This window comes from Miscanthus floridulus, chromosome 11 (genome assembly GCF_019320115.1).
Source record: "Miscanthus floridulus cultivar M001 chromosome 11, ASM1932011v1, whole genome shotgun sequence".
NCBI lineage: Eukaryota > Viridiplantae > Streptophyta > Magnoliopsida > Poales > Poaceae > Miscanthus > Miscanthus floridulus.
The window spans coordinates 74,611,269-74,682,615 of record NC_089590.1 but is presented as its reverse complement, the minus strand read 5'-3'; the positions used below and the strand labels follow the sequence as shown (position 1 = coordinate 74,682,615).

The 71,347-nt window shown below is 49.0% G+C and overlaps 4 protein-coding genes and 1 pseudogene across 5 annotated transcripts; 2 read left to right on the top strand and 3 right to left on the bottom strand.

The window, feature by feature from the left end:
• The first annotated feature begins 23,574 nt into the window (after nucleotides 1-23,574).
• Nucleotides 23,575-24,123, top strand: LOC136492219 (uncharacterized). Its single transcript, XM_066488312.1, has one exon. The coding sequence runs from the start codon at nucleotides 23,575-23,577 to the stop codon at nucleotides 24,121-24,123; it is 549 nt and encodes a 182-aa protein (XP_066344409.1).
• An 8,289-nt stretch (nucleotides 24,124-32,412) lies between these two features.
• LOC136491223 (replication factor A protein 1-like) lies at nucleotides 32,413-50,738 on the bottom strand (annotated as a pseudogene).
• Nucleotides 40,525-43,382, bottom strand: LOC136492218 (uncharacterized). The gene is made up of 3 exons (XM_066488311.1): nucleotides 42,746-43,382; nucleotides 42,321-42,631; nucleotides 40,525-41,472 (listed from the first exon to the last, which is right to left on the bottom strand). The coding sequence occupies exons 1-3, from the start codon at nucleotides 43,380-43,382 to the stop codon at nucleotides 40,525-40,527; spliced, it is 1,896 nt and encodes a 631-aa protein (XP_066344408.1).
• A 1,018-nt stretch (nucleotides 50,739-51,756) lies between the features above and the next one.
• Nucleotides 51,757-53,844, bottom strand: LOC136493425 (B-box zinc finger protein 20-like). Of its 2 annotated transcripts, none has more exons than XM_066489512.1 (3): nucleotides 53,232-53,844; nucleotides 52,720-53,103; nucleotides 51,757-52,186 (listed from the first exon to the last, which is right to left on the bottom strand). In XM_066489512.1, the coding sequence occupies exons 1-3, from the start codon at nucleotides 53,433-53,435 to the stop codon at nucleotides 52,001-52,003; spliced, it is 774 nt and encodes a 257-aa protein (XP_066345609.1). In that variant the 5' UTR covers nucleotides 53,436-53,844; the 3' UTR covers nucleotides 51,757-52,000. The 2 variants fall into 2 exon arrangements, with proteins under 2 accessions (XP_066345609.1, XP_066345610.1); XM_066489513.1 differs by having other exon boundaries at nucleotides 51,757-52,183; nucleotides 53,232-53,835.
• A 7,303-nt stretch (nucleotides 53,845-61,147) lies between these two features.
• On the top strand, nucleotides 61,148-61,555 carry LOC136492217 (uncharacterized). Its single transcript, XM_066488310.1, has one exon. The coding sequence runs from the start codon at nucleotides 61,148-61,150 to the stop codon at nucleotides 61,553-61,555; it is 408 nt and encodes a 135-aa protein (XP_066344407.1).
• The last annotated feature ends 9,792 nt before the right edge of the window (nucleotides 61,556-71,347 follow it).

The window sequence follows — 71,347 nt, the reverse complement described above, 5'->3', positions numbered from 1 at the left end:
CATCTGTGTATCACATCCCCGCCGCATCCACCTCCGGTGTATTGCTTCCCACCTCCATTCTCCACTATAAATACCCTTGGTCCTTGTTCTTCTTTTTCATCCCATTCTCTCGCATTCACAGCATAGCTACGAGATCCGGTCGACGTTGTGAAGCTAGGTTCGCCTGTCTGAGGTGATGGTGTGATCTAAGAAGAAGAAAGGATCCGGTTTGTCGAAGAAGTTCAAGTTCCCTTGGTTAGTTGGCCTTAGGATCCGTGATGTTTTACTTCTCAGCCGACTATTTCTGGATTTGTTGGTGCTACGCCATGTTTTGGATAATCATTATCTTGTTGTTTCTCCATTGTCCTCGTCTATCTCGACTTCTGGATTAAGTCTCGGTTGTATCAAGTTGCTCCTAACTATGTATCCCTAGCTCCCCGTGTGGTTTAGTATTCGAAGTCGTGTAATCTTTCGTGTAATCCCTGATCTACGAAATGTAATCGCGTTTTTCCCCTTCTGATTCTTGCTTCGAATCTCGGGATGAGATTCTTTTTATGGGGGGTTAGTTGTAACACCCCGGTGTTACGATCTTATTTAGCACCGCGATTTAGGCCTAAGTAAAACTTTCGAAACGCGTTTCTCGAATTAAGCGCTCAAGTTAAGCTACGCCATACGTAGGAAAATTTAGGAATGTCGAACGACGATGCTAGCGAATGGGTTGTTTTGTTAGATTAAGCGGGAAAAACAACTTTTATAAATAGAATAAAATCCATTAATAAATAGAACGATATACACACACACATATATATATATAGAACTACTATCCTGTAGCTAGCTACAAAATAACTTATTCTGTGGCCACTTTGAGTTACGATAATTACTATGTTAATTTACTAAGTAGTTTACTATAACGTTATGGTAAATATCCCCGTGTGTTATAGTAATTCAACTATAGTAAATATATATTGACATTATTGTAAATTAGTATATAAAATTATGGTAAATGTAGGTGGCTACAGAATAACTTATTCTGTAGCTGGCTACTGAATAGCCTCTCCCTATATATATATATATATATATATATATATATATATAACCGACAATAGCTCTAAATATGTACGTGCATGCATGCTATCGATTGTCTCATTAAATTGGTTGTTCACACACACATATGAGGGGGGGGGGAAGTTGACTCCACCGTGTGCTACCCTGTGTTGCCTGCATGTCCGTTTCTGCGTCCGCTGAATCCAGATGGGGCGTCTCTCTGCTGCTGCTGCCTCTGCCCGTTCGGTCCTTGTCTGTCTCCTATTGTTTTTCCACGCCGTGCCATAGAGGTGCCTGTGCGTGCACATTGGCCTTTGTCATTCAGTCACTACGCGCCAGGTCTGGCCGGGTCACATCCTTGTCGGCAGCAATGCTTCTCTCTCTTCCTTTCTTTTTTCTGCTACCGAGTCGTTTCGTCTCTGATCCAGTCCGTCGTGGCCGGCCGGTTCCTTTTTCCTCCTCTCGCGCGCAGGCGCAACCGTGCCACCGACGCCTCTCCGCTCCTCCTTTTTCCCCACCGCACTCGACTCCCTTCCATGCGTCCACGACCACCAGAGCCTCCAGCGCCAGTGCCTTCCTCCTCCTTCCCCACGTCGTGTGTGCGACCGCCAGGGCCGTGCCCGAGCCCGTGCGCGGCTCCGCTGCTCCGCGTGCCCCTTGGCCCCACGCTGCTCCACCTTCGGCCACGCCGCCACCACCGTGTCGTCCTAGAGCTGGCCGTTGCTAGCGCCGACGCCCTTCCTCTGTTTCTCCACGTCGCCGTGGCCGTTTGCCGTGGGCCACGCGCAGCCTGCCAAGCTGCAGTTGCGCCCGTGCCGCAGTGCTCCACTGCCGCGCCGTTGCTGGTCTTTACGTGTGAGCGCACGCGACCACCACGGCTCCATGTCGTAGCGCCGCTCCGTCCGCGCTCGGCACCTCGGCGTCCATGCTCTGCACCCCGTTGTTTGCGCCACACCACCGCGCGCCCTCGGCCCCGTGCTGACCCGTGGCCGTTGCAGTGCCGCGGCACGTCGGAGTCGCCGTGTGCGTGGCCGGCCATTGCCAGCACCGACGCCCCTGTTTTTTCCCGCGCCACCATCTCGGGCCATGTCGTCATCGCCTCGCCGTCGTCCACGTGGCCCGCCAACTGGTCCGTGGCCGGTGATGCGCCCCGCTGCTGAGCCGGTTTGCCCTGCCACCGTGCGTGGGCACATGGGTCCCACTGCTACGTCCCGTGCCACGCTGCTTGGCCGCCGACATCGCTACGGACCATGCCGCAGTGCCCCGCAGCCGCCATCATCGTGAGCGCGTGCTACTCATCAGAGCTGGCCCGCCGACCGCCTGGAGCCACCCTACCGGCGCCGTAGGGCCACCGCCTCACCTCCGTGCCGCGCCCCTCAGCCGCGCACGAGCACGCCGTGCCCGGCTAGCGCCGTAGGGCCGGCGGCTGGTCTTCTCTGTCCATGCTCTGCTCCTGGGAAGAGTAGTAAAGGTGAGAAGGTGAGAAATCCAAGGAATAGAAATACGCAGGGTATTTTCTGAAAAATACATGACTCATTGAACAGTAATCTGGACCTTGGATTGATTAGAGAAGACCGTAGGGGTCACTTCACAAAAATGCCGTCGCCGCCGTGCCTCAGGCCGTGTTGGGCCGGCTCGTTGGGCCGGCCTGCCGTGGCTGCGTCCTGCCTGGGCCACCGTGCTGCGTGGGCTAGCCATCTGCGGGGCCGCGCGTGCCGCGTGCCCTGGCTAGGCCGCGCTTAGTCGGTGGGCCACGCAACGCTGATGGGCCACCGCCTGTCCATCTGCTGGGCCTGGCCGAACAGGCCACTGGGCCAGCTATGGTCTGTTGGCCCTTTGGTTCTAAGAAATTGCTAATTTAGTCTCAGGAATAAAAATTGTAAAATCAATATAAAACAGTACATGGATTCAAAAATTGTGAAACCAGTTTTGTTAAGTTCCTAAAATCATGATCTACCTATTAGTATAGTTGGTTCACATAGGGTGATAATATTCCTGGAAGCTATATAATCTAAGATACTTAGTGTTGTAAACATATAAACTTGGAGGGATTTTCCGTGGTAACTTGGTAATAGCGTTGAATCCGAAATTTCTACAGTAGATCCCTAGCAATATTAGTTACTCACCATAAATTTTGTAGCTCCGGAATAACTAGTTGCTAAATAGATAATAATGTCCTATTGCGAATGAAGAAACACCTTGGTTTATATAACTAAAATAATTATGGGGAAATAACGCCTTGTGCGACAACATGGATGTGTAGCCTAAGTACGGTCGTCGTTAGAACTAGCTCATTCACTTGAGAGATGTAAAGCGTATTTATGCGAGTCATGATTTCAGTCAATTAATTATATCTTTGCATGGCATTACATTGCATATCATAATAGGGATGTCGGTGGATCACGGGGTTGTCGGGAGTTGCTGGAGGAATGGTGCTTTTGGAGATCATGTCGCCATGATGGAAAGCTAACTTCTGATTATATTTACCCAGGCAAGCTCCGGTGCATAACCCCTACTTTTATGCAGTTCAAATTATGTTTGTGCATTAAGTTTCAAGGAGTTGAATGAAACCCACTTGCATATATATCTTCATCCTATGAGTCTTACTAGTATGACAGGATCGTGTAGCTTGCTATGCTACAGGACTCCGGTAGAAGTCGAGTGATTGTCGGTCGCTCTCGAGATATAGGAAATATGTTACTGTATGATCATCACTTGAAATATAAATGGTGGAAAGGAAAATGGTGACCGGGCAGGGATGTAGTTTGGGTATTGGTGGGTGTAAGAAGTTGTGTCGCCGTGGAGGCGGGTCATAGCTTGGTTACACCGTTTTCCCCTGTCTGGTCGGTTAAGGACCGATCGTTGCATATGACTCTAGGCAGGTCACAGACTTATTACCCCGAGCACATACTTGCATATGGGCGCTTAGAAGACTTGTTGCTCTCTTGTCGTGGATCTGGCTCTTTCCGGACCGACTGTTAGGGTTTGTTTTTGGTGGAGGAGGTCCTTGCACCACACTGAGTCCGGGACTCAGGGGCGGGGGCTTGGAGTCCCAGTTTGGACGGGGACCTGGACACCCAGGATAGGAGAGTGATGGGTCGGTCCTGCTTGTGCCTAGGGTACAAGCGGGGCGTGTGTTTTCAGGGTACCCAGCTGGGGGCATTAATTCGCGAATCGCCGGGCTATCCGGTACGGCTTGTCTACGGTTTAGCATCGTAGTAAGAACTGAAAGATGGAAGGTGGACAAAGGAAATCTGATTGCTTACCACCTGCTTGAAAGTAGCACAGGTGCTTACATAGAATGGTTAGTTAATGAACCAATGCGGCTTTTAATAAAAATCGAATATAAGGACGCACGTTTAGTAATGCTTGCTGCAAATGCAATGAACCCACAAGCCAAATAGCTTTGCATATCCTTGGAGTCTTTTCTTTTCTCCTATCGGGTAAGTCTTGCTGAGTACAATTGAGTACTCAGGGTTTTATTCCCCCTGTTGCAGGTGACAGGTGGATGCTAGAGCTGATTGTGTGTGGATTCCTCCTGGTGGGCTCAGCGAGGATTTCCTTTACGCTGCAATCGTAGTTGTTATTTATAACTCTCACCAAATGCTTTTATAAATGGAAGTTTAATAATCTGTTGTCGTAGTTTATATATCAATACTTCATCATGTCATTAATAGAGGTTTATTTCCGCTGTAACTCTGATCACATGTTTATATTCCGCTGTTCAATTAAATCGTTTACAACTCGGATAATATGATTTCATTCCGCTGTTATATTAATAGATATTACACTCTGACGTTGTATTAAAAGTGATGTAAGAAATGGTTACGAATGATGTAAGCTTTATTCTCTCATTTGTGATCCTGATGGCAAAAATGTAGATTTTCGGGTTCTCCCCTGGGGTGTGCCCGACGGAACCAAGTAATCTAGTGTTCTCCCTCGAGTGCTTAGTGTCTAATGGAAGACGAGCACTCCTGTGAGGCATTAAATTAGGCGGTTCTGCCACATATGGCCTAAACGACAGTGCCATAATTTCGACGACGCATCGTGAGCTCTCTTATGCCACCATTTCTAGATTAACACTCTGTCACCAGCTGCTTTATCAGCTAGGTAGCATATGTCTTTGAAGAGCTAGTGAACCGACTCTTTATTCTATCGAGGTACTCGGTGACTGTGTCACACTCTGGGATTGAGCCCACAATTATAGGCTCAATCATGTTCTTTATCACAGCCAAACATTTCTTGTTGGCAGTGACCCTCTTCCTATGCTCAAAGTCATAGGACATCTTTTGGGATTCAAAATTCCTCTCTTTAGTTGCCCAAGCGGCATCAAACTCGTTTGTCTCCCTCACCGGTGCCACAGGATCAGTGGGACACAGTGAGGTGACTACCAAACATACAACTGTTCTTACATATTAATTCTACATCACCGTTGGGTAGAAATAGAATTAATGCATAAATCATTAAAATTTCTAACTGTTCTTATACACTAATTCTACATCACCGTTGGGCAGAAATAGAATTAATGCATAAATCATTAAAATTACGATATTGTTATTAACAACGTTGGTCAGAAAATAACAACATCATAATCATGTCAAAATCTCTTTTTCTCCAATTAAATATCACATTGGTTCAAAATAACCGGAGAATCGACAATTTCTTTAGCAGCGGAAAAACTCTCTTTTTCTCCAATTAAATATCACGTTGGTTCAAAATAACCGGAGAATCAACAATTTTTTTAGAAGCGGGAAAATAATTCAATTTAATGAATTTTGCCCATAGGACAATTCTCTTTTCTATTTTCTTTAAGCCATTTATTCATTTTCCAGGAAATAAATATTTGCTGAAAAGGAAAAAACTGATTCATTTGTTGAGCACTATTGATTCGGCCCAGCCGGCAAAATAGACGGGCCCATCTCCTTTACGCGACGCCCGGCCACACCCAGGCCGCAACCTAGGCCTGGGCCGATAAAACCGCTCGGCCGCGTGCGCCCGCCTGGGCTGAATCTGGCCCAATCGCGCTCCGCCGTCGGATCGCATCCGACGGTCGCCCGGCCGTCTCGCCCAAACAAAACCAACCCGACCGGCCGCGTCGGCTGAAACCCTAGCTCATTCGTCCTCTTTGCCTCTCTCTCTTCGCTCTCTCTGTCTATCTTTCTCTCGCGCCGCGTCGACGTTAGCGGCGGTGGCCATGGTGGCCGCCGACGTCGTGAGGAAAGCAGCTGCCGGAGCATGACCAATAGCTCCCCTTCCTCCTCTTTCTTTCTTTTCGCCTCGCTCCTTCTTCCTTCTCAGCGTAGCAAGCAGCAACCGAGGGAGCAAAGAGGTGGAGCGGGTAGCCATGGCGCCGGCGCCAGCCCCCTCGCCGGCGCGCGCGCTCTCCGGCGGGTGAGCACGCCGTTGTCGAGCGGCCTGGCCGCGGCGCCCCCTTGGCCAAGCCCGGGCGAAACATCTCCTCCTGGCTCGGCCCTCTTCTCCTGCGTCGGCGAAGGGTCAGCCCTGCGCACGGCGAGGTAGGGCTCTTCCCCATTTCCCCTTCTCTGATTTGGATCTTCTTTTCTCTTATCCGAACCAGTATTTGGGATTAGGGTTTAGATCTAGGATTAGGGTTTCTTTTCCAATTCGATTCGTCCGATTCGGTTTTTCTCTTCTTTTGATTTCTTTTCTTTCTTATTTGTACCGAATCACTCTCTTCCCCTTCCTCGTCGTGAGTTAGGGTTAGGGTTCGGTTGAACCCGATTCGGTTTTGTCTTGAAGCTTTGGCGAGATAAGCCTCTTCCCCTCTTCCCTTTCTTCTCTTTTTGGACTAGTTCTTCTCGGTTGAGTCCGATTGGGATGGGGATTCATTCTAGGGTTACATTCTTGGGGTTAGGGTTTCACTGTGTGTCATCCCCGTGGAGTCTTTATGGGTTTTAGGGTTCGGCCTCGTGAGCCGAGGGCCCTTCCTCTTCACCTATTAGAGTTAGGGTTCGGGAACCACTGTTCTTCTTTCTTTTTACTCCTTTCCTCATATCTGAACTGGGTCTATTCTTTTCTTGCCGTACGCCGGCGAAGGCTTCTTTCCCCGCTCGGTGGCGGTGGTGACCGGGAGTTGGGTGACATCCGCCACCCCCCGGTCCCTTTTCTGTTTTCTTTTACCCGGTTAGGGTTAGGGTTTCAATCTAAAATGGATTGAACCCTTGTTCTCTTTGATTTCTTTCAATGCTCTACCCCATACTTTGACCTTGGCTCTGGTACCATTGTTAGAGACACCATAGTGCCTCTTAACCATAGATCAGGGGTAGGCTTCTTTCTAGATAGGGAAACTTTTGATGTACCTTTGATCTAGTCACCATTCGGTCCACGGACACCGGTGTTGTGGTAGCTCCAGCGTAGTGGTGGCGAGAAGGCGAGGTCTAGTGGCCCGGTGGTGATCGCAGGGGCGATGCAGAGGTGACAGCGGTGCGGTGGGGCATCCTGTTGCTGGCAGCACTTCTTGTTAGATCGGATTAGGTTTTTGTGAGTGGTTATGGCGGCTCCGGTCAACTTTGTTATCTGAGCCCAGTTCCCCACTCCTCTATTTATAGTGCTGTGCGACAGGGGCCCACCAACCATATTAGGGTTGGGCGCCTCCGATCAGGGCGCAGATCAAAGGGCCCAATAGGCCGGTGGAGATCAACTAACACAACGGCCTCAGGCACCAGGCGAGGGATTGCAGGCACCGACGCCGCTCTCCGGGGACCAGCGGGGCGGGAGCAACGAACGACTGCCGACGGCGCATCGTGTAGGCACGTCCTGGGCCGGGGAGCCCATACACGCCAATGGGGTCAGACGCGTACGGCTCGACACCGCCTGGCTCCGGCGGTGGAGCCAAGCTGCGCCAGCGATGAGCGTGACCCGCTACCGCCGGGGCACCCGGACACGAGGCCAGCGGACGGGTGGTGCATCATCCAGCGCGGCGCCGCCATCGACGAAGCAGAGGAAGCCCTGCGATACTCCCTAGCAGCGATGGTCGCCGACGCCTCCCGGGACCTGATCTCCTCCGACGCCGTCCGCGCCATCGCCAATATTCATGATGTCGAGGAGGGGACTTTCTCCATTGTCCCCTTCTTCCCCAACCACTTCATCATCCACTGCCATTTCCGGGAGACTCGCGACAGGATCCTTGGCGTGTCAGCGGTGCCGGCTAAGGGGACCTTCCTCGTTCTGCGCCCGTGGACTCGCCTCGCCCAGGCGAACGCGATGGCGTTGAAGTTCAAGGTCAACATCGAGCTCGAGAGCGTTCCGGCGCACGTCTGGAGCGAGGATACTGCCGCCAAGATCTTGGCCCCCTCGTGCTGGATCCAGTCCGTCGTTCCGACGGCGGCGGGGAAGTCCGATTATCCTCCTATCGTCTCTCCGCCTGGACGTGCGATCCAAGCAGCATACCGAACGTCGTCAAGCTCCTCGTCACTGAGAACGAGCCGGCATTCCGGTTTGGGAATTTGTCGCCGTACCTCACGCAGAAGAACGTCCTCAGCTACAGAGTGATCATCCACATCCGGAGCACGGTGGACTTCGACCCACGTGACCCGTCCCCGCCACCGTCCCCGCCGGGCTCTGACGACGGCGACAGTGGCCACGACGGGAATCCGGACCGGCACCACTTCAGTCGCGACTCGGTCGGGTCCAGGGGTTCAGGTGCGTCCGCAGTGCCGTTGACGACGACGCCGGCGAACAAGGTGGCAGCAGCACATCTTCGGCGCACTTCCGACGCCGTGACGTCACCACGCAAATCGGGACAACAGCCGCGTCGATCCCGCCGGAAAAGGAAAAGCAAAAGTGTGTTCTGAAGGCATCGGTGCTGCCAAACCTAGACCAACCCGTTGAACACGTCCAGGGCAAGGTGACAGCTGCACCGTGATCTCTGACCCATGGGGCCCATTACATTTCGAATTTGATTCCACGAAGCATCCCGGTGTGGGCACAGGAGTCCAGCCAGCCATGGATAGTGGGCTAGGAGGATGCTGGTGCAGGTTAATCCAAGTCCGCGGGGGAATCGCAGATTATCCCATCAGCGGTGCTGACGGAACCTGGGGCGAGTGAGGCCTTCGGTGATTTTTTTTAACACTTTTTTTAAACTATTTTCAAAGACACTTTTTTTTTCAAAATTAACTTTTTTAACCGCGCTTATTCGCATGGCGCGGTGAAATCATGTTGCCGCACCATACATGAGGGCGTGCTAAGAGCAATGACGTGGCAGTGACCAGGACCGCTGAACGCTGACGTGGCCGGGGATGCCGTGCCGTTGAAATGTCCTAATATGGCTAGAGGACGGTGAATAGCCTATTTAAAAATCTACAAAAATCAATTAGAGCAATTTGATTAGTATAACAAATAGCGAAATGCAAACTTGCTCTAGCTCTGCAAGGGTTGCAAGCCACCTATCCAATAATTCTAGTTGCTATGATCACTAATCACACAATACCCTATGTCACTACTCACTAAGAGCTCTCACACTTGCTACACTAAAGAACTCCACTAGATGAACTTTAAACTACAAAGCAAGCTCTCAATTCTAGCTACACTAAAGAGCTTGCTACAACTAGTTTGCAAGAATATAAATGAGTGAGTAGGGTGATTATACCGCCGTGTAGAGGAGTGAACCAATCACAAGATATATACTAAATCAATCACCGGGAGAATACCAAAGGGCAAGAGACAACCAATTTTTCCCCGAGGTTCACGTGCTTGCCGGCACGCTAGTCCCTGTTGTGTCGACCAACACTTGGTAGTTCGGCAGCTAAGAGGTGTTGCACGACCTCGTCCACACAATTGGACACCGTAAGAACCTACCCACAAGTGAGGTAACTCAATGACACGAGCAATCCACTAGAGTTACCTTTCAGCGCTCCGCCGGGGAAGGCACAAGACCCCTCACAATCACTAATATCGGAGCCGGAGACAATCACCAACCTTCGCTCGATGATCCTCGCTGCTCCAAGCCGTCTAGGTGGCAGCAACCACCAAGAGAAACAAGTGAATCCCACAGCGAAACACAAATACCAAGTGTCTCTAGATGCAATCACTCAAGCAATGCACTTGGATTCTCATCCAATCTCACAATGATGATGGATCAATGATGGGGATGAGTGAGAGGGCTTTGGCTAAACTCACAAGGTTGCTATGTCAATGCAAATGGCCAAGAGAATGAGCTTGAGCCGGTCATGGGGCTTAAATAGAAGCCTCCACGAAATATAGCCATTGGGCTACTCACTGCATTGAACACGGGGCGACTGGACGCTCTGGTCATATCGACCGGATGTAGGACCCCAGTGTCCGGTCGTGCGATGCACGCCACGTGTCCCCTCTCTTCAAATACTGAGCGCCCGATCCCAACGGTTAAGTGATGATCGGACACGCTGCTGCGAAGTGACCGAACGCTGGACCCAGCGTCCGGTCGTTTCCAGTAAGCATCCAGAAGCGAGAAATCACGATCGGACGCGTCCGGTCATGCTTGACCGGATTTACCCAGCGTCCGGTCACACGACGTCTCCTCTGTGCGCTGCCACGTCAGCATGATCGGACACACTCCGTCAGCGCCCGGTCACTAAGTGACCCAGCATTCGGTCGAAGACCGATGCCAGCGTTTTCACACTTCCACTGACCGGACGCACCGGTCCTACCGAGACCAACGTCCGGTCACTTACAGTGACCTCCGTCTTTTCTGTAAAGAGCGTCGGTGAAGTTTCTAACCCTTGTTCAAATATGCCAACCACCAAGTGTATCACCTTGTGCACATGTGTTAGCATATTTTCACAAACATTTTTAAGGGTGTTAACACTCCACTAGATCCTAAATGTATATGCAATGAGTTAGAGCATCTAGTGGCACTTTGATAACCGCATTTCGATACAAGTTTTACCCCTCTTAATAGTACGACTATCGATCCTAAATGTGATCACACTCGCTAAGTGTCTCGATCATTAAAATAAAATGGGTCCTCCTATTTATACCTTTGCCTTGAGCCTTTTTTTTTCTTTCTTCTTTTCCAAGTTCAAGCATTTGATCATCACCATGCCATCACCATCATCATGATCTTCACCATTGCTCTATCACTTGGAGTAGTGCTACCTATCTCATAATCACTTTGATAAACTAGGTTAACACTTAGGGTTTCATCAATTAACAAAAACCAAACTAGAGCTTTCAGCCGCGGATCTGGGCATGGCACCGACACGCCATGGAGGCTGGCGCGACAATGCTCCCGTCGACCACAGCACTCCACGTGATCGACCGCTCTCTCTAGCGTGTTTCCCCTGTTTTGTTCAGCCACGCACGCGTGCGCCAGGCAACAAAGGCCCCGTTCGGCTTACCCCATATTCGGCTTGTTCGGCTTATTTTTTCAGCCGGAACAGTGTTTTTCTCTCACAACAATTCAGCCAGTTTCAGCCAAAATTCTGCCAGCCGAACAAGCCAAAGGGTCGGTAACGCAGTAACGCCTGCTGCCGCCCTGCCCTGCTGGCTGGCCCAGTACACAACACTTCCCCCCCTCTTCTCTCTCTTCGGGTCACGCCTCATGGAGGCATGCGCAGTGCATGTGTTAATCGTGATTTTTACTAGTACCCGTCATTAGAATTATGTATATTATTACTAGTGTTAGGACGACACCTACCATGTATCAGCGCACTAATCTTTTTTTTTTATGTTCATTCATCCCGCATGAACCCGACTGATCCATTGTTTATTTCTTTAGGAAGTACACGCATGACGATGGATGCTTTGTCACGCACAAGTCGATTGATCAAATCCTTTTCTCTGTTCTTTTTGTTAAAAAACGTAGGAGCAGACTCCTACTAACTCCCACCATATAGTACTAGTGAATGTAGCGCGCCATCGTGCGCCTACACATATATATGTATATTACACATGCTGATGTTTCCAAAGAGTTTATGCATATTTATATTACACATGGTACTGATGGTACCACCTGTTTTACTTGTAGCTAAAGTAATACAGTTTAGAGTACATGGCCTATATAATATACAAACAAGAGGCCTAAGAGGAGGTTCATTGCTACATGGTACAGCAGAATTGTTGATCAGGATCGCGCTGGGTTTTGTACAGGCTAACAGAGTGCACATGGTCTGGGATAACCATTCATGTTAAATCTATGGAGCATAGTGCTGTGTATGTCGCAAAACGATGCAGCAGACACTTTGTTCAGCGGGAGTACATGCTTGGAGAGGCAAAAGTTGGGTTTATTTTGGAAATAGATTTATAACGTGAATGGGAGGCTAAATTCTGACATAAGTCTGTGTCTGTAGTATATAAACTGCAATGTTTTTCTGAGCGGTGTGTGCGGGATAATATGAGATAAGAACAATCACTATTGGAAATAGGAATTTGAGGGGACATGGAAAAATATTTATGTGATAACAGGTATAGTCAGAGTGTATTTATAACGGTATATGTATGTGTTGACCTGTTGCAAAAGTACATATGTAGTTACTGAGCTTTGCAATTGGTGGTCTTTGTTTCAGGTTTGGAACTCCCAAGTCTTGGCCTGCATTGTTTAGGACATATATCTGGATCAGGACATAGACAGCCTTGGAATCTATGTATATATGTAAGCGCGATGTCTGTGTGCTTACTTTTTCGCTTGGTTTTGTAATGGTGGGTCTGCATTCTCACTTGGACCATCACTGTGAACCAGGTTTGTGTTAGATGCTTCAGCTGGTGTTTTGGTCTGCAGCTGACATAGCAAATTTGAACATGTACATTAGTTCAGGACCTGAACTGCATATATGGAAATAACACAGAATTATCTGATCTATCGTGGGAGCACCAAATTTGCAGATACTATGAGAACAAAAATTAATAAGGGAAAATTTACGCCGTAGCGGCTACTAACCTCTTCATCTGTTGCTGCACTGTGGAAGAGGGACCTTTGGACAGATTGCTCGTCTAGGAAGAAGCTATAAATTCAAAAGTGTATAAATATGTTATGAAGGCCTACATAAAAGCATGGAGGACATTTAGATTTGATCAGAGGTTGACTTACTCAGCAACAGTGTCCTTTTGGGGTGTTTGTTTGAGAGTAATACTCGGAGGTGGTGTGTACAATAGCAGGATGAAGATGTATGTTAGTATAGTGAAACACAAATAAATATAAATGATACAAATAAGGTGGGCGCACCGAAATGTTAAGAGCACCTGTGCTGACAACGGTTAATACTTCCTGGGTATCTACAGCGGGGTGTTGCACAGGGATAGCACCGGGTTCATAATGCTGATGGTTTTTTTTTGGGTAAAATACAGGAGCACACCGATGTCACGTTTGTTAGATGTGGAAGGATAACTACATTTAGTCACGAACATAAGAACATTAGCTAGCTGGCATGGTGACTTACCTGGTAGGTGCCTCTTATAATGTTGTGTAAGCAGGTTGTAACTATGGTGCAGATGGCTATCAACAAATGGGGAAGTGTGTGAATCAAAGGGGAAATAAAGAGTAGGTATTAAATGAGCATATTTTTCATGCATCCAGATTAGAATCACAACTAATGAATCATAAGAATAAGATGGCATAAGTGAACCATACTGAAATCCCCAAATTGGTCACATGCTCTACTAAAAATATTTTTTCCCTTAATATTCATACACTGAGCATGTATAAGTATCCATGAATCAGAGGTTCTCATATATGCAGTAAATAGAAGGTATTCCTATTTTACAAAGTTAGATAGCACAGCTGTTGGAGCCTATTTTTTGGTATGCAAATTGTAAAATAGTCTCCACAACCAGAATAGCAAACCTGTTGGAGTTGCTTTAAGTGAGGTAAGGGCTATTTGCTTCATGAGTGTTTCGTGCACTTTTGTCCCCAACTGGGACTGCAGTGGAGTTCACCGGAGGTAACATAAGGAATATAGGAATGATTACTTCTATTGCTTATTTGTTTGTCTAAATTAATTGTAGAAGACAGTGCTATGATTGGCCACTTTGGTGCAGGTTTTAAAAGTAGTTACAGGTCATCACTTCATCATGCATTTTAAAGGGAATATTTAAATAATTTTGAACCATTTTAATAAGATTAAACCAAGTTAAATCAATAACGCAATCATACTTCATCATAAAAGGCAGTCTAGAATTTTAAAAATATCCCTAACTATAATCATCAGTACTAACAATACGTCAAGCGCATTTATATTATGTAAATATGGCATGTCAATAGGCAACAACAAATCAACAAATACTTCATCAACTGAACATGTGGAGGTGGGAAGGTAGTCACTCACATAGCTTGGAAGGCTGCAGGTTCTTTCCTGATAACACATAGCAACCCAATAATTCACATTATTTGGCTGCAGTAATATAAAAAGTCAAATATCCCTGCGAAATATTATGAACGAATCTAAGGGTGCATAGGCTAGCAATACATGGTCACATGTCTGGGCAGACAAAGAAGCACAAAAAAAGGAAACAGGGTAGGCAGGAGACTAATCGATACCGAGTAAAACCTGTAAAGAGATGACATTGAAAACTAAGAAGGTTGAGAGGGCACATGCTACGAAAACCAATGTTAAGAAATGAAATCATCACAATCCAGCTGAATAAGAGTGCAAACCCAATAGGATACGAAATGAATGAATACACAAGATGCTTCGTTAATGCTACAAAAGCATGGATTCATTGATACACATGTATGTAGACGCTACCAAAACCGGAACAGCATACCAGCAAATGTACATAGGAGCAGCTGAGAATAAATTTACCAGCACTAAAGAACAATAGATGTATCAAAACCCCACCAATATGAATTTGTTGCAAGGAAAACACGAATTCGAACCATTGCAAAACTTAATGTGCAAGAAGCAAAAAAGGCAATGTGGAAGACCAACATTACTGAGGAGCTCATATCTGAAAAAATGATGGAACCACGAAATCATCATGAGCAATAGGAAAGCAATGGAAAATAAACAAATATAAGCATGAAAGCTAACTGCAGTCTGATGTATTGACGGTAAAATTGAGTGGCCTAAATGTGCACAGATGGAAATACGCCTGTGATAAGATGGAAAGGCAGCAGCGGGAAAACCACCATGGCTGTGATAAGCTAGAAAGGCTTCACCCTTTTTCGTATGCTTGGTAACATGCATTACACGAAATGAGTAACAGTAAATGTAGTTCAAATCACAAGAAACCACAAAGAAGGGCTGACGGAGCAAACCATAGTACAGCACAATTGCACAAGAGCACAAAGCTTCGACAACATATTTTTTTGCAGATAGCAGTGAAGCGCACGAAAGAAGATTGGATTGTTGGTCGGGAAAAATAGCTCATCATTGCATATGCCAAATTGCCTCAGTTCACTAAGACAACCAAAAAGGACCATATACATATGTAATGGTCAACATCATCCCATACGCCAAATGGCTCAGCTGAATAAAGGTGGAATACAAATATCATAAAAGACCAAGTCTTCATCACAACATATGGCTATGGCTGACTTGAAATGAGAATAAGAAGAACATAAAAAAGCAATAACTATAACTGTCTATTCTCACATGCCATCATTGAGATTGGGAATTTTTTTTTCAGCATCATCGGCATTGAAATATGGTCAACATAATAGGGAAAACAGCAACGGCATACAAATATGGTCGGATTTACCGGATGCACCTGAGCACATCATCAGCAATGATATATGCTCAGGCTATATATACATAAAATAGGTAGACATTGTTCCTCTTGGAAGAAAACGAATGGATGTATTGATCTGTTCATCTTGCGTAATAATAAATAGACAGACGGGGATGGAGAGCAGGGGCAAGGACGTGCCCTTTTTTGTACGAATGGAATCAGTCTGTCAAGCTCTACTGTAGATTAGACGAGGGACAGAGAGGAGACTACAACGGGACCAATAGAGATGAGACGGATTGGGAGGGGGCGCAGGGGCCCGACGGGGCCGGCAGCCCCGTGGTAGGGCTGCTCCGGGAGAGATATAGAGAGAGAGCATACCGAGACGGCCGGTGATGGAGAGGCGAAACCCTAGGTGGGCGCTGCCACAGCCACGCTGGGGGCCCACCGTCGCCGTGCGACGCGAGGGGGCGTGGAGGAGGCGAAGGGAGGAGGGTGGCCGCAGCTACGCCGCCCCGGCCGTGCGCTCCGTGTACCATCGCCATGGTCGCATGGATGGAGAGAGGGATGTGTGCCACCGTGCCGGCCGCGCACCGGCCATCGGTGGAGGCCATGTAGCGGATCTAGTGGAGATGGGGAGGGTTGGCGTTGGATCCGGCTGCTCGCCATAGATCCACCGCCTCCGTTGGCTGCGTGAGGTGGACGCCGTGCTCCAGCCTCAGATCGGCCAGCGGGAGGGGCTCCGCGAGCGGTCGGTCCAGATCCACAGCCGAGGTTGCTGACGTGACCTCCCCATCTTCATGCACGGCGACCACGGAGGTTCCTCCACCGCCAGAGGCCTCCGGCGCGTCAGGGCGTCCGCCGGCTGTCCGCGCGGCCGTGGGAACGACCGGCAACGGAGGGGCGAAACCCTGGGCCGCGCGACCCACGGCGCAGCGTCACGAGGAGGAAGTGGCGTGGTGGTGGTGGTGGTGGAGGAGGAGGAGGAGGAGAAGGAGGAGGAGGGAGGCCGCCACCGCGTGGAGGGCGGGCCACCGCCGAGGCCGTCCCACACCGTCGCCTGAGCCGCGCCACGAGCCGGTAGCGAGGGAGGGAGAGAGAGCGAGAGCGAGAGAGTGGAAAGGAGGAGGGCGTCGGGGCCGGTGAGAGCCGCCGAGGGCTTTGTAGCGGTGGGGCGTAGGTTGTAGCGAGCGACGGAGCCAACACGGCCGTCGATCGGAGAATCGGACGGACAGGGGAGTTTGGGGCGACGTGGCCAGTCTGGCTGGTGGCCAAAGCTCCCTGCTTTGATAATAAGAAATTATTACATGTGCATGCAGTACGATCCGTCCTATTTAAAACGTGAAAGTTTGGAGCCGGCCGGACCAGTTTCAAATCTCCACGCCACATCCTATTTTCCACACTGCTGAAGAGTTCATGCAGCCAGTAGGGTATACCACATTTATAAAATTTCGAAGCAGCCAGCAGGGAAAAGGGCAAGGGCCACAGCCCATAGGGGGCGACCGGTCGAGCCGGTGAGGGGGAGTGCAGGGGGTGAGTCGGCTAGAGTGGGGGATGTGGCGAGGTGCTGCCTGGCGGTGTTGGTCGCCGGAGTAGGGGAGGTGCTCCGTGCTCGGCGCCGTCTCGAGAAATTTGGGGCTGGAGCGACGATAAATCGGGGCCCTAAAGTTTATACAAGTTGTATGGCTAATAAAATTAAATCATAGCTTCAGTGAAATATATGACTTTAACATGTATTATAGACATACTTTCACTTAAATTTATAACTTTAATATGTATTCTTTTGTACCATACGTAGAAATACAGTAAAAATATTACTAACCTCAATAATCATACTTTCTATTTCTAGTAGACATAATGTGGATTGAATTAATTTAAATAAATTCATAGAGTGTATATATATATATATTAAGTCAAGTCCCATGCCTAAGAGCATGTTCGCTGGTTGATTTCTGGGCTGATAAGCTTTGCTGGTGCTGGTTTGTTGTGAGAGGAAAACACTGTTGACTGGCTGATAAGCCTTGGCAGAATAGTCTATAAATGTCTAATGTCTTTGGCCCTTCACTCCAATCAAAACAAAAGAAAACACAAACAAATCAAATCAGCAGACAACAGTATTAGTAAATTATTAAATTAAGAATTTGCTAGCACATCAGGACTCTATAGGTCTAATTAACTTACCTGTTCGAGCCAGTCCAGGCACAGATTCAGAGTCACAAGCAGGCCAAGATCGGAAGGCACTAGGCAGGAAGAGGACACCCAGTAGATGGGGTCGACGCTCAGTTCTTGCGATATTGCGGCAGATGAATCATCGAGTGTAATGTTTCGGCTTGTGGGGCGCGGCGGTAGATGAATCGTCAGCCAGTCAAGCACACAGTAGGCAGCAACGCGCCGTGAAGCCGCACATGAGTAGGGAAAGGGGCGTCGGGCAGGGGCAACCGAGTGATGGAGTCATGGAGATGTATTCTGGGGCTTTGTTCATGGGCTGCTAGAAACTTTTGTTGTATTGGGCCTTCGAGTGACTCTTCTAAGATACGTATAAACCTATGTATTAGTGTATATTATACATATTAATTTTTGTTCTCCCAAATCATGGGTATGCCGAGGCATATAGGGGCATACCCTTGCCGTCGCCCATGAAGATGAGGCTTGGCTTGATGGACCGGTTGCAAGAGTGAAGGACAAGTCAGAGGCTTTAAAGTGCTGGACCGCGTGACGGGATGCTTGAACAAAGACTTGGTGCCGATGGACCGATGTAACAGTGAAGAGCAAGTGAGGTCAAGATTGATGAACCAATAAAGTCACATGATGATATGAAATGGATCATATCATTGTTTATCGTGTTGGTGCATGTGCTGCATCGACATTGGAGGAGATGGAATAGAATGCACAAGGCAAATGTATAACATATAGGGTATTTTATTTCACCGGTCATAGGTGTGTAGAGAAGTTTATGACCGGGTTTAGGATAGATGGTTGTATGGAATGCGCAAGGCAAATGTATAACCTATAGGGCATTTTATTTCACCGGTCATAGGTGTGTAGAGAAGTTTATGACCGAGTTTAGGATAGATGGTTGTACTATCAAGAGGGACAAACTTGTTTGCATATCGATCATCTAGTGTCACTCAGTGATCTAACTTTTCATCGTTGTTAGGATCGAGTGGCGTGGCAAGTTGAGTGGCTAATCCTTTGAAAAATGATTGTGAAAATACTAACACACATGCACATGGTGGTGTACACTTGGTGGTGTTGGCACATTTGCTAAGAAGAAGTTGTTGGAGTTGAATTGGATCAACTTGGAGAAGAGAGAAAGGTTTTTCAGTGTGCTCCGAACTATGAGATGGCTATTGGATTGGAATTCTATGTTGACCCATTTTGCTTCAGATCAAATTTACTAGTGGGTTATGTAGTCCTCTGAGTAAGCTTTCCAAAATGTCTAAGATCATCGAATTCGAAGTTCGGAGCTAAGAGTTATAGTCGTTTTAGCGTTGAAAGATCTATTACCGGACTCTGCGACCTGCGCGTCTGGTTAGCACCTACGAGTCCAGTCACAAAGTCCGGTTAGTGTTTTTAACGTGTCCAGAAGCAACCGGATGCAGGGAGAGTCCGATCAGTGATGACCTAACGCGTCTGGTCATCAAAAGAGCTCTCTGGAACCTCTTTGGAAGTGACCGAACTCTGGGAGAGTCAAGTCCGGTCGTAGGAGAAAGGTCAGTCCGGTCAGTTGTGCAGAAACGCGTTGGTGACCGGGCTCGGCGTCGGCACGTCCAGTCGCTGGACCTAGGCACGGCCGGTCAGGAGTATGCACATGCGGGAGCTAGCAGTTGGCGAGCAACAGTCATCTTCGAACAGATAGTACACGTGGCGCACGAGGAGCGACCGGACTCAGTGACCTGCGAGTCCGGCCACTGTAGCATCGAGTTCAGTAAATACGAAAAGTGCCCTGTGAAGGGGGTAACAGCTCTTTTAGCCCTTGGGGCTATAAATAGAAGTGGTGGCCGGCCTTGGGCTATTTGCTGATCACACTACAGCCTTGGTGGCTTATGTGGTGGTGCTTCGGAGCTCTCTAACTCACTTGAGCTTGATAGTGTTCATCTGATCGAGTGAGTAAGCGATTCTAGTGTGATTGCATCGTGAGGTTGCATCGAGTGGCACTAGGTGTTCAAATTGTAAGCCAGTGGTGCTTGTTACTCTTGGAGGTTGCCACCTCCAAGATGGTTTGGTGGCTTGTGACTCCATTGAAGTACGTGAGAAGATTGTACGGTGCTCCGGTGGAGGATTTGTGAGGGGGATTGTGCTCACCCCGTGGGAAACATGAAGAGCAACTCTAGTTGAGTGTGTCATTGAGCTACCCTCACTTTCGGGGTAGGTTCTTGTGGTGCCCGATGTGCAGGCTTGGCGGGTGATGCCAACTAGCCGCTGAACCACCAAGTGAGCGGTCGACACAACAGGGACGTAGCTTGGTGGCAACCAAGTGAACCTCAGGAGAAAATCATCGTGTCAACATTGTCTTCATCATCTTCTCGGTGGTTTGTATTCTGCGAAACACAAGCTTGTATTTACATTCATGTACATTGTGCTTGTGTAGTTGCTCTTGTAATTAGTTAGCTTGTGTAGCTTGCTAGTTATCTTCTTGCTTGTGTAGCATAGAAGTAGCTCTTGCGTGACTAATTTGGTTTGAGGAACCTTGTTAGTCACATTGCTTAGTTTGTGTAGCTAAGTAATTTGTTCTCTCTAATTTAGCTTGTGTAGCCTTGTTATAGAGCATTGCTAGTGAGCTTAGGTGGCTTTGTGCTTTTGCTTACTAGATTGTGTAGGTGCTCCCTGGTTTGCTTGAAGTACTAGTTGCATAGGTTTGTGTGACCTTGCAAGCTAGAATTGGATAGGTGAGCACTAGCTATCCCAGCACCTTTATTGCCTCTTTAGGATCTTTATAAGGTGCTTGTGAACTTAGATAGAGGGGTGTAGTTTTGGCTAGACCGATAGTTTTAATTCCGCATTTGTTTCGGTTAGCGCGATTAAGTTTTAGAAAGGACTATTCACCCCCCTCTAGTCCACCATCTCAATCCTACAATCCCTTCCTTGACAGTCGTAGGCCATGTCGTTGCTGCTCACGAAGGGATGGAGCAAGGGCTCTACGACCACTTTCTGTGGGGTGTTTGGAACAGCGGTGAGCAGCCACACAACGATCAACTTCGCAGCGCTAGGCATTCACCCAATACCTCTAGCTGAGCTGGACGTTGACATACAACCTGATGAAGTCTGGAACACCATCAAGGAATTACCGCCTAATAGGGCGCCTGGCCCAGATGGCTTCACAGGGGCGTTCTATATATCATCCTAGCAAATCATCTGGGAAGAGGTCATGGCCGTGATCCAGTCATTCATGCACGGGGACTACATAGGGTTTGAGAAGCTAAACAATGCTCTGATTGTCCTATTGCCCAAGAAGGTGGGAGCTTCTAGCCCCGTAGACTTCCGGCCGATAACAATGATTCATAGCTTCGCGAAGTTGATCTCCAACATCCTAGCGCTGAGGCTAGCTCCCAAGTGAAAGCTCTAGTTTGGTTTTGGTGAATTGATGAAACACTAAGTGCTAACCTAGTTTATCAAAGTGATTATGAGATAGGTAGCACTACTCCAAGTGATGAAGCAATGGTGAAAATCATGATGATGATGATGGCATGATGATGATCAAATGCTTGGACTTAGAAAAGAAGAAAGAGAAAAACAAAAAGGTCAAGGCAAAGTTGAAACTTGATAGGAGCTTTTTTGTTTTGGTGATCAAGACACTTAGTGAGTGTGATCATATTTAGGATCGATAGTCATACTATTAAGAGGGGTGAAACTCGTATAGAAATGTCATTATCAAAGTGCCACTAGATGCTCTAACTCATTGCATATGCATTTAGGATCTAGTGGAGTGCTAACACCCTTGAAAACATTTGTGAAAATATACTAACACATGTGCACAAGGTGATACACTTAGTGGTTGGTACATTTGAGCAAGGGTAAAGAACATAGAGTTGAAAAGGAGTTAGTCGCGCTGGTCATAGAGTGACCGGACACATCTGAAATTGGTACCGGACGCGTCTGGTATTTTATCCAGTCTTGGGGTAGTTAGATAGAAGTGACCGGACATGTTCAGAATCAGGACCGGACGCATCCGATATTTGGACCCGAGGTGAGTGACTAAGTGAAAGTGACCAAACTCTGGCTCAATGGAGTGATCGGATGCTGACGAGTTACTATTCAGCGTCAGGTCATAGTGATATAGCCCGATGTAGGATTGCAGAGAGCGACCGAACGCGTCTGGTCGCCGCATCGGACGCGTCCGGTGTGAACCAGCAAGTCTCGGGTTTTTAGCGCAATAATACATCAGACACTAGGAGCGTCCATTCCGGTGTGATCGGACGCGTTCGGTCATCCCAGAGCGGCTCTAGGAGCTCTCTAGACTCAACCGGACGTTGCGTCTCCCGGGTCTGGTCGTTTTCTAACAGTGCGTCGATCTTGTAGTATTACTATGCACAAAGATAGCCGTTGGGCGCCAATGGCTAAACAATTTGAAAGGGACATGTGGTGGTCAGGCTACGACCAGACGCGTTCGGTGCACGCGACCTGCGCGTCCGGTTGTCCCGCAGTCAGCCCAATAATTGAGCCAACGGCTCTATTGTTTGGGTGTCTATAAATATCGTTTGGCCTGCTCTAGCTCACTCTCTTGGCCATTTGCATTGACAAAGCAACCTTGTGAGCTTAGCCAAAGCCCTCCTACTCATCTCCATCATTGATTCATCATCTTTGTGAGATTGGGAGTGAGTCCAAGTGCGTCGCTTGAGTGTTCGCATCTAGAGACACTTGGTGTTTGTGTTTTGCTATGGGATTTGCTTGTTACTCTTGGTGATTGCTACCACCTAGATAGCTTGGAGCAGCGAGAATCGTCAAGCGGAGTTTGGTGATTGTCTCTGGCTCCAATCGTGGTGATTGTGAGGGGTTCTTGACCTTTTCCCGGCAGAGAGCCAAAAGGTACTTTAGTGGATTGCTCGTGGCTTGCGTGATCCTCATCTTGTGTTGGTTGTACGACACCCTATTGAGAGTTTGCCGTGTGATGCCAATTAGCGCGTGAACCTCCAAGTGAGTGAATCGACACAACGAGGACTAGCTTGACGGTAAACAAGTGAACCTCGGTAAAAATTATTGTGTCATCATTTGGTTTCGAGGTGATTGGTCTTCATCGATATTCATTCTTATAATTGATTGGTTCATTCCTCAAATCAATGGTATAACCATCCTGCTCTCTCCCTTTATATTACCGTAAACTAGTTGTCAAACTATTTAGTGTAGCTAGTCGTGAGAGCTTGTTAGTTTGGATTAGTGTGGCTCTTTAGTTAACCTTTGAGAGCACACTAACTTAGTGTAGTAACATAGCCATTGTGTGGATAGAGGCTATAGATACTAGAATTGTGGTAGGTTGCTTGCATTTTTAGTAGGCTAGCGCAACACTCGCTTCGCCTCATATTTGTCTAACCGATTTGCTAAGTGTTGTTGTAGAGAATTTTAATAGGCTATCCACCCCCTCTAGTCATTAGGACCTTTCACCAAGCTCGACATGCTGATCGACAAGAACCAAAACGCCTTCATTCGAGAAAGAACTGTCCAGGACAACTTCAAATACATACAGCGAGAATCCGTTCTCATTAGGAACAAAAGGTCCCCATGCTTCTCCTGAAGCTCGACATCTCTAAAGCTTTCGACACCCTATCCTAGCCCTTCCTGTTGGAGTTATTACAAGCGAGGGGGTTCGGTCAAGCTTGGTGCCGATGGATCTCCGCACTGCTCTCAACGGTGTCATCCAAGATCATCCTTAATGGGCATCAAGGGCCACCAATCAAACATTTTAGAGGGGTGTGCCTGGGAGACTCCTTATCACCGATGTTGTTCATCATTGCGATGGACATGCTACACCGGATGTTCACCAAGGCCAGCAAGGACGGCATCTTGCGTCCAATTCAGCTACAAGAGATCAAATTCCAGTGCAGTCTATACGCAGATGATGTCATCCTGTTCATCAGACCATCAGTACAGGAGGCGATGGCGGTGAAGGAGATTCTTAGAGTGTTCAGGGAAGCATCAGGATTGAAGACAAACCTGTCCAAATGCTCCATCACTCCTATCTTCGGCGGGGAGGAGGCACTAGAGGAAATTGCCAGTATCCTGGGTTGCCAAATCCAAGAGTTCCCAATCCGATATTTGGGACTTCCGTTGAGCACCAAGAAAGTGGCCAAAACTCATGTGCATTCAGTCATTGAGGCCGTCACGCGTAAGCCGCCACCTTGCCACGGCTCTCTGATGGCAAGGAGTAGCAGGCTAGTGTGGATCAAATCGGTGCTCCGGGCAGTGCCGATCTACTCGATGATGGCGGACAGCCTGCCATCGTGGGTGACAAAGGAGATCGACACGATATGCAGAAAGTTTCTGTGGGTCGACAATGACATGTAGGTCCGCGGCAAGTGTATGGTGGCGTGGAAGATAGCCTGTAGATCGACCGAATTGGGAGGGCTCGGGATCACCGACCTCAAGCTCGCGGGGTACGCACTCCAAACACGGTGGCTTTGGCTTCAGAAGACAGATAGCTCATGTGCCTAGAGTGAACTGCCAATCAACTTCTGACACGCAGGTCCGAGCGTTCTTCCACGCGTCCACGTACACTGAGCTCGGGGACGGCGCCAACATGTTGTTTTGGGACGATCGATGGCTTCAACAAACAGCGCCGTAAGACATTGCTCCCAACCTGGTGCAGCTGGTTTCCAGGAGGATAAGATCAAGCCTAACGGTTTGATAGGGGCTCACAACCAGGCAATGGACGGGAGCCATCACGGGCAGCATGACCATGGCAGCGATCGTGGATTCTTGGACCTATGGGAAGCCACAGCGGACGTGAACCTATATGAGCAACAGGACAGGACAGTATGGCGATGGACGTCTGACGGGAAGTATAGGGCCAAATCCGCCTACAAAATGCCCCACACAGGTTCTATTCCTTTCCGTGGTCACTCGCTGATCTGGAAGACTTAGGCGCCATTGACGGTGAAGATCTTCCTGTGGCTTTCATTCCGGAAGCGACACTGGACGAATGACCGGCGCGCAAGACATGGCCTCGAAGCCAGGGAAGAATGCTACCTCTGCGATTAGGCACCGGAGACGATTGATCACATCCTTTGCATCTGCCCATATGCAAGAGAGGTATGGTTCCACATATGCCAAGCCCTAGGCCGCCCACTTCCACCCATGGCCCAGTCGGTCCTCGGCTGGTGGAAGCGACTAAGAGGGGGTTGGCAAGGCAATCAGAGGAAGGGCATGGATTCGCTATTCGCGCTAACCTCCTTGCAAATAGGGAAAGAGAGGAACGCACGATGTTTCAGGGAGGCCATGACCACGGTGCCGGATCTACTCTTATCATCAAGGCAGAGGCCGATCAGTGGGCTCAAGCGGGCGCCAAGGATTTGATGAGTTTAGCGTCGGGGGTAGCTTGCTACCCACCGAGCTCTTCAATTGCCCTGTTTGGATCCAGGGGCTAGAGCTAGTTTGTGCTAGTTTGAGCTCAACTAGCCCAAAAGTATCCAAACAGGAGGGCTAGAGTGGGTTATTTGCAACTAGCCCACCCAAAAAACTATCCCCAAAAGAGGTGATTATTTGGGCTAGTTCTGGTGGGGCCCACTGAAAACTCTTTTTTTTTATTACTCCACCGGTCCACCCGCATCGGATCCTCGCCACTCCCATCCCCCATCGTGACTAGCTTCCCCCCTTCGCGACTCGCGCCGCCGCCGGTCCCAACCGCGCCGCCGCCGCTTCAATCCGCCAAAGGAGCAGCGCCGGCGGCCCCCCGGAGGCGGATCTCTGTCGCCCGCGCCGCCTCCCTCCCTCCCGCCGTGCCCTTCCCCTCCGTCGGCGAGCGATGGACGGAGACGGATTCGACTTGTGGAGCTCGCAGCCATCGACGAGCGGCCCTGCCCGCGCCGGTCTCGACCTCAACTCGCAAGCGCCGGCGGCGGAGGGGTTCCCGGGGCTTCGGCTGTACGAAGACTTCCTCCAGGGCGACGACGTCGAGCTCCTTCCTAGACGCGGCAGGGGCTCATTGTGTGCCTTGGTTTGCTACTTGAACTTTCTTGCAAATTTTTTTTATCCAATTACACTTGTTCATCTAAGTCTCATTGTGTTCCTTTGAAAATATGCAGGGAAGTATTATGTGGTTGATGCGGGGTACCCAAACCGACCGGGCTACCTTTCACCATACAGATGTACAAGGTACCATGTGGAGCAATGGCAAAACGGCCCGCCGCCACAAGGTATGAAAGAAACCTTCAACCATGCACATGCCAAAGTTAGGAATGTCATATTGCGAACTTTTGGAGTGTTGAAGATGAAGTTTAGGATTTTGTTGAACATGCCAAGATTTCCAGATGAGAAGCAAACTAGAATTATTGTTGCTTGTATGGCTCTTCGTAATTTTATTCGAGAGAGCAGAATTGTGGATAGAGAATTTGATGCCTGTGATGCGGATGAAAATTATAACCCAATGCCTAGTTCTTCGGCATCAGCATGGCTAGAAGATGAACCTCTTGTTGAAGATGTGAACATGAATGCCTTCCGTGATGAATTAGCTCATGCTTTGTTTCATGGAGTGTAATTTTTTTGTTTAGCTTGATTGAGGACTTGTAAGTTTGAGTGACACATCTCATATGTATGGACAAATTAAAATTTATTGTGATTTGGATGCTTGATTTGTACAAATAATGTATTTGTATCATCTGTGTGCGGGAGGAGGCCACACAAGAGCCTGCCACACCAAATCCAGCTGAAAAGATGGTTTAAATGAGTCAAATGATTAGAAAAGTACATTTATTGTTAATCTAACCCTTGCATCCAAACACCTCTTGGACTAGAGTTAGTTTAGGACTAGTCTAGAGCTAGAAACTAGCTCTAACCTCTAGCCGAGCTAGAGTATCCAAACAGGGCCAATGTACTCTATCATTTCTGAACCCTGCCTTGGGGTAGTCCCTTGTAAATGACTTATATTTCTCCTTAATGCAATGATACGCAACGCTCTTACGTATTCGAAAAAAAATCATAAAAATATAACTCTTGATTAATATAATGATACTTACTCGGTATTAAGATATTAATGTTTTCTTATTGACTTAATCAGACAAAAAAAAATTCCATACGAGACAACTCCATTTCTATTATAGCATAACGGAAAGACTTAAAATCATTTGGTTTCTTCTCAAAAAAAATTGCATAAGAACATTATATCTATACTATAAAAGAGCAAAGGAATTGAAAAATAGTTGTTACCCAAAAAATCATACCCACCTTCTATTACAACCGTTGGATGGTAAGTTGTCTTTAAATACAATGGCGTATATTAACTTGATGGCGGGCCATCTGTAATCTCACATCTTACATGTGAAATCTTACTCGTTCCTGCCGTAGTATTCTTACGTCCCTTCTCTCACCGCGGTTTTTTTCACACGTCTGTCAGCATACCCGCCCGCCCATACCCATCGGCAACCACTTCTCCTTTCCTTTTTCTTCCGTCGCCGCTTGCTTCAGTGATGCTGATTTATTTGTTTCTCTTTCCCAGGGCCGCCAATCCTCCTCCCCTATCCTCTCCATCGCACGCTGGGGGACCCTGGACACCTGCAGTCACTCAGCGACGGAAGACCGGCGGATGTGCTCCTCAACACCACGTGCGGTGTTGCTCCAGCCAGCGTGAGTTCCATATATTTCTTTCTTCTCTGTTTCGGCTCCAATGCTCCCCGTTTCATTCATCTATTGGTTTCGTCTCCCTTCAGATCCAGATCGTCGCCAGCTCAAGCTTGAAGATAGCGCTAGTGTGGCAATGCATGTGAGGTAGTACGTAATCCTGAATGACTGCCCCGTGTTCCTCCATCTTTTGCTTTCCAACATCTTCTACTGTTGTGGTTCTTGTAATGGATGTTTATGGATACAAGTTGATATCCTTTACTGTATTTTAAAAGTTCGCTCTCTGCAGCGGCGGAGGAGGCCAAGACGGCGGCGCAGCAGCACCCCCGCGGCAAAGAAAGTTGCGGAGGGACGGGCGCCGGCCTGCGTGGACTTATTTTAAATCATTTTACATGTTTTTTCTTTTGCTTAGCCTTGCAGGGCAGGAACACATTTTTTTGTTAGAAATTTTGATTGGTCTGTTGTTTCTGATAGCATTAGTTGCATGTATGTTGACCGGCTTTCTATTTGTAGGATACGGAATGTCACTTTTCTGGACTTGAGAATCTGAGAGGATATTGTGCAGTTTAATTCCACACATTGATACTAGGGTTCCTGAGTCGAGATCTACAGAGGAAACTATCCTCAGTGGATAGTGGTAATCGTCAGTGACTTGTACAAAATTTAATTTTCCCCATCAGATCTTTTCTGTGTGCCAAACCACTATTAATTTCCTAGGCTTCTAATGGCTATATAGTCTAATATGTGTCCTACTATATGATACTTTAGGTAAGTAGGAGACCATTAAATAGTAGGCACACATCGTAGAATGTTTTAGATTAAACAAAAAAAATATTGGAACACATATGCTTTTAATGAGAAAACAAGTAATGCATTAAATTTCATAATTAATATATCATTGATCATGCTGAGATTGATGTTGTCTTTATACAGGGCAACAAAATAAAAGAGGTGTAATTAAAATAAATTATCCATGTTGCTATCTTTAGGATCTTTCATCTTAAATAAATTCTGACATTACAAGTGAGCTTTTCATATGCAGATACTATCCCCAAATTGTAAGTCTACGAATAAGAGGATACAAAGGTAAGCAGTGTCAAAAAATTTAGGGTCCATTTGTAGTTTAGAAAGACTATATTTTCTCAAACATTATTATCCAACACATGGTTACAACATTGGTGGCATTCACTTCGGAAATGAACAAATCAAAGAAGCAGATCATATTGGGATGAAAATGTACGCCTGGGATGATTTGTTAAAAGTGGGTTTGAACCATCCTTTCATCAATATTCCAGTGCAAATGCATGAGCGAGATAGCCATACATATACTAACATCTTTTCTTTTCTTTCTATTTTTATTTTTAGATTGTCACCGACACCTGAGAATAAGCATTGCAGTGCTCTAACTGGTATTGATTTGCCGCGCTCCTATTTTTGATAGATCTCTGATTGATTGATGCTCATATTATTTTGAGTCGAGTTTAGGTTCATAACTTCATATACAAATTGTGACTCAAGCAATTGAACTCAGAATTTTCATATAGAAATCTGGTGCAGTAGAGTATCACCTCCAACCTCAGTTTCATCATTCTGTCTAATGTCTCATATTCACCGTTATCATTGCATTGTACTCTTTATACAAAATAGCCTAACAACACAAAGAAATATTAAAAATCACCGGTCTTGTTGGAAGGAAGGGCATGGCCGCATCATCATAGCACACTGAATGTCAACATATTAGTAGATTCAATTTGTTTATGTTTGTTTTGAGGTGGGTGATATGTATAGCAGATAGCACGAACCCACTCTCCACTGGTGTCATCATTAGAAGTGTATATAGAGTATGATGATAAGTGTATATAGTCAATTATTTATTATAAATTTGTTGATTTTATTTTTATATGTAGGTACTGTTATCATTGTGCATGGTTGAATACCCACCTGGTGCTGGCTCATATGAATTGTTCTAATTAATGACGTTAATGATCTTGGAGCTAGTGCAAGTGGCAAGGGAAGAGCAGGCTATGTTACAGAACCATTATTATGGTAGAACATCTGAGTATATCACGGAATTTCTTAGCCTACTCATCTAAGGCCTTGTATAATTAATAATTCAATCAATTGAAATTTTGAAGCGTACCATAAGGGAAATGACCGTTGTTGTGAAAGAAAGTTATCCTTTTAGTTGTGGGTTGGATTTTGATATGAATTCAAACATGGTGTTGGTGCTTACCAACCAACTCTTGTTGTAAATACACTGTTTATTTCCATTCAGTATATAAATTGAGCAGCAAACTCCTGCGGCAAATACACATTCTTATTTCTATTTGGATTCTTGTTATTTATTATATGAATCCTCTTGAATGTGTATTATTATTTCTCGAAATTTTCACTGTAATTCCTCCATTAAGAATGAACCTTTTTAAGAATTCAATTATTAAACACTTTTTTGTACTCATCCATCTTGATATTTTTATAGACACGTGCGTGTCGCACGTGCATTTCTACTGGTTATAATGAAACATACAAATGTGTAATCGGACAAAACGCTCTCGGGCAAACTACTCCGCCCATGTCCGTTTGACAAAGACCATTATTGCCCAATGCGAATAGATTATTTGTGGGCCAAATTCCGTCTCAAGTGAATGGTGCTTTGAGAAGAAAGCAAGCCCAACAAGTGACCAAATACTACTACAACTTGTACACTAAGGAGTCCAGGCTCAAAAAAAAAAGTGACCAAATACAAAAGGGCCCAAAGCGTGCTGGGCCCAAAGCGTGCTAGGCCCTCGCCTATATAAGTCCCACGTTCAGACGGCTATCCGCTCGGCAAAGTCGAAGCAGCGAGAGGCCGTCGGAAGCGCGCGCCACCTGCCATCATTCAGATGCTCATAGAACATAACAGGCCCCCAATCCCATACATACTAGTGATTTGCGCGCGCCCATGCGCGCGCTGTTGGCCACGCACCTAAGTCATTAGGCATATGCTAAGTGCGTAAACACTACATATAAAACACATGAGATAGAGCATTACAAAGGATAGCCACTCTTAGATAGGATCGATTAGCAGTACATATAAGCATCGCCTAAAGATAAGGCGATGCAAATGTTTGTGTCCAGGTCTCACAAAGCAATACATTCACACATCACTGAAACATAACACGGTGGAGTTCTAGCGTTCAGGTCGACGATAGGCGTCCAGGTTTCACATAATTATACAGCAAGGTCCTAGGTAGGCTGCATTAATAAGATATGGTGCTTAGGAGGGTCCAGGATAGCACACCGCGAGAGGCAAAAGTCACAGCAAAAGAAGCGGTGCCAGGTGCCGAGTTTCGATCGATCTTCATGGCGTTAGTAGAGCTTCCAGCTTCGATCCGACTCAAAGCTGCGGGCGGGCGAGTAATCTGTAAAGTGCATGTACAAAGCTGAGCGCCTGCGACGTTACTGCCAATGTGCTGCTAGGAGGGCATAGCTTGTACCTCTGGGCAGGTAGAAAGGCTCGTCGGAAGACACGGTGTAGCAAGAGGAGTCGCTATCTGATGCATGCCCGCAATGAGAAGCTGCATGGCTTTATTTTATTTTTTTTGCCGATGATTTTTTCAATGAGCCACAGCGTTAACAAAGCAGCAGAACTTCATTGTTTCCAAATAAACTTCCAAGGCAACAGGTCCATACACGGGCATACATGATAGACGGCATCCATGCTAGCGTGGATCGAACAAAATAAAATGACTGCATAACTAAACTACTTGGTAGGTGTGAACTGATTTGATTCCTTGTCCGATGTGCTGGTCTCTTTGTGAAGATGGAGGTCGCCGTGGTCTTGATCGCTAACAAGAGAGAGCCGCTCGCCACGCAGGTGTACCAAGGAGTGTGATAACCTGCTAACAATCAATGCGGCGTCTTCGCTATCGGCTTGCTGGATGCTCTGATGGCGTGCCATCTTCCTCGGTGGTGTGTTATTTTTAGCAGCATCAAGAAGCGCAAAGCTAGCCGAAGCATCATGATAGAAGGAGTCAAAAGACAATAGGAAGTCTCGGAGTTTTGCATTGTTCGTAGCAAGCGTGTGGCTGAGTTTTTTTGCTTCGTATTCGAACAGCATTGACCATGAGTCGGAGCAAAAGAGCTCCTTTTTTAGCCGAGAAACGTTGCTAGCGTTGTGGTCATAGACAATGACCATGCTTGCATCTTCAAGATACTGCACTGCAGCAGCATATGCGTTTTGAATCGACATTTTTTTGGTGGGTGCAGATTTGCCAGAAAATTCTTTTGTCTCTCTCTCATGTGATTCTTTGGATAACACATTGCCAATTTTTTATCTTGGTCAGGTACATGTCATCGTTGATCTCAATCGTTTTTTGTTCCTGGATAGTTAGCTTCAGCTCCTTTGCTGCGAGAGCAAAGATCTCCTGCTTGTCGCACGAAGAACCGATGGGACCTAGACAACGGGAAGAGAAGCAGAATAGGCAGCGGCTCATCAGGGAAAAGCTAGATCTAGGTAAAAGAATGAGCAACGCAGAGGTGCAGGTGTGAAGCAAAATGGCGCCGGATCCGGTACCTTTGGCAGCATGTCTTCATCCTCGGGGAAGTCCTCACCAGAAGGGATGGCTGCAGGCTCCATGGAAACCGCAGGAAGGAGAGGGAGGCGGACGCTGCAGGTAAGAGGTGGAGAGCGACGCCGTTGGTAAGAGGTGGAGACTGGGGAGGAAGACGGTGTGTGGTGTAGCACTGCAGGGTACTTTACCTCGGATAGCTCTGTGGGGCGTGGCCGCTGTCGAGCAGCCATTGGCTCGTCTCGTTTGGCGGTACTGTCTCTTGTGTCAAGGCCAAACCGGTGTCTTTGTTTTTTTTTCCTTCTTCTTTTTTGTTGTCTTAGGAGGGAAACAGTATTATTTACCAACGTCAATTCGTATACGGCCATGTTGGCTGCGCCCCATAGATCGAATATTGTTTTTTTGAATGGACGACGTGCAAGAGATTTTCAACGGGTACAAACAACGTAGGGCAAGGCACTTAACTCAGCACGAGAAAAAACAGCAGCATCAAAACCAGCAGGATGATCAGGCATCCACGGACAGGAATACACCGACGAAATAATCTAAATCATCGCTGAGTGCGTGAAGCAGCTAGCGACAGAGACCAAATAGCGGGGTCCATAATAGTTTTCCACCACACATAGTGTTGTTCGCGAGTTTGTTTCTCGTGGGACGCTGTCATCCAACGGTGTCACCGAGTTGCCGTTGCCGCAGGGCAACATCGAGCTGCTGAACTACGTATATTACATATAGTGGCCTTACTGTATGGCCGGGTGAGACAAGGAGTTCTTCGAGCTTAGAAACCGAGACACGGCTGCAACATACATCACTTGGTGTCAGTCTTCTGCGTGGAACTCCATCACGAAGCCGAGTTCCCAGCACGGAAGACAGCAGACCATCAAAAGCAGGCTAAGTCTCCACTGGATGCCAGAATGGGGCAAGGCCATCCAACCAAAAGATTCAGACCAGCATGGACAAGCTGCATGGCACAACGCCTAATCAGAGAAGCGCAATGCGTACACAGCAGAGATCTAAGCGGAAATAGAAGGGGCAGATTATGCCTTGCCTAGCCACTCTCCTGAACTAAAGGCTGTTATCCACGAGATCGTTTCTTTTCAGGAGCGGCATCCTTTCCGACTGCATCACTACAGGAAGATAGGTGATAAGAAACAACAATCTAGATGACTGCGTAAGCACCTGAAAACAACAGGATTGAGAAGCCAGTTTGGCGTATACCTGTTCTGTGCGGAGACTGTGGTACTGTTTTCTACTTCAGCTGTAGGGGGTCCCCTCTTCTTCAGAATCCTTGTCTGGCAGCTGTGTATATGCAGACAGATAAGAGGAGATATTTAGAAAGTATGAAGGAACGATGGATAGGCAGTGGCTTCAGATATGCTAGGTACCTGATCAGGAGTTTCATCAGAAAAGGTCAACCTCTTTCTCGAAGAAGGATTAGCAGCCTTTCCAGAAGCATCACTGTAGACAAACACAGTAGGTCAGTATGATGATCGAATATATTAAAGGTACACAGACTTGGAGTGACTAAACAATGGAGTTCAGACAAGCAAGTTGCGGCCAGAAACATAAAGGAATTCTATTTTTTCCAGCGGAGTTATCTATGTGTATAGTTCCAAATGAGTAGATATATTACCAGAGTTTGCTCTTTACCGATGGTGGCTCCCCGATGACAGCAGGTGGAGGAGTGGTCTGCAAGATGGATGAATTGGAAGTTTATCAGCAAGGCATGCTGGTGATGTATGTAGGGACTGGTATGTGTAGAAAACAAAGACAGAACTCACATCTGTAAGGAGCGGTGAAGAAAGGGCAACATCTGACACCTCTTCAACATCTTGAGAAGTGTTCTGAGAGGTATTTTGATTATCACCACCACTGTCAGAGTGTTCAGCATTCTGATTTTTCACAGGGGCAGCAGCAGCAGGCTGGCGACCATATGTTAGCCCACAGGATTACCGGCTCAGGTGAGTGAACCACTCACCAGTCTTGCCGAGCACCCGCTAGTGTTACCGAGCACTCCAGCGGTAGAGCCGAGCACTCCTGGGCAGTGCCGAGCATCCACGAACTCAGTGATGTCACTCCGGCGGAACAGAGAACTCCATCGACGCCGATCGAGTTCAGATTTGCCATCTCCCATACAGGGCTTCGGCCAACGCTGGTGTCTTGTACTGTGTGTATGCTCTGTTCTCCCTTCTTCTTCTAGCTCTAGCCATAGTGTGTGGGGACGGACAACGCTTGTTCGTGGTCGGCTTAGCTAGTGGGTGCTCGGCAACACTAGCGGGTGCTCGGTAAGACTGGTGAGTGGTTCACTCACCTGAGCCGGTGATCCTGCGGGCAAACACCATAGGCCGTAACCACTGAGACAACTTGATAAGTCTTCTGATGTGGATAGTAACTTTGCTGAGTGAGAGCAACCGCAAAAGTGAACCTCAGTGAAACAATCCTTGCCACCTCTGGTGGATATGTGGTACCACTTGTAGCTGTCTTGAGAAGCTGCTGAACCGACTTGCCAATAATGCGACGTGCAACATCTCCAAAGCATATCATTTCAGCCTCGTTTGTTCCATCCAACGCGATGAATGAAATCTTGTACCTATTCAAATTTAGGGGGAGGCAGTGACTCAGCCGCACATAAATAGTGCTTATGTTGCATTTGTGGATTGTGTGTTGGATGGGTACTCACTTGAACTTGAAGGATGTGTTAGAGCAGGCATTGCATCTGTAACCAGTGCCGTCTGGCACGCAGGATTTACTGCATTTGGTGCAGGATGGGAACCACCATGAAGCATTGGGCACGAGACAGCTGACAGTAACGTTACAGTGGTAGCCATTGTTCTGCAGCACAGCGCACAAAGTTGAGCATAGTTCTAAAGATACTGTATACAAACGAAGCTATGCACGGTAGCCAAAACAAATGGTCCTTACAGCAAAGTCATAGGGATCCGTTTCATTCAGTTCCCGTAGAGTCTTCTCGGCGCGCTGTGCAGGCACCTGTGCCTGACCCTGTTCTTCACGCGGTGCTAGAACAAACCGTATCTCAAGCCTCTGCCCCTGGCAGCTGGAAAAAAGAACATCATATTTGAGGACACTTGTAGAATGGAGGTAACTAAGCACACTGTGATAGTCAGTCAGATGAGGCGCACCTAGCTTGGATCTGACGAGCTTCAGGAATAGAGGGGTTAAAGTACCAGCGTGATGCCGCGTTGCCGCTCAAATAGTAGGTACCTAGAGGATGCACTGTGAGGTAAGGCTAATCTGGATCACTGAGTGCTCCCATAGTAATACAGAAGCGAGAATAGTACCTTGATAGGACTTCATCAGACCCCCAACAAACAGCACAGTGACTGGCGTAGCCTCACTACGGTTGTACACACCGTTGGTGGTGAAGGCAGCAGCTCTGTGTCCCCACAAAGTTATTTTCATCTCAGAGTAGCTGCATATAACAGTGGAGATTCAGATTAAATGCGTCTGCAGTGCAGGCATTTGGTGGAAGCTGCAGAAGATAGTCGCTGACAAGCTTAGATCTCTCAAGACGATGTGCCTGGTGAGTATCGGTGCAGGCTTGTTTGGCAGCCGGACTCTATATGCCTCAGACACCTCGACCAACAGTCCAATAGTATCTGCAAACTTGTTTCCGCTAGCGTAAAGCAGAAACTGAAGTAGAAGAAACGCTCAGCAAAGAGAAATCAGCTTACCAAGGAAGTTTCTGGTATCACCAGCATGTGAAGACAGCGCATAAGTAGAAGAAACGCTCAGCAAAGAGAAATCAGCTTACCAAGAAAGTTTCTGGTATCACCAGCATGTGAAGACAGCGCATCTATCGGCGTGATGTTGTAAGCATATTCTGGGAAGCCAGGCATGTCTGTCCTTGCAGCAGAGATGGTTGTATGTAGGGTGACCTCTACCATGTAAGGGCAATCCACTGGCCTGTATCCTGACTTTGCATTTGAAATTTTGAAGCGGCTGATGACATAGATGCCACCTTCCTGAAGGGGACTCTTGTCTTCCACTTCGAGTTCTGGGATCTCACCATACATGCTGTTACCCTAGAAGAAAGAACGGTGCAAACATATCAGTGGTCTGCACATGGATTAGAGGCAAATAGCACAGGCAATACATTTAGGACATCAACAACAGTAGTGAAATAAAGAACACAAAGGATAGGACAGAGGTATGGACCTTTTCATCAAGAAGCACGAGGTCAACATGCTGTATCGGGCCATCGTCAGTTCCACCACGATACTCCCACTTCCGGCACACACGAACACAAATGGTTGAGCGCCACTGCAGAGGACGCAGAGTAGGCAGCAGGTGAAAAGCCATCACAGCAGATCTGCACATTATAGCAGTGGAAACCAATAAGACAAGCACACGTGTACACCACAGAACCACAGCAGCTGAGCAGCAATACTTACCACATTCACAGGCTTCTTAACGCTAATAGTAAACAGGTGCAACTACCAGCGAGAACAGAACGGGAAAATAAACGCCTACCAACACTGACACCAAGAGCCCCAAAAAGCATAGCAAAAGCATAGTAGAGGCAAACAGTACCAACACAACACATAAATGTCTCAGGCTAACATAATTAGAGCAAAAAAGACAGAGGTGAAATCCCATACTCCGTCAGGCCAAAAGTTATTTTCCATGTTTAAAATAAGGAAATCTAAGCAGAAGCGGCAGCTGGACACAGCGCCAAAAAGATCTCATCATAGGCTATATTCAGGGTCTGATCTGTGCAATTACCCTCCAGATCTTCTATGAGTATTTTGAGGCCACTCTTTGAAGTGACCCGCCCATGACTGAAAACAGGATTTTTCACGTAGACACCCACGTGTGATAGCGTTTGTCCTTGGCTCTTATTAATAGTCATTGAGTAGCAAACCTTAATGGGAAACTGACGTCTCCGCAGGACAAAAGGTAGCCTTGTATTTTTGAGTGTCAAAGAAATTCTCCGTATATGAACAATGTCTCCAATGTGTGTTCCAGTGACTATCTGGGCCTCTATCATCATGTCACCAATATTAGTAACAACCAATCTTGTTCCATTACACAGCCCACCGGACTGGTCAAGATCTCTAAGCATCATTATTGGCACCCCTTTTTTAAGAACAATACGATGATGCGGGAAATTATTCCCATTTAACGAATTGAGAAACTCAATGGGGTATAATAGGTCATAGGATTCATGGGTGTTTGGGGACTTTGCTATCTCATCACAACTTAGGTACTCTCGGCTCTCACCAGGCACCAACGATACTATATATGAATTGATAGTATCTGCAACCTCATTCGTTGGTGTCAGAATCGCCCGGTTCTGGAGGTACAGTGGGTCAGAGAATCTAGCACACAAATCTGGGTAAACTGTACTAACCATACAAGCGATTTTATCCCCCTCTGTCATAAGCAACAGATCAAGAGGTATCTTAATCAACGCACCATCTGTTTCGCCATTATTTTCTGCACCTGCTACACGGCCCTCACCAACATCCAGCACCATTTGCTAAAGTCAGAAAATTCTTGTCATGCCTCTACGGTCAAGTCTGGACGATGGAGCCTCATGTTTATGTTCAGAGATAAGACTGTGACAGTTTTCCACAATGGGGAGTTTACTATAGTAGCATTTACAATCTCAGCTCTGCTACCGCCCTCAACAACAGGCAAGATCTGTCGAAGATCACCACCTTACAACCAAAAACTAAATTGTCCGCACCCTCTGTCTTGCATGATATAAGATCTCGCAGGGTTCTGTCTAAAGCCTCGAATGCATGAAAGCCTCATCCCAAATGACTAACGATGTTTCCTCAAGCAGCTCACAAAGCATTGAACCCCGTTTGATATCACAGACAGTGGTATCATCTAGGTCACACGGGATCTTAAAACGGGAATGAGCAGTTCTACCACCAGGCAGCAACAAAGAAGCAACACCAGACGACGCAACAGTAAGAACAATCTTTCGATGTGCATGCAGCCAAGCAACTATAGCCCCCCAAAGGAAGGTCTTTCCAGTACCCCCATACCCAGACACAAAAAAGAAACCTGGTCTATTATCCCAAACTGCCTTTGTGATTGAGTTGAATGCACTGAGCTGTTCTTCATTTAGACAGGCAACTAATTTGTGGGCCTCAACCATTAGCAGGCTAACATCATATGAGAGTTCATGTTCAATAAGTCTGTTACCAAAAGAACAGCCCGAGTCTTTGGATTTTTTAGGTAAATTACGGTCCCTCATTCTCACCCCGTTCTTTGAAAAGAGTGTCGAAAGCTCGTCAAGCAAATAGTCTTTAAGTTCTGTTTCAGAAAGTTCATAACCAGGATTGCCAAGGGTATCTCTCAGCCGATACTGTATATCATCGGCTAGAAGTTTCCAAACCTTTTCAAAGAAAGCGTATTCATCATTTACCTCGCAGAACAAAAGCATAGTGACAAACAACTTTCTCAGCTGTGGAGAGGTGGCCCACGCAGCAGCTTCATCGAAAGCATCGTACCACTCTCTATCATCACCTTAGGAGGCCACGGGCACTGCATGCCTGTTTAAACGTGGGATAGAGAATCCCATTGTATCTCCTAAGATCCGCGTAGCCCCGAGCACCTCTAACCACAAGAAGCAACATTCTAAGAAAGTATCTCTCACCAACAGAGGGATGCACGTAGTAAAGACGACATATCTTACCAGCGCCTTGCCGCCTACGGTCCCAGAATCTGCCAGAGCTGTCACATTTCCACTTGGAAGGGAACTCACAGTAAGTGAGATCTCTACCAGCAGGACTGTTCTGGTTGGCCACGAACCATTCAGTGAGCATTGTCTTATGAAGAAATTCTTTGGAAGCAACACTGGCTATATCAGCATTTGCATCATAAACTATACAATTGTCATCTGGCAGATGTACAGGCAACCGCTCTACAGCAGGGTAGTGTCTATGGATGTCAAAACCAAAAATTCGCCAACACGCATCCTGCTCACATATATATCTACAGTCCAGGTATTCTTTGACCTCATTAATTGTTTTTTTTTGTTCATCATAGGGAGCCGATTCCCCATTCCGTATTCTTTCTATATAAACCTTGCCACAGTCGGGACCTTTAGTGACATACTTGAATAGGTATTTAATAAATATTCCCTTATTGCACCAGTCTACATTGATGTGTGCCTAGTATTTCTTAAGGAAAAACATGTTATATGGTACAACCCAACCATTATCTAGACGCTTGTTACCCTTCTCAATGTACATTGTATTGTGGGGTCTTTTATACAGAGCAAAGCCAGTTTCATCAACATGTGTCTGAGGCTGATACTTTTTGGGAAATCTTTTTGAACACTTGCCTTTTTTTCATGCATGGACAGTTTTCGTGGCCTGGTCCACATGGACCATGCATCATGTGCTCAGCAACCAACGCATATCCAAGGGGATCTACATGTGGATCAGGGATCTCAGCACTTATATATGTATCAATGAGTGCAGGGGTTGGGTGTGAGGTGTCATGAGCCAGCCAAATAATAATATGAGCATGAGGAAGGCCACGTTTCTGGAACTCGACAGTGTGCAGCACTAAGCAAACAGATAGAGAAAACATCGTCAACCACCAGGCAAAAAAAAAGAAAACGCAGCAAGGGGACAGACTCGATCATGCAAAGGACATACCAGCGCTGACCGGGCCAAAAGCAGTACCATCCCTTATGTCCCCGAGGAGCTCTTTGTAGAGAATCACCACACACCCTATGTGGGTGGGGAGCCTTTCATATATATAGCCAATAGGCATACATGGAGAGTACAAACATGGTAAGCTATTACCTGTACAAGGAAGCTATCCTAGGCTATATATAGAAATAGCCAATCTAGGAATCTCTCTAATTGAGCCTAATTGATCCTGATATATACATATCCTAATACCCGCCCGCAGTCGTAGCGGAAGAATCACGGACACATAGACTGGTCCGAAAATCAGTGAAGAGATGGACGGGTAGAGCCTTGGTCATGATGTTGGTGAACTGATGTGCGGATGGGACATGAAGCACCCGGAACTGTCCTAGAGCAACCTTTTCGCGGACGAAGTGGATGTTGATCTTGATGTGCTTTGTGCAGCGGTGGTGGACAGGGTTGGCAGTCATATAGACAGCGCACACATTGTCACAGTAGACAACCATCGCAAGCGGGATGTGGATGTGGAGCTCCTGGAGCAACTGACGCAGCCAGCAGCACTCGGCCACAACATGTGCCACTGCACGGTACTCTGCTTCGGCACTGGAGCGAGACACCGTCGTCTGACGCTTGGAGGACCAAGACACCAGGTTGTCACCGAGGTAGACGCAGAAGCCGGAGGTGGAGCGGTGCGTGTCTGGGCAGCCAGCCCAGTCAGCGTCGGAGTAGGCGGTGAGCTGATCAGCGGCGCCGGTGCCCAATTGCAGACCCGCTGACAGGGAGCCCTTGACGTATCGCAAGATGCGCTTGATCAGCGCAAGGTGCGGCTCACGAGGGTCGTGCATGAAGAGACAGACCTGCTGGACAGCATACGCCAGGTCTGGTCTTGTGAACGTGAGGTACTGGAGGGCACCAGCAATGCTCCTGTACTCTGAGGGGTAGGCGACCTAGGCGCCCTCTGAGGCGGACAGCTTGGTCCGGACATCCACAGGTGTTGCAGTCAAGTGGCATTCAGACATGCCAGCACGCTGGAGGAGATCCACAGCATACTGCCGCTGGGAGAGGAACAGCCCACTGCTGTCCCGGGTCACCGAGATGCCGAGGAAGTGGTGGAGGTCGCCAAGGTCCGTCATGGCAAATTCGGAGTGAAGCCGGGAGGTGACATGCTGGAGAAGTGTCGTGGACGACGCGGTGACGATGATGTCGTCGACATAGAGGAGGAGGTAGACCATGTTGTCGCTGTCCTTGTAGATGAACAAGGAGGCATCGGACTTGGATGTGGTGAAGCCGATGCTGCAGATGTAGGTGGAGAACCGCTGGTTCCAAGCTCGCGGTGCCTGCTTAAGTCCATACAGGGACTTCTGCAGCAAGCATACAGAGTTAGGGGCAGCAGGGTCGACGAAGCCTTTCGGCTGCTCGCGGTAGACCGTCTCCTCGAGGTTGCCGTGAAGGAAGGCATTCTTCACGTCGAGCTGGCGTATGGGCCAATCTCGGGATGCAGCAATGCTGAGGACGGTGCGGATCGTGGCTGGCTTGACGACTGGACTGAAGGTCTCGTCGTAGTCGACGCCGGCCTCCTGTGAGAAGTCGCTGCCGGTCTGTGAACGTGTCACAGGCCGGGCCACTAGAGCTGATGGAGACGCAGCAGGTGGTGCTGATGGGGGTGGCGGTGCTGCTGGAGGTACAACAGGGGCCACGGAAGCAGCCTCAGGGGCCACTGCCTCTGTGGTCGGCACTGCAGACCGGGCGCGGCGAGTGTAGACGACGCCGAACCGCCAGCCGCCCAGCTGGGGCCCGCCCGCAGGGGGAGCAGCAGCAAGGTGCCCACCCGCAGGGTAACCAGGGGGCCCAGCTAGAGGATGGCCGAGTCCAGGGGCTCCGGCGACGCATCCTGGCTGGAGGTGGCATCAGCAGGCGGTGTAATGGTGCTCACTGGTGCCGTCGCGGAAGAGAGTCCCTGCATCAGAAAATCAAGTGAAGACGGCATTGAAGCCGCCGATGGTGCTGCCGAGAATGGGAACATGGACTCATCAAAAATAACATGGCGAGAGATGATAATGCGACGAGTGGCCATGTCGAGGCAGCGGTAGCCCTTGTGAGAGGATGGGTAGCCTAGGAAAACACAGGGGGCGGATCGAGGGGCAAGTTTATGTGGGGAGGTGGCTGTGAGGTTTGGATAACAGAGGCATCCAAAAACTCGAAGTGAAGAGTAGTCTGGGAGGGTGCCGTGAAGGAGTTGGTGGGGTATTTGGTTGTGAATGGAGGAGGGACGTCTATTGAGGAGGAAGGTGGCTGTGGTTAGGGCCTCAGCCCAGTACGGAGGTGGCATGGACGCATGAAGAAGCATTGTGCGGATGGTGTTATTTGTGGTACGAAGCATGCGTTCAGCCTTGCCATTTTGTGGGGAGGTATAGGGGCATGAGAGGCGGAGTGTAATGCCAAGGCTGGTGAGGAAGGTAGTAGTAGTGTGATTAACGAACTCAGTCCCATTGTCAGCTTGAAAGGATTTAGGTGTGGTGCCAAATTGTGTCTGAGTGTAGGCAATAAACTCAACAATGTGGCGGTGCACCTCAGATTTTTGTCGAAGAGGAAAAGACCAGCAGTAATGAGAAAAATCATCCAGTAAAACAAGATAGTATTTAAATCCAGAATTGCTGAGTACGGGAGATGTCCACACGTCACAATGAACTAAGTCAAACGGAGCATGGGTTACAGAGGTGGAATGACTAAAAGGGAGCCGCACATGCTTGCCAAGTTGACAAGCATGGCAAAGACATGGCGAGCTCTTATTGTAGGAGATGACCGACATGCTCTGTAGATTGGCGAGGCTAGATGGACCAGGGTGGCCGAGGCGCTGGTGCCATAGGGACAAAGTGGTGGCGAGGCTGCAGTGGTGTGCTAGCGTGGAGGGGAAGGTGTAGAGGTCGCCACCACTATTGCAGCAAAGAGTCACGCGCCCCGTCTGTTGGTCCTTGACAGAAAAACCACAAGCGTCAAATTCAATAGAGCAGTTATTGTCATGGGTGAATTGACGGACAGAAAGGAGGTTGCGCACTAAATTGGGGGCAACCAGAACATTGTTAAGATGAAAAACAGAGGTAGGGGAAGATAGGATGGATGTGCCACGGGTGGTGATGGGGATGATGGTGCCATTGCCAACCGTGATACCTGAAGGAGGAGGGGGAAGACGGGACAGAAGTATACCATCCGAGGACGACATGTGAGTTGTGGCACCGGTGTCGAGGACCCAAGGGGAGGACCCCTGGAGAGACATCTGGTTCAGAGCAGCGATGAGGCCGGCCTGATCCCAGCCGCCCTGCTGCTGAGGAGGTGGAGCGGAGGTCGCAGTGCCGGAGAACTGGGCGGGGGCGAGCACGGTGTGGGCCTGGGCTGAAGGGAAGGCGCCGAGGACCCCTGGGCCGCCCCACGCTGGTGGACGCCAAGGCTGCTGATGCACCCCGGCTGTCCAGGGAGGGTAGCAGTACCAGGGGGCCGCAGGCAGTGCAGGGGGCCTGTGCCCGCCCCTAGATTGGGAGCCGCCCCTGCCCTTCTTCTTCCAGCGACCGCCGCCTCCGCCCTGACCGCCACCGCTGCTGGAACCGCCGCTGTTGCTGCCATGGCGACCGGCGATGGAACCGCCGCTGGTGGTACTGGAGATGGTGCGGCAGGCTGTGCCGCACGAGGCGTGGAACGCGGTCTGGGCAGCAACGGTGCCCTCGTTGGCGAGGCGGAGCTCCTTCAGCACGAGCTTCTCGCACGTGGATGGCACAGCGGAGGCCAATCCCACTGACCCTGCTTGGGCCATCGCAGACTCCTGCGTTTGCGGCTGGCTCCTTGGCTCCGCTGGGCCGGACGTCCTCGGCCTTGCTGCAGCGCCGAACCAGACTGCGCGCGAGCTCTGGGTTGCCATCAAGCGCCTCTTCAAGGCCAACAAGGCTCCACGCGCCATCTTCCAGGTCGGCATGACGACCTGGGAGGAGAGAGAGGTCTGGTCGTGGGAGGGAGGGAGGAAAGAAAACCTAGGTCTCTGATACCATGTAGAGAATCACCACACACCCTATGTGGGTGGGGAGCCTTTCATATATATAGCCAATAGGCATACATGGAGAGTACAAACATGGTAAGCTATTACCTGTACAAGGAAGCTATCCTAGGCTATATATAGAAATAACCAATCTAGGAATCTCTCTAATTGAGCCTAATTGATCCTGATATATACATATCCTAATACTCTTCAAGCTTCATATTGTACATTCTAACCACTATATCCGCTCTATCAGTTGGTTTCTGACCAGGCTCAAAGGACAGGGCCCCCGCAATCTCTGGCCACTTTGGATTACAGGTGAACGTAGTGAAAAAGTCAGGTGGTCCATATGTTCTACAGATTGCGATCCCATCATGGTAATTTTGGATCATGTAGCACCTGCCACCGGTATGAGAAGCTGGCAGCACCGTTTTCTTACCAATCTCGGCCCCATCCACACAGCCTCTATCGACAGCGTCGACTATGCCCTGTAGGCTTTCAACACGTAGCTTACTCTGATTGTTTAGTACATACCAGAGCCTATTTTCATCAACAGAAGCACGCGCATCAACTTTAGCCTGAGTAGACAAGAAACCGTAGCATAGGAAGGGGTTTGGCTGGTTTTTTCTATAGTGAATTGCATAGCGGAAATAGTCTTGCATAGTTATTTTAACCCTAGCATTCTCGCCGCCGACGTCAACACCAGAATAGACTACACCCACCTAATAACCGCGCTCACCATAGGGAAATAGAAGAGGGTACTGCAGTGCCATATAAGCAGGGTGCAGGGAGGAAATATGCTGCAACCGACCAGTTCTAGCCTGTACCACTATATCTCGCTGACAAGTGTCCAAGGAAAAATCACCAACAAGAAGCATGGCAAGCTGGTCAACAGTGGGAAGATTATACTCAACTGGGTCTCCCTCTCTTGCCCCTACGATCCTGACTATGAATTCCTCATTACCATTTTCTTCCAGCCGGTCTCTTGCCAATCTAAATTGTATAGCCAATGGATTGTGGTTGTCTAGCATCTTCATCAACTCCTCAATAACAGGCGGCTCTAAAGGTTCGCTAGGGCGTTCGCCTGGGTGAAGAGCATGCAATCTATTCCTCACCTCGTTTGCTGTATCATATATGTACAGCTGGATGAACTTCGGGGGATTGCCATGGACTGAAAGAAGGGATCCTATACGATGGTGAATTTGGCCAGATATCTTAAACACAGGAGGCAACTCCGCCTATGTTGTCTCAACATAGCAGGTCCCAAGCCCTGGTAAAGGAGGAGGGTTGTGATAGGCGTGGCGAGCCAACGTTAAATCTAGCCATTCTAATAGAACACGGGTATGGTTTTAAATGAGCAAGGGCCGGGTCGTCACCCCCGTGACGCGCCGTGTCGTGATCTGGGCACGGTGTCAAGTGATCAAGGATCGGGTCGTCGCATCCTTAGTGGCGCGCTACATCGACGCCCGGGTGTAGTGAAAAATGAGCAAGGGTCTTCACATCTGAGTCGACGGGTGCGAAGGGTAAGGAAGCTAGTCGAACTAACTAGGATCCGTTTAGGTAGTTAGAATGTAGGGTCGCTTACAGGTAAGTTAAGATAATTAGTTGATACCGCGACTAGGAGACGTGTAAATATATTATGCGTTCAAGAGACTAAATGGAAGGGTCAGAAGGCGAAGGAGGTGGACAATACAGGTTTTAAGCTTTGGTACACAGGGACAGTCACGAATAGAAATGGAGTAGGAGTTTTGATTGATAAGAGCCTCAAGAATAGTGTGGTGGGAGTGAGAAGGTAAGGAGATGGGATTATCTTAGTCAAGCTTGTCATTGGTGATATGGTCTTGAACGTAATTAGTGCGTATGCCCCCCAAGTAGGCCTCGACGAGAGTGCTAAGAGACAGTTCTGGGAAGACTTAGATGGCCTGATTAGAGCTGTACCTAGTAGTGAGAAGCTTTTTATAGGAGGAGATCTTAATGGGCATGTAGGTACTACAAGCGCAGGTTTCGAGACAGTTTATGGAGGTTTCGGGTATGGTAGTAGGAAATAAGAGGGGGAGGAAGTTCTGGACTTCGCAGTAGCTTTTGACCTGATGATAGCCAACGCTTTCTTTAGAAAGAGAGAATCTCATCTAGTGACCTTCAGTAGCGGACAACACTATAGCCAGATTGACTTTGTCCTCGCAAGAAGAAAGGACAAACGAGCATGCTTGGGTTGCAAGGTGATACCAGGGGAGTGTGTTGTTTCTCAACATAAGCTTTTGGTGGCAGACTTTCATTTTCAAGTGCGTGGCCGTAGGGATAAACAAACTAAGATTGAAAGAACAAAGTGGTGGAAACTGAAAGAGGAGACGTCAGAGGTATTCAGAGAAAAGGTTATCAAAGAGGGCTCATGGAAGGAAGAAGAGGACATAAACAACATGTGGGAGAAGATGGCAACCAACATTCGAAAGGTGGCCTCAGAGGTGTGTGGAGTAACCAAAGGAAGTGGAGGCGAGGCTAAAGATACTTGGTGGTGGAACGAGGAAGTCCAAAGGGCTATTAAAGAGAAGAAAGAATGCTATAGATGTTTGTACCATGACAAGAGTGTGGACAACATAGAGAAGTACAAGGTGGCAAAGGGTAGAGCGTACGAGAATCTTTACCAACATTTGAGTACGAAGGAAGGAGAGAAGGACATTTATAGGATGGCTAGGGTTCGTGAGAGAAAGACAAGGGACTTCAACCAAGTTAAGTGCATTAAGGATGAAAGGGAGCATCTTTTGGTGAAGGGGGATGAGATCCGACATCGATGGCAAGAGTATTTTGACAAATTGTTCAATGGTGAGAATACAGACACAACCTTTCAGTTGGATGACTCTTTTAATGACACCAATAGTGGCTTTATGCGGAGAATCCAAGAATCTGAGGTCAGAGAGGCGTTGAAAAGAATGAAAGGAGGTAAGGCGATGGGACCGGATGGTATCCCAATCGAGGTGTGGAGATGCCTTGGGGACATAGCTATAGTATGGCTAACCAAGCTGTTAGACCATATTTTTCGATCGAACAAGATGCATGACGAGTGGAGAAGTACATTGGTACCGATCTACAAGAATAAAGGGGATATTCAAAATTGTACTAATTACCGGGGAATTAAGTTGATGAGCCATACTATGAAGCTATGGGAGAGAGTTATCGAGCATCGCTTGAGAGCAATAACGTGGGTCTTTATGAACCAATTTGGTTTCATGCCCGGAAGGTCAACCATGGAAGCCATTTTCTTAATAAGACAAGTTATGGAGCGGTATAGGGAGAAGAAGAAGGACCTACACATGGTTTTTATTGACTTGGAGAAGGCTTATGATAAAATACCAAGGAATGTTATGTGGTGGGCTTTGGACAAACATAAAGTCTCAACGAAGTACGTCGGGCTCATTAAGGACATGTACAACAATGTTGTGACTAGTGTTCGAACAAGTGATGGAGACACGGATGATTTCCCGATTATGATAGGACTACATCAAGGGTTAGCTTTGAGCCCTTATCTGTTTGCCTTAGTGATAGATGAGGTCACGAGGGACATACAAGGGGACATCCATTGGTGTATGCTTTTCGCGGACGATGTAGTACTAGTTGATGAAAGTCGGACAGGAGTGAATCAGAAATTGGAGTTATGACGGGAGACTTTGGAGTCCAAAGGTTTTAGACTCGGTAGAACTAAAACTGAGTATATGAGATGTGACTTCGGCACTACTACTCGGGAGGAGGAAGATATTAGTTTGGAAGGTCAAGTAGTGCCTAGGAAGGATACCTTTCGATATTTAGGATCAATGCTACAGAGAGACGGGGATATTGATGAAGATGTTAGCCATAGAATCAAAGCAGGGTGGATGAAGTGGCGCCAAGCATCTGGTGTCCTATGTGACAAAAGGATACCATAGAAGTTAAAAGGCAAGTTTTATAGGACGGCGATTAGACCTGCTATATTGTATGGTGCAGAATGTTGGCCTACGAAAAGACAACATGTTCAACAGATAAGTGTCGCGGAAATGCGTATGTTGCGTTGGATATGCGGTTATACAAGAAGGGATCGAGTTCGGAACGATGATATACGTGATAGATTAGGGGTAGCACCAATTGAAGAAAAGCTTGTCCAACACCGGTTGAGATGGTTTGGACATGTACAACGGAGACCTCCAGAGACACCGGTGCGTAGTAGAATCCTAAGCTAGGATAGTAACGTGAAGAGAGGCAGAGGAAGACCGAAGTTGACTTGGGTAGAGGCAATAAAGGAGACTTGAAAGGATGGAATATACCCAAAGACTTAGCCTTAGATAGGAGTGCTTGGAAAACAGCTATTCACGTGCCTGAACCTTAATTACTTCTATTGGGTTTCAACTCTAGCCTACCCCAACTTATTTGGGACTTAAAGGCTTTGTTGTTGTCGTTGTTGTTGTTGTTGTATCTTAAACACAGGAGGCCCACGGCCATCGTTCATAGATCTATCTATATTTGCACCCATCGAAGTGAAAGCAAACAAACAATTGTATTGGCGTATATTTTTTAGGAAACGTTTACACCGAGCATCACCATCAAATCTGGCCAAAGAAGCTAGGGGCTCAAGCCGCTCCCTAAACGGAGGTATCACAATCTTACCACCCTTACAACATCTGTTGTAAACAATGTTATCGTTTCTCACGCTTGACTGTCCCCTAGCACATTCACGGAGCCAGAAGGTAGCATGGCAATATCTACATTCATATTCTGGAAGTCCATAATCCGAACATCCAGAATACGAAGCTACCCACCGTCCAGAAGCCAACAGAGCCACGTAGAAAGCACAGGACCAAGAGAGGAACACACAATCAGCAACACTTTGAAGACGTAACTGAAACAATCAACAATCCGAAGCGGACAGCTACAGCAAACAAACCTTTCAACGCATCAACAAATTCTTGAGTGAAGCGACCACACCCCAAAGCTGTATCACAGGCACTAACAGGGCCTAGCATAGAGCACACAGGCACCACAGAGGAGTTCTATAAATTCAGAGATAAATGGAGTGTACAAAGCACAAGGAAAGAGGCAACACCTGTCGAGCCCAGCGGAGGCTGCTCTAAATATCTCCTCCGCTTAACCATTTTCCGCTGGTCCAGATATCCCTTTCGCTTATGACGACACTCGGCAGGAGAGAGACTAACCGGCACGTGGTATGCACCGGCCGCTATAACAAAAGGACAACCAACCATGAACCCTCTGGAGTGACACAGGGCCACCTGCATATCTAAAGAGTTTCACAGAACACCTACATTGCTTCCTAGCACCACGGGAAGTTCTAACCATGCTCGCAGACCGGGAAGAAGCTAGGCATAACAGAACAAGGATCAATCAATGGACTATGTCGTCACAGCAGCAGAGAGGTCGTTCAGAGCTCATTCTGTGAAAACAACACTCAAGATGGCATACATGCTCCTTCACCAGCTGGGTCGACGCAAGGCAGAAGAACACCTGGCGCCATCCGGCCTCCTCAGAAAGCAGGGAAGTGACTGGAACACAGCATGCGGAACAGAACAACATTACAGGTCTCTGTGTACCAGGGAAACCATACAACCCATTAATCTCATCAGCCTGCGTAGCGAAGAATTGGCTAGCCCGTACACTACTCCAGGGTACCAAAAAGCATCAAACAAGTAAGGATACCTCCTTCATCAAGTATGCAGACTGCATAGCCAGGTCCCTTTCGTTCTACACCTATCCTACTTAAAATCCCAGTACCCGTAGCAGCAACAGCCACGGCATCGCGTGCAACCCGACTGTACAGCACTACACTCTGAAAATTGTAATCGACCACGACGAACCCATACAGTTTCTGTAAAAAGGCTATGGCCTGCAAAGCAGCTTGCTCGTAGCCTGGAGCAGAAAATTCTTCTTGGGGTGCCCAAAAGAAAAAACTACGGGAGGCGACGACGGCGCCAAAGCAGGGCACATCGATCTCGACACCGTAGACAGGTGTCCCGTCTCCCGCCCTCTCGAACACCACCGACGCATACGGCAACCCACATCTAGCCGCCACAGCCTGCAGCAGAGATAGGTAGGAGGTCCCAACCACAAACATGTCTCCTTTCTTCTGTACACCAGCCATAGGTGGAAACGAAGATGATTTAAACAAAAAGAAAACACCAACACACAGGCAGTGCAAGAATGCCCAATCGAGGGCGAACGGACGCCGGGAAAAAAAGGAAAAAACCCACCCCCAAATGTCAGAAATCTGTACAGATCAACCAAATACCGATCACAAGCAGCAAATGCAGTAGCATGGGATCCCAAAGAACCATACCAGCCTCGCCGGTCCCAGCAGGCAGGAAGACGCCAACTCCGGTCAGCCGCAGGCCCGGCGCAGCACAGGCCGCCGCTCCCACAGATCCGCACCACTCTCCAGAGCACCCTCCAGACACCGTCACGACCCTGCAGAAAAGGCGCCGCATGCGACGGAGAGGCACAGGCAGTCAGGAAGAAGCGGCCGACGCCGGCGAAGGAACCAAACGAAACGAGGAGAGGGTAGCCGGAGCCGCCTACCTGCGACAAATCGCAATCCGGAAGGGGAGAAGAACAGTAGTCGGCCGCTGCCTATTTACCTAAAGATGGCAACGGCCCCCCTGTACCTGTACCCCCACGCGTATTTGATCCATCAGGTGCATCGGACTATATCTTTACCATGGATATTTAAATGGATAAAAATTCATCCTCGATAGGTATAGCGGGTACGAGAATATTCCTTATTTATCCGTTCCTGTTACCTGTTGGGAAACACGACTATTTGAGCTGTCATGCGAGTATTATGTTCAAAGAAACTCAACATAGGTATTTTGGTCCAAATCTGAACAATCATATATATAGTTTGTGTGTTCTAGGAACCCTAGTTCAATTTTTTCTCACCATCTCTGTCAGCAGCATAAGCACGCCTGCCTCACGAGCGCTCGTGCCCCTCGCTTCCTCAGTTCGGTCTCTTTGCCACCTTTACTTGTCCTCTTCGCAACATCGCTCCTTCTCCTCGGCATTTCCGAGACTCTGACACTTATACCCGGGTGAAGAAGAAACGTCTCCGATTGTAAAGCTACGACCCCAAATGTTCTTGTATATCGAGTATGTAGTATCCGTCAGATATTTGTTATCCGATCGATACTCGACAGGTACGAAGATAAATAAGAATCTATACCTAAGATAGTTAACGAGAGAAAGAAAAGATGGATAAGGATTATATTCTTTAATTATTTATCTATGTTTTATTACTTAATTTATGATTTATGAATTTCAAAAAAAAATTATTCTATTGAATTGAATTTATTCGAAAATTCGAAAAATTACAACAAAATCTTTAGAAATTCTCCCGGGCGGGAAGAGAACTTTCCGACGCCTTTGCCATCCTTATATTTACCGCAGCTCCCCACCCCCCCCACCCCACCCACCACCCCCCACCCCCCACCCCCCGGCTCCACCCGCAAAGCAGTGAGGACTCCACACAACCAGAGACGCTGACCATGGGGGCCCAGGGTAGCTGCGCGATGTGGAGCCCAGCAGGCAGCGGCACGGAGCGAACCACAACCGCACAGGCTGCGAGAAAGCCCGTTTCCCAGGCGACGCTGCAGGCGGGGCCGGTCCAGGCCAGCCACTCACCGGGCGACAACGACCAGGCGCGGCCAACGAACGCTCGACAACAACGTACGGATCGTACTGCAGTTGACCAGGCCACAACCGAACTCCTGTTTGCAAAGGAAGAGGCCACAGTTCAGCGCCTGTAGCACCGTCGATCACCCATCAAAGTTCTGTTTTTTCACTCTCTCCATCACATCAATTTTTAGCCGTTTGCATGGAGTATTAAATGTAGGTAAAAAAAATAACTAATTACACAGTTTAGTCGGAAATCACGAGATGAATCTTTTGAGCCTAGTTGGTCCACGATTGGACAATATTTGCCAAATAAGACAAAAGTGGTACTATTCATCAGGTTGAAAAAAGTTACAATCTAAACAAGGCCCAAGATCAGAACGTTCCAAAATTTTTTCGCTACCGTGTACACGCTGTGCGCGCGTTTGCTCCATAGGTTCTCTTATCTTTAGACACCCAGCTAAACATTCAGAAAAGTCTGGCTTTAGGCAGCAAACAATTGGGATTTGGAACGAGCTCGGTCGAAATCGACCCAATTAATCGAACGGGGAAACACCGATCCATTTTCGAAAAGTTCTGCTTTAGGCAGCGAACAATTTGGAACGAGCTTGCTCGATCGAAATCGACCCCATTAATCGAACAAGGGAAGCACCGGTCCGTTCCCTTTTTTTGGCTCATTTTTCTCTTGGTTCCTACAGTACCTTCTAATTAGCCCAGTATACAAATCATCTTACTGAAGACGGCGAGCTTTTCACCAATCACCAGTACGAACAGGGAGGCGAAGGCGACGCTCTGGGTCGGTTGCTGTCGCCGGCGAACTCCGCGTGCGTCTGCGGCACCCACCGCTCCCAGCTGGCCCGCTCGTCTACGACGTCAGCGAGCACCTGCTCCCGCCCCATGTAAGCTTCTTGCAGCACCCCACTGATCTGTCCATGTTGTCCCTGCTAAAAATGCAAGTCCACACATGAAATGAATTTCTGCCTTTTTTTCGTTGTTATATTTGTATGTATATATGTAGTGTAGCATATGGTTAAAGTTAATTCATTTCAAGCGCAAAAATTAGCACGGAGGAGACAACCGAGAAAAAGATCCGCGAGCTGTTCGCTCGTATCAGATCATATCGTATCTAGGTGGTCTCCACGAGACATTATCCTGACAGACTGGTCCAGCAACTCGCTCGGGCTTTTCTTTTTTGTTTATTAATGCAATTGTGAGCATGACAACGAACTGCTCCATGATTATCAGCTCGCATATATTGCCAAAGATTGTATAGTGGTTAGGGTAGATGGCCGGCGGCGACGCGTATGGCGGCGCAAGGCAGGACCAGACTACTTCTATGCACAAGTTAATGTTCATGGCGCTCTCAGGAACGCCTCAGTGAAAGGTTTCTTCGTGCACGCTCACGCTCTAGAAGCTTGCGGTAGTATTTGCATGGCACCGAACCGGCGGCTAGGAATTGGGATGGAACTGGACTGACCTGATAGAGGCCGTCGGAGCAGGCGCCGACGACGTCGGCGGCGGACGCGTCGTCAATGAGGAAGTCCTCGACGTGCCACCCGGGCAGGGTCTTGGTCAGGTACTCGGAGATGCTGCTCCCATCGCTGGCGCTCGCCGTGGTCGCGCCGGCCCCGGCGCCGCCGCTGCAGGAGCCGTCGTTGCAGGGGCTGGTGCTGTTCTCCTGCTCCTCCTCCTCCTCCTCTGATGGGCCAGCAGATTCCACCGGCGCCGACGAGAGGCGCACGCCGGTGAGCAGGAACCGGCTGTGCCGCCTCGTCATGTCGCTCGCGTTGTGCACCGGCGGGTCGCACTCCCGGCACAGGATCGCCCTGTCCTCCTTACAGAACAAGAAGCCCCTCCGCTCCTGCACGACCACACCGACGGGTAGCGCCGCTACTCGGTTAGCACCACGTACAGCAGCATCCGAGCTAGTCCAAGCTCGATCAGGCTGGCTTGATTGGACGGAAACACTAGTAACAGCTTAGCTAGTACCTGGCAGATGTCGCAGAGCGGCGGCTTCTGTGCGGCGGCGGAGGAAGAGGAGCAGGGGTGGAGGAGGGAGAAGCGGCGGTGCTTCCCCGCGAGCTTGTTGGCGCGGTGGACGCGGCGGTCGCACGCGTCGCACAGCGCGGCCTCGTCGGCGCAGCAGAAGACGGAGGCCGCCTCGGCGGCGCACACGTCGCACTGCACCTTCATCGCTGGCCGTGGCCGGGCGCCGCCTACTCCACTCAACCTCTCGAAAAGGCGGCGGGGCAGCGTGGGAGAGGTAGTAGATAAGCAGATTGTTCAAGTCAATGTCTTCTTGGCTAGAGATGTTGTTAGCAACTGAGGGCTCGTTTGGATCACGGGAATAACATAGGAAAAATGGAGGATTCTGATTCATATAGTTTTCATCACTGTAACACCGTTTGGAACAAAGGAATCAACTCTAACCATTCCATAGGAAAGGCAAAATAACATGTACTTTTGGAGGAAATAGAAAATGAGCTCCGAGCTCAGGGAAATCTTTCCTTTGTGGCTCTGTCGCTTACGAACTCACTCCTGAGAATAAACAAATACATGACATGGAAACTTTTATGCCATTAGTATTCCTGTGTTCCAAACACTCGTTTCTACAAAATTCCTGTGTTTTCCAATCCTCTGTTTTACACCTCTATTCCTTTCCCATTCCTGTGTTTTCTCTCGTTCCTGTGTTTTGCATCCCTCCGTTCCAAACAGGCCCTGAAGGGGGATAGAACAGTGGCAAAGGAGATGCGTTATATACATATTTTATATATATATATATATATATATATATATATATATATATATATATATATATATATATATATATATAGAGAGAGAGAGAGAGAGAGAGAGAGAGAGAGAGAGAGAGAGCAAAAACGCGGAATGCAGTCGTGTACTATAATCACAGGGTATAGCGGGAAAAGTAGGCACTGGCGATCGATAAATATCACCCGTTGCCCACCTTCACGCACTCGAGTGCGCCAAAGGGGAAAAGGCGTTGTGCCCATCTTTCTTTTTATATACCTATATTATATTTCTTTCAATAGCGTTACCATCTTGTGCAATGCATCCGGCTCGATCGGAATTGTCTTCTTTTTTAAGACACCATGGCGACTTTACTAATTTACAAATTCTCTAGAACACGCCGAGATTTATTTTTAAGAAAAAATACGTATATTAGTAGCTATACAATTAGAGATGGCAACGAGTACAAACCTGCTGAATTTTATCAACTCAAGTCGCATGTCTGCAAACAAAAAAATTGTCCACTAAAAATCCATGACTGATTCAATTTTAAGCCTAGACTCACGCCCACTCCAGTCATGGGTACCCAATGGGTTGTCAGTGCCGTTGCAGTAGGCACACCACATTAGCACTAATCAGCTGATACATATTTACAATTGTCACATAGTCATGTATGCACACTGCATAGTGTGGTTAATAACATAGACGAGAAATCATATTTCACCAATCATACTAGTTTATATATTAATTGCATATATATATCAACTAGTCGGGGTCTCAACCTCTCGAATGTGGTGTGAGTGTGACGCGCAAGCTTGAGCGAAAATATGCAATTTAGATGCGTATTGCTGTCATTGTAGTGTGGCCGGTTAGGAAAGGAGGAAGGAGTGAGCTAGGCTTGGGTTTGGAATGGGCAAACCGCCTTATATACGCATTAATGGATCGGTCTAGTTGAAAAATTAGAGCATTTTGGACTGATATGAGCTACTCTGTCATGATAGACCAAGTTGAAGAAACACATGGGTTTACAGGTTTGGATACCACACCTTTAAACCCACACTCACAAAACCTTTGGATCTGTCTTTTTGTCCAGAAACAAACCCACGGTAGAGAAATTGACATATACCCTTGGTTCTAATAATATGTTAAAAACCTTCAGTTTTCGGGTAGCGTTGCCATCTCTCTCTATATATACGATGATGCAAATTTCAACGGAGAGGACATGAAAGCCACTGGGTCTAGGGTTTCCGCCGACCAGCCTTAATTTTCAGATAAAATTGATGAGCCGTGACGGTACGAAGCGGGAGGTGACAATGCCAGAAGACGGTCCGGGAGGTCGGCGGACAACAAGGGTATCGTATCGGTAAGAAAAACGTGACAAATTTTCTTTATCGTTGTCATTGCTTTCATGCTTCCGTATCTCAGAGGAAAAATGCAGAAAATGATAAGGCAACTCGCTTTCGGGACCACCTGTTGTTGCTGTCTAGACGCGATCAAGCTCTGCCAGCATGAAGCTGGCACGGCTATTAGTCTCCACATGTAATAGAGAGTCTACAACTGAAGGTAACGATGCAGTGTGTGAATGTGTCATATCCATCCTTTTTTTTTAGGATACAGCGCAGTGACACTGTCCCAAAACAATATGGTAGATGTCTCTAGGTAAACGCTAGTCAAGGCAAATGCAAGGTCTGGCAGGCTACATGCCGGTGTACACAAATATGGTCTACTTGCCTGCGTCTCCAAGTGCAAGAACCTGTAAAGGTTTTCTGAAGATGATAGTCCGTACTACGTATCGCACCACATTATGTGACCTTTTGGGAGACGAATACTGAAGGAAATTTCAAACCCGCTGCTGGCCGATGATTGGCCATCCGTGGGTTGCTGATGGGCGCGAATGGGCAGGCGGCAAGGGTCGGAGTTCAGACATGGCGCATGGGAGCGCTCAGGTCAAGCTCACAAGTCACAACTTGCTTGATGCCGCCTCCTTTCCCTAGTGCTCTCTGTTCCTGCACCTTCCTTCTCGCTGTAGCATTGCTTCTTGTCATCTGTCTATCAGCAACCAACTACGAACTTTACCTCTCCTTTCTATCATCAAAACCTCAGAGTCAGAGGTACACCAACACCAAGAGGTCGGCATCAGAATTCAGAGGTCGGATGTCGTATCATGTCATGCGTGTTGAACTGTTGACACTGCAATATTTTCTTTGTGCTGGGTACGCACTTACATTCAGTTCAACAATTTTCTTATAGCCAGATTCATTATTGACGTACACTTGAAACGGGCCTATTTTTGTAAGGTTGGTCGCAGAGTAATAATGGATATAAATATGGCTGCATGCCAGCTTTCAGTAAAGGTTCAGAAGCAGTACAATTATGCCCTAAACAAAAAGAACAAATTGCGGATTTCTAAATCGCAAGCAGTGCTGGAAAATCTTGCGGCGTAGTGGGTGCTACGTTCAAGAAGAAGAAGGGGAAAAAAATAGCACACCACACATTGCAAATCTTTTTCCCCCAGGACAAACAGAACCGCCTTGCCAGTGTTCCCCGGATCCTGCAGTTCATTCGCCCAGCATATAGGACCACTGCTAGATCATGGTCAGTAGTGATAAAGTACGCATACGGTTCTAGAACCATACCGTGGGACCCAGCCCAATGGGCCAGTTGGCCAGTTGGCCAGGACAGATGCGAGACTGTAGCTGCGGAAACACTGTAGCACCAGAATTAGTACACCTCGGAAGCTGAAGCTGAGCCGAACCAGATTAAAAGCATGGACCTGGGAGGCTGTTAACTCCGGATCGATCTTTTTGCGCGAAGCGAGGATAAAAGCGTAAACGAGTTAATTAGCATGCGTGGTTCGTTCAACGTGTAGAGTGGATCTTAGCCGTCATCCCGGGTCGGGGCGTTACAATGTGTGCCGGGCCTAGGGTGTTACAAATGGTATTCAGAGTCAACTCTCGCGGTTTCACGGATATATAGCTCGAGAGCTCGGACAGGTTGTGCATGGCTCTGCAAGAGCATGGCACTTGGACCAAGGAGCTGAGAATATGGACGTGGGCCAAGAGAGTCGATCTTGAGCATTTGTTCCATATGGGTAAGCTGGTTCGATAGTCGACGAGGACGTCGAGTCCTTTAAGGGTAGGTGGATGTGAGACCCAGCCTATTGGGGCAAGCTGGGCCGGACCTAATCTTGGTATTGTAGCATTGAGTACTGTAGCTGCGGAGTTTAGCACGTACCGTGCATTCTGAGTTCGCCGAACCAGCTTAAATAGACAGGCCAAAGACGTGTATTAACCTTCAGTTAACCGTCTTACATGAAGCAAGGACGAAAACGCAAGCGGATTACTACGTAGGTGGGGCCCACCCCTCGATAGAGTGGGCCTGTGCCATGTACCGGACATAGGGTGTTACACACACCATGGTCCCCCACAGATAGCTTACATATTGGGTACAATCAAATGCAACTGCTTCACCAAAATACCTTTGAATTGAGGTCATGCGTGACCTCATTTCATTACCGATTCTCCTTTAATAATCCATGTTGCCCCAAGCTCGGATACGCCAGGGTTTGGGACCTGAATCCATCAATCGCATGGAGGCTCGATCAGTTAACAAATCGTTTGTGGGACGTGCTTGGTTGTACGGCGCTGGCGGAATAATAACAATTGTTTCCCAAGCGTATGATTGGGGGGTGGTAGCCTGGTAGGGCTGGAAACTGAAATGGGCAAGCAGGGTTGTTGAAATGTACTCCTAGAAAGTTGTACAGCAAAGGATGGATGTACTGTACGTGCAAAATAACTCCGTGACACGGAGATTTTTTTTTTAATTTTAACCTTTTTTGAAAATTAATTTTAAATCTAACATTGTCTGATTTTTTTAAACTAATATTTTTTACCGCGTCTATTGTCCTAGCGTGGCCAAATGTCTGTGCGCGGTAGAGGGTTGATGTGGCGGCGACCGGAATCACGATCGTTGACGTGGCAGGGCTCTGTCGCGCCACGGTGCATGGCGCGGCAAGACCAAATAAATATCGCGAGCGAACCCGCCCACCCGCACGCATGCCTGCCCGCCCGCCATCCAGCCAGCCGCACGTGCCCCGCCGCCGCGCAGCGCCCGCCCACTCCCCAAACAGCGCCGCCGGCCACGCCACGAACGCCGGCGCGTCAAGGCCGCCGGCTTTTAAGGTAACTCTCTCTCGATTTCATGTTATTTTGATTATTATTGATTTAGGATAATTAGTGATTTAGGATAGTTATGGTTTTATGATTGTTATTGATTTATGATAGTTAGTGATTTAGGATAGTTAGGTTAGTTAATTTGTTTGTGATTTACGTAGGTAGTATTTAGGTTTGAGGTTGTGTGTTCTAGTATAGTTAGGATTTTGGGTTTAGGGATTGATTAGGTATTTATTATTTAGTTTATAGTTAGTTATTTAGTTAGGGATTTTGGGTATAGATACTAGTTTACAAATATCGGTACTTACTAGTGCGTGATACATCGATTTTGATGACTTCATGAAGTTTCGTCAAATGCTTATATTCCTAGTGAAGTTATTTATGTTACTAGTGCGTGATATATCTGTTAATGTTACTTTGAATATATACATGTGCTTTCATATTGTGTTCGTATTGCATAAAAAGTTGTTCAAATTTTGCAATGCTACATAATGTTAATTTGAATTTTGTTAATTTGAATACTCTAACGTTTTGTTTATCAATTTGTAACAGGATGACCCCTCCCACGCAGCACCAGTTGTACCATATTCTTGAGGTGGAGTACGACGACCAGCACCGAGCACACATCTTGAGTGACAACAACGCAGTGGTGGCCTTGCCTACTTTGAGGTCCCACACGCGCACCAGGGCGTACCAGTGGGACGAACGTTACGCGCCGTACATACGGCGTGCCGGCTTCCTTGAGCTTGTCCGTGTTGTCAACCACTGTCTTCCGCTCCTTGATCCAGCACTACTTACTGCAGCTGTAGATAAGTGCGAGTGCATTCTTTGTACGTAAACTTTCTTGTAATAAATTTGAGACAACTAACAGTCGTTCTATTCTTATAACAGGTGGAGGCCTGAGACCCACACGTTCCACCTACCATGTGACGAGATGACCTTGACCATGCAGGACGTGAAGACTATTTTTAGCCTTCGGTTGGGGGGACTTTCAGTGACAGGGATAGTTAACAACGATCACTGTAGGGAGCTGGTGGCTCAGTTTACTAACTTTCTTCCACCGAACGATGAGGCTTTCAAGAAAAATAAGTGAGAAATTCAAGCCTATTTAATACTTGCATTGCTTTCCTGCAGCCATCGGGTCTCATTTTCTTTGGTCAATTTTAGGAAAAGTTCTGGTATTTCGTCGTCCTGGATCACAGAGCGCTTTGATTGCTTAGACCCACAGGCTGAGAAGGCTCTAATCGACAGGTTCGCTCGAGTGTGGCTCTGGCACTTTCTTGGTGCTTTTCTCTTCCCAGATGCCTCTAGCAACACCATCAGCTAGATCTTCCTTGACATACTACGCCAGCCGTGGGAGAGCATAGCGGCGTACAGCTGGGGCAGCACAGTCCTGGTATAGACGTATTGACAGCTATGTGTTGCCTGCCATCGCACCTCAGGGTATGTGAACCTTGGGGGTTGCTCGTACCTACTCCAGGTTTGATGTTGGGAACGATGGTCCGTTGGGAGACCTCTTAATACTGGTTTACCGATAAGTATTTCGGTTCATTATATTCTTCGATATGGTTACATATGATGAGTTTATTAATGCCTAATTTATTATTGTGTTCAATGCAGCAATGAAACTGTCGGGGACCTAATATCGGGGTACCCCGTAAGGTGGAACTAATAAACATCGAATGTTGACGCTTCTGGTCAGACAAGGACGCTACTACGCTTCTTGCCCGAACGACGGAAGATTGGTTCCGCCTCGCCCGACCCCCAAGGGCTAGCTCCGCCTCGCCCGACCCCCGAGGGCTGGCTCCGCCTCGTCCGACCCTCGAGGGCTGACTCCGCCTCACCCGACATCCAAGGACAAGCTCTGCCTCGCCTGATGGCTGAGGGCTAGCTCTGCCTCGCCCAACGTCCAAGGGCCAGCTCTGCCTCGCCCGACGACTGAGGGCTGGCTCTGCCTTACCCAATGACTGCACCCTGCTCCTTCATGCTGACAAGCACAGGGTACGACGAGACATTCGAGTCAACCGCCATACCGAGGACCATTGCCCTGCACGCCTGCGGAAAGGTGCCGTCAGGATACGATGGGACGGATGCTTTATGCCCTTTCCGACCTAACAATGCTCAAATAGTGTTGTAGGCGCCGACTTTTGTCCCACAGTGTTGTAGGCACCGTCATCAGCCCTCTCGCGCCTCGGTGAACAAGGACTCCCTCTTTATCGACTCCTGAAAAAAGCCGACCGCTTTGAGTGGACAGCCGAGGCCTAGGAGGCGCTTGACATGGTCAAGCTACTTCTAACAAAACCCCCGGTCCTAGTTCCTCCAAGCGACGGAGAATCCCTCCTGTTGTACATAGCGGCCACCACTCAAGTGGTCAGCGCCGCCCTGGTGGTAGAGCGGGAAGAAGAGGGGCATGCCCTCAAGGTGCAGCGCCCGGTGTACTTCATCAGCGAGGTACTATCCAACTCCAAAACCCGCTACTCCCAAATCCAGAAACTACTATACGCCGTGCTCATCACCAAGAGGAAGCTATGCCATTACTTCGAGTCACACCCTGTGACTATTGTAACATCATTCCCCCTCGGCGAGGTCGTCCATAGCCAGGACGCCACGGGAAGAACCACAAAGTGGGCACTCGAGCTGATGGATCAAGGCATCGCGTATGCCCCTCGAACGGTGATCAAGTCCCAGGTGCCGGCTGACTTCATCGCGGAATGGACCGAGGTCCAGATACCACCTGCGGTCATCGATCAAGAGTGATGGACGATGTACTTCGATGGGTCGCTGATGAAGAAGGGCGCCGGCGTGGGGCTGGTCTCCGTATCACCCCTCGGGGTCCGCATGAGGTACATGGTTCAGCTCCATTTTCCCTCATCAAATAATGTGGCCGAATACGAGGCACTCGTCAATGGCCTACGCATCGCCATCGAGCTGGGCATCCGACGCCTCGACATTTAGGGTGATTCTTAGCTGGTCGTTAACCAAGTCATGAAGGAGTCCAGCTGCCACGACGCCAAGATGATTGTGTACTGCCAAGAAGTCCGACGGCCGGAGGACAAGTTTGACGGCCTCGAACTTAATCACGTCTCGAGGCGCCTCAATGAGGCAGCCGACGCACTCGCAAAGGCGACGTCTAGTCGAGAACCAGTGCCAATGGGCGTCTTCGCCAGCGATCAACACAAACCCTCGGTGCGCTACGAAGGGTCGAAACGGGCCAAAGATGGCCCATCTGATCTGGCCCCGAGGGCTGAACCGTCGACTGCTCCATCTGACCCCAAGGTCATGGAGCTTGAAGAGGATCCAGCTGGAGAGCCTGACCCTCTGGACGACTGGATAATGCCCTACTTCAACTACCTCCTCCGTGACACACTGCCGACAGACAAGACGGAAGCTTGATGGCTCGCACGTCGTGCCAAGTCTTTCGTTCTTTTAGAGGGCGAACTCTACAGATGGAGCCACACTAGGATCCTATAGCTCTGCATCCCCGGCAAACAGGGAAGACTTTTGCTGAGCGACATCCATGGTGGGGTCTGCGGTCACCATGCCACGCCGAGGACCTTGGTTGGAAACGCATTCTGACAGGACTTCTACTGGCCCACTGCAGTAGCCAATGCCGAGCGAATCGTACGCACCTGCGAAGGGTGTTAGTACTACGTTCGGTAGACTCACCTTCCGACCCAGGCACTCTAGACGATCCCTATTGCATGGCCCTTCACGGTCTAGGGGCTCGACCTAGTTGGGCCAATCAAAAAGGCACCCAGGGGCTTCACCCACCTGCTTGTCACCATAGACAAGTTTACGAAATGGATCGAAGCTCGACCGATCTCCACGATCAAATCCGAGCAAGTTGTGTTGTTCTTCCTCGACATCATCCATCGCTTTGGAGTACCAAACTCCATCATCACAGACAATGGCATGCAGTTCACTGGTAGGAAATTTATTCGATTCTACGATGAACAACACATCTGGATTGATTGGGCGGCCATCGCGCACCCTCGGACGAACGGATAGGTCAAGCGCGCAAATGGCATGCTCCTATAGGGCCTTAAGCCTAGGATCTTCAACAGGTTGAACAAGTTTGGCGCGCGCTAGGTCGCTAAGCTCCCGGTGGTGCTCTGGAGCCTAAGGACAACTCCCAGCCGGGCCACCGGCTACACACCTTTCTTCATGGTCTATGGTTTCGAGGCCGTTCTCCCAACGGACCTCGACTATGGAGCGCTAAGAATCAGAGCATACGATGAACCGGGAGCCAAGGCATCCCACCAAGATGCCATGGACCAACTAGACGAAGCCCGCGACATCACCCTCCTCCGTTTGGCCAAGTACCAGTAGGCGTTGCGATGGTACCACAGTCGTTGGCCGCGGGACTGAGCCTTCAACGTCGGGGACCTTGTCCTCCACCTCGTGCAGAGCAACAAGGACCGCCACAAGCTCTCCCCACCCCGAGAGGGGCCATACGTCGTCACGAAAGTACTTCGCCCAGGCACCTACAAGTTAAAAACTATCAACGGCGAGGTCTTCACCAATGCCTGGAACATTGAGCAGCTACGTCGTTTTTACCCTTAAATAAACACATACTTTTTCTTATTAGTTTTTGTCTTTACAAATCCTCGGTCTTTAGTGACATCCGACCCCTGCAAATTGTGAGGGGTCGGACCTCACTCGGGGGCTGATACAAGTACGTTTATCTTACAAACACTTCATGTGTTACCTTTGCAAACATTCTCTAAGTTTTCCACTCTTCCCGTAACAAGTCCTAAGGGCTAGGATTTCAAGAACAATTTCTGAGTACAACTGGTAGGAATGCGGGAAACCCACGCCCCAGCGGCTATGACCTCCTTGCTCACCAGCATGATCGGAACTTTTTCACCCACACTCCTAGCCTTTACAACCTGAGCCATGAGAAGGGTCGAAGGGCACCAAAACCTCTTCTACAAAGGGAGGAAGCTGAAAAGACTGTTTTCCATAATAAAAGATGAAAATTTGTTCATTGTTCATTCTTTGCACAAATTCACCACTTACAAAGTGACTTCATCACAAAAAGGACTAATGTACTCTTAAATTCAAAGTACTGTTCACTCGGGGGGCTCCCCCACAAACTTATTCTATTACAGTCTTTGCCTAGCTTTACTACGAGTACTACATCGGTGACGTCCTACCGCTCCGCGGGATCCTCGAAGGCGCCGTCATCTGCAACGTCGAGCACCACGCTCTCCAACGGGCCTCCTGGGTCGATCAGGCGGCCCAAGCAAAACAACGAATGATCGACCGCTGAAAGATAAGCACCCCTATTTACTTACTTTGAGTGTTAATTTCTTTACCGAGCCTCCGACCCAAGCAACAGCAAAGGCACAGACATTGCTCGGGGGCTGCAGAGGGTGTCTATTTGTTTAGACACCCTCTTCGCCTGACCCCTCCTTATGTTTAAAACCAGAAGTGCGGTGTGTGGGTATAAAACTTTGAATACAACTGGACGAACTGCCAGAGCCTACACCTCGGCGGCTATGGTGTTTTTGTTCACCAGCATAAATCGAACTCACAGTTCCCCGCACTGCAAGCCTCGGCTCTCGCCTTCCCGAGAAGGGTTTGGAGGGGTCACCCTGCAGAACCTCCTTTGAGGAGAAGCCGTCAGGTCGACTAAATCAATCGAGCGGCTCGAATCGCCGCTGAGAGACAGGAAACCAAAAATAGCGATGCTTATGCAGGTTACGCCGACCTCACCGCAAACATCGGGCCGAACCCCGCATGGACATGTCTGGTACGAGCTCCCCATCACTCATATCACCAAGGTAACGTTACCAAACCCCACTTTCATTTCAATTAAGTGATACACTAAAACCATACATCCAAGCGTTGCATATGCAAATCCCTGCATCTCAATGCTTCGTGTAGCGTCATGAAGCGGCAGCCACCTCATTCAATATGAGCGGCGACCGACCGAGGTTCAAAGGTCGGCCCACGAAGGGCTCAAGGCCACCTCGCGTCAAACAGAGCTAGGGGAGGAAAACAGAGACGAGCCCCAGCGGCCTTGCCCGACCCCGCTCAGAAGCAGACAGGGACATCTCGACCTTTCTCGTTCGATTCTAACCCCGAGCCAGTCGAGGAGAGGCCAACGGGCCACCTAAGCCCAATGAACGGCTCGGGCATCTGTCGTGAGGCAGGTTAAGAAGTAGTGGAATGCCACATAAGGGCTCTGCCGACCCCATTAGCGAATGATGGATCCGGATTCCACATAAACATACCCATTAGCGAGCTCATTGAGCACGACACTCGAGCCATCGAGGCAAGTGTCATCAACTCAGCCTCTCCGATTGCGGAAACTGAGGACGGGGTAACGCGCAAAAACACGGCCGACCCCTATCGGACCCTAAAGGGCTCAGGGGCTCAAGCCGGTCGATCCAAGATCAAGAGACCGAGGTTTGAAGGCTGACCCACAAAGGGTCCAGGGCCGCCCCGTGTCGAACAAGAGCCAGGGGAGAAAACGCAGATGAGCCTCAGTGGCCTTTGCCTAACCCGCATTGAGGCGGATAGGGTCATCTCAACCTTCTAGTTCAATCTAGCCCCTAGTCGGGCCCATAGAATCCCCATTGAGGGGGAATCATTTAGAAGGCGGGCCAAGGAGCAACGGAATGCCACCCGAGGGCTTTGTCGACCCTATCGCAAAGCAAACGAGGTCGGATTCCGTCCGAACATTCCCATTAGCGAGCTCATAAAGTACGCCACTCGAGCCATCGAGGCAAGTGACGTCGCCTTAACCCCTCTAGTTGCAAAAAAACGCTGATGGGGCGACAGTCACAAAATGAGCCAGCCCTTGACTGAATCCCCACCACACGTGGGGGCTTAGGGAAGGCCGGACCTACAATAAGACCAAACGTACAGTCACGCAGCGATCGACAAAATCCTAAGTAAGAGGTACGTATGAATACAAACATAAGTTCGCTACCCTTGCCCTGATCTCCAGTAACATTCAACCCTAGCGACCGCAAAGGGTCGGATCTCACTTGGGGGCTGATAAAGGTACGAGTACCTCCTTTCTTTTTTCAAAATAGTCATTACATCAGACCTTCTCCTCACGTCGAGACTGGCGGCAAGGTTCAGGGGAACAAATTGCTAAGACTGCAAAAGCCCATGCCTAGACGGCTACGGTAATTATGCTCACCAGCACAATCAAAATTTCCTCTAAGCACCTCGAGCCCTACGGTCTTAACAAACGGAAGGGTCGATCGTGTAAATCTTTTCTCATCGCAAAAAGGGAAGAAGGTAAGATCAAACAAACAAAACAAAATTGTGAAACAAAGCCACGAATCCGTTTTCAGACACAAAAGAACCAACACTTGTTCACATATTATGGATAAATGTTTATCAAACTGATTCAACTAACTACTTCCGTGGAGGGAGAACTGATTCTTTCAGCCTGTTCGCCCGGTTCCACGCAAGGGGAGTCACCGCCCTCTCCATCTCGTCCAGCTAGCATCTTCATAGACAGGCACAAAGCCTTGGCTCATTACCTCCAAGTTGATCTCCCGATCATAATGAGAATGGGCAATGGCGAAGGCCTAGGTGATCCCGGCGTGAAAGGCGTCCTCCACAAGTTGGCCCACCCATGCCGTGATACCCGCGGCACGAGCCGTGAGTGAGCTGGTTCCCTCTGGCTGCGCCACCCTTAGGGTGTCGATGACCACCCCGACAGCGGCTTGTAGAAGGTCATGCTTGTCACTCTCAGTCTGAAGGATCCCTCGCACTTCGGCGAGCTCCTTGCCTAGCCCGGTCGAGACGCTCTCGGCGTCCAACCTTTGGCTCACTGTGGTTCCAAGATCCGCCCGGAGGGAGTTGACCACCTGTCGCACCTCGTCGCTCTCTCGAACAGCCTAGTCACGCTCTTCGCAGGCCATGCCATGCTCTAAGCGAAGTCTTTCTTTGGTTCGACGTAGCTTGTCCCGCTCCTGGTGCAACCGGGCGATCACCTCGGTGTCCTGGTCCGCCCTCTGCTGTAGGGCCGTGGACCTATCCTCGGCCTTCTGCCTGAGATCCCGCTCCGTCTCTAGCTTAGCCAGGACTCGATGGCCCGTACATTGGCCGTGGCATCCTTGTGGGGCTGCTCATCCCGCTCCTTTTGGATCCTGGCGGCCGCCTCCTCATCCAGCTTCATCCTCGCCGACAAGTCCTCGAACATCCCATGGATTCCTCCACGTCCTGATGCGCCTCAGCCTCACGTTGTTGGGTGGTAGCAAGCTGTGCGCCCACATCTCCTCACATCTCCTCCCATTCTGCCTTTTGCTCATAGAGGAACTGAGACTTGTTCCGGCTACGAGAAACGATACACTGAAAAGAAGACCGGTATCAAAAATACGAAAACACAAAAATGCGTGAAGAAAGAAGAAAACGAGGGAGAAGATCAAGCGGATACCTGGCTAGTAGGAACAAGGATTGCACGCAGGGCACCACTGGCCTAGCTCAAGGCATCTATCACAGCCGAGAACCCGATGTCAAGATTTTCCCGCTACAAGCTCTCGGCAGCATCGTCAAGCGAGAAAAGAGTCGATGTTGGGTCCTCGGCGGCCATCCACTAGAGCGGTGGCTCCCTCCGCGTAGGAGAGCAGCTGCCCCCTGACAATAGGGCTAGGGGCGACCTCCTATGGGTCCTCTCCACCACCGCCATGACACCTAGAGACCCTCTGGCCGTGTCCTCCTCCATCCGGCCTGCCTCAGGCACCACAGCCTAGGCCACTGGTGGTGCGGATTGCGACGCCCCCTCAAACACCACCACAGCTACGTCCGACTACGCCTGGCTTGTCGAGGTTGGGGACCCTCTGGCCATGTCCTCCTCCGCCTGGCCCACGTCGACCGCCGTCGCTTGGGCCACCGGAGGCACGGATTGCGCCGCCCCTTCAGACACCACCATGGCTGCGTCTAGCTGCTCCTAGCTTGGCGCGGTCGTGGCCACCCCCACTGGCGACACTGGACCCCCGGTTGGTGGTGCCGCACCCGCCACGGAAGACGTCGCCCGCTCGGCAACCACCGAGGGCGCATGCGCCACCACGGGCGCCACCGGATCGGCCAACGAGGCCGCAGCATCAGCGCCGCTCCTGCCCAAAACAGGGGCAACATCAGGCAGCGCCGTCCATCCCGCCTAAAGGGCAAGGCTTTTCTTGGGCGCTAGCCCTAGAGAGTGGCCCCGTCGCAAGAATCTGCAAGAGGAAAAAGGCATAAGGTCGAAATAGAAAAATAAAAAGGGGGAAAATGGGAGAGTCAGTGGCCTATTCTGACGCCTTTGGGCGGCGGGAACATTTTGGGGACGAACCCCTAGACCCTCACCCTGAGACATCTAGGCAGGACCGCTTCGAGCCTGCCCCCTGCTCCTGGGCCGGGGGGGGCTCATCTCCCTCATCTCCGAGGGCGCGGCAACGGAGCCACCCCTCTTCGTCGATGCCTCAGATATGGCGATGGACCCGCTCGCCGCCGTCAGCTCATGGGGCACGGCAGCAGAGCCACCCCCCTCCATCAGCACCATGGGGGCAGCAGGCGACGCGTCTTCCCCCATCCACCGATCCTCCGGTGGCACCCCGGTTGGGGCGACAGATTCTCTGGCTCCCACCGGCCCCGAGGACTCGCTTCCCTCCGTGTGGAAGGGGAGGGGTCCCTGCATGGGTCGGTGGGCGACTGTCAGCATACCTTTGTCCTCTAGGATGTCCCAATCCATGCCAGCGGCTACCTCGTCGTCATCATCGTCGTCATCATCATTATCAGTCTCCTCTCCTTAATCATGAGCTGCTCCTTCTTCTAGAGCTCCCTCGTCCTTTTGTCCTAGGTGGCCGTGATACGATTCGTGGCCACCAAGATCTGGTCCTTCGACAGTGGAGTCAGGCTATCCATGAGGACAAGACTCCTCAGCTAGTCCTGCAATCCCGAGGTCAGCGTCAAAAGGTCAGAAGTTTAAGTAAAGAAAAAAACACAGGAAAGGAGAACTTACGAAATCGATGAATCCCGGTTCCGGCCACATCAGAGGATGTCCCAGCACCAGATACACAAAGTCAAGGACAACGCCATCGATGTCCTTCGAAAGCTCCATCGCCTCCTTGATCTGCTACGCCACTTTGGTGGGAGGGAGCGCTCCGTTGGCGAGCGTCGTCCCTTGAAGTGACGCCCCAGGCGCCATCAGGTACAAGGGGAGCGCGTGGCTCATCAGCGGCGCTACCATCCGCATGTGGTAGGCACCGATGATCCCCAACCCCTTCACACCCCTGTCCTTCAGAATTTGGAGGGTGGCGAGGTGGTCCTTGATCCTCTTCTTATCTTTGTTCGGAACACCCCATCTCCATGACCCTGGAGCCTGTTCGAGGAGGCACTCGGTGTACACCAGCAAAGGGGCGGTCACATCGTTCTTGATGTAGAACCACTGCGAGTGCCTCCCCTTGTTGGAGCTCAACAAGCACATCAATGGGTAGTCAGACGCCTGGGTGTTGCGCAGATGAATGCTGGCACAACCTATCGGCGTGCTCAGCTCCTGCTTCCCAACCCACTTCTTCGACAGATTGACGGCGAAGAAGTGTTGCCACAGATCGAAGTGAGGACTAATCCCCAGGAACCCCTCGCATAGGGCGATGAGCCGATGAACACCGCAATATGCTAGATCCCATTGGGATTAAGATGCTGCAACTCCACCTGGTAGTAATCCAACAGCCCCCAAAGAAACATATGGGCAGGGACGATGAATCCCCGCTCATGGAAGAGAGCAAAGGACACAACATACCCCTCGGGCGACGATGGCTCGTCCTCATCCCCGGGAAGCAGCCACTCCACAAAGGAGGACAACGGGCGAAGGAGGCCACAGTGGATGAGGCCCTCCAGGCACTAAGAGGTAATGTTGGATCTGCACCACGGCTCCATTAAAACGGTGGCTACGATGCGGATGCGAGCTCGACGGTAGCTACGATGCGGATGCAAGCTCGACGGCGGCGGCAGTACTGGTACGGGAGGCTTTGGCGATTGGCAGCGGAGGTTGGCGATGCAAAGGCAAAGAGGCAGAGTATGGAACCCTAGGGGCGAACCCCGTGGTTTTATAGGGGCGACGGATGCGAGAAGCGCAACCATCCGCCTCGATCTCTGAGCCCGCCACGACATGCCGCCACATCACGTCGCGGGATACGCGCCCGCGATCTCTATCCTTTCCCACAAAAATCTCCCCGGACGGTTTGCCTCCCCGAACGGATTGGACTCTCCCCCTGCGGAGGGGATACGGGCCAGAAAATCTCTTCGCTGGCCCAGGTGGGCCTAGAAAGCCCAAGGGTCGGCCCGACGGTCTCGATGGCCATCCCAACGAGGGACGGGCCCACGGGCGACTAAGACCCAAGTACGCGAACATCAGTAGGGTCTCGGTCTATTGTCGAGCCCCAACCAGGCTGACCCTGGACGAAATCCCCGCGGACGGGGTACCAGGGTCCCCATAAAAACATCTAGTTGACAAAAACCGAGTCTCGTAGCCTTACCTACGAAGGGTCCGAAATTTCCCCCGGGCGATTCTATCCGAATCACCCGGGGGCTCGAGGGCTACACCCTCTGGCAAATCAAAATACCCCCTGGGCGATTCTATCCGAATCACCCGGGGGCTCAGGGGCTACACCCGACGGGTGCACTCGCGTGCACCCTCTAGCAAATCAAAATACCCCCCCGGGTGATTCTATCTGAATCACTCGGGGGCTCAGGGGCTACTATCGGGGACCTAATACCGGGGTACCCCGTAAGGTGGAACTAATAACCATCGAACGTTGACACTTCCGGTCAGACAAGGACGCTACTACGCTTCTTGCCCGAATGACGGAAGATTGGTTTCACCTCGCCCGACCCCTAAGGGCTGGCTTCGCCTCGCCCAACCCCCAAGGGTTGGCTCCGCCTCGTTCGACCCCTGAGGGCTGGCTCCACCTCGCTTGGTGTCCGGGGACAGGCTCTGCCTCGCCCGACGTCTGTGGACAGGCTCCACCTCGCTCGATGGCTAAGGGCTGGCTCCGCCTCACCCGACGTCCGAGGGCCGGCTCCGCCTCACCCAACGACTGAGGGCTGGCTCTACCTTACCCAATGACTGCACCCTGCTCCTTCATGCTAACAAGCACAGGGTATGATAGGACATTCGAGTCAACCACCATATCGAGGACCATGCCCTGCACGCCTGCGGGAAGGTGCCGTCAGGATACGATGGTGATGTAGACTAGGCCCGATCTTCTGAAAGGTATGATAGCATCGATTGGTGGAGACTCGATGTTCATGATCTAGGCTTTGAACCAAGATTGATTCGAACCCCCGCAACCGTTACACCACTGCTCCATTGGTTATCAACCACGCGAACGCGATTGACCTTGCCGAGAAGGCTTTCCTACAAGCGAATCGAGAACACAAGCAAGAACGGGATGAACACAATCTGAAATTGCAAATAAATATGAGGCTTATGAAATCAAGAAGGAGTTCAAGTCTTTATTCAAAAGGACTAATAGCCACAGGTGAACAAGATCAAGAACTAGGGCTCTAGTTCATAGCAAGCGGCCTTGGCGGCGACAGTTGCAGTAAAATGATGTCTGTTTCACGAGGAAATCAAGAACTAAACAAAACCCAAACCCTAAGGAGAGCGATGGCTAGTATTTATAGAGTCTTGGGCATCACCCCCCCTGGACGCGCCCCCTAATGGGCCCAAACATGATACACGGTCCAACGGACCAAAAGACGGTGTCGCAGCACCCTGGTAGATTCTGGACACTGACTTATTTGGATGATTCCTATTGATTCCGAAGATCTTTTGACGTGAAACCACTTGTATTGGCTTCCTTATCAAATTAGATTTCTAACCATATGTAGATCGTTGAAAATGGAGTCCGAATGCGTCCTGGGTGACCAGTTTAAGGCAGACTAGTCCTGGAGGCCGAGGCAGACTCGAACTTGAGTTGTTTTGGGCCTCCACCTCGGGGACTCGAACCGAATTAGCCTTGGACCTTCTTCTTGACTTGGACACCCTTGCTGGCCTCCTACCCCTCCATACCATGTGCCAAACATGGTTATATGCATGGGTGTCATGTCCTCATCATCCTCCCCTTCTTGACGAAAAGCCATCCTCGGCGTCGGTTGTGCTTGAAACTGATCCTACACAACACAAAGGAGAACGGGATTGCAAAGACAAAGGGAACTGAAATAATTGTGAAATGG

Excerpts from the sequence above, each read along its gene's own strand:
- LOC136492219 (XM_066488312.1), top strand. The coding sequence starts at position 23,575 with ATGGACATGCTACACCGGATGTTCACCAAGGCCAGCAAGGACGGCATC.
- LOC136492218 (XM_066488311.1), bottom strand. The coding sequence starts at position 43,382 with ATGGCCCAAGCAGGGTCAGTGGGATTGGCCTCCGCTGTGCCATCCACG. Across the intron at positions 42,632-42,745 it reads TCTTCCCCCTCCTCCTTCAG|TGCGCAACCTCCTTTCTGTC; the intron begins GTATCACGGTTG and ends CCCCCAATTTAG. Across the intron at positions 41,473-42,320 it reads CTTGTCAACTTGGCAAGCAT|CCAGGATGCGTCGCCGGAGC; the intron begins GTGCGGCTCCCT and ends TGCCACCTCCAG.
- LOC136493425 (XM_066489512.1), bottom strand. The coding sequence starts at position 53,435 with ATGAAGGTGCAGTGCGACGTGTGCGCCGCCGAGGCGGCCTCCGTCTTC. Across the intron at positions 53,104-53,231 it reads CGCTCTGCGACATCTGCCAG|GAGCGGAGGGGCTTCTTGTT; the intron begins GTACTAGCTAAG and ends GTGGTCGTGCAG. Across the intron at positions 52,187-52,719 it reads GCTCCGACGGCCTCTATCAG|CAGGGACAACATGGACAGAT; the intron begins GTCAGTCCAGTT and ends TTGCATTTTTAG.
- LOC136492217 (XM_066488310.1), top strand. The coding sequence starts at position 61,148 with ATGAAGGAGTCCAGCTGCCACGACGCCAAGATGATTGTGTACTGCCAA.